General features: G+C 40.9%; 2 protein-coding genes across 2 annotated transcripts; both read left to right on the top strand.

Annotated features, from left to right (window-relative positions):
* The first annotated feature begins 29438 nt into the window (after nucleotides 1-29438).
* LOC117558017 (keratin, type I cytoskeletal 13-like) lies at nucleotides 29439-35220 on the top strand. Its single transcript, XM_034233977.1, has 8 exons — nucleotides 29439-29886; nucleotides 30697-30779; nucleotides 31679-31835; nucleotides 32234-32395; nucleotides 32669-32794; nucleotides 33202-33276; nucleotides 34442-34590; nucleotides 35011-35220. Exons 1-8 carry the CDS (start codon nucleotides 29464-29466, stop codon nucleotides 35150-35152), a joined length of 1317 nt encoding a protein of 438 aa, XP_034089868.1. The 5' UTR covers nucleotides 29439-29463; the 3' UTR covers nucleotides 35153-35220.
* Nucleotides 35221-44054: 8834 nt separating this feature from the next.
* Nucleotides 44055-61566, top strand: LOC117558016 (keratin, type I cytoskeletal 13-like). Its single transcript, XM_034233976.1, has 9 exons — nucleotides 44055-44117; nucleotides 51907-52454; nucleotides 53264-53346; nucleotides 57947-58103; nucleotides 58502-58663; nucleotides 59015-59140; nucleotides 59548-59622; nucleotides 60788-60936; nucleotides 61357-61566. Exons 2-9 carry the CDS (start codon nucleotides 52032-52034, stop codon nucleotides 61496-61498), a joined length of 1317 nt encoding a protein of 438 aa, XP_034089867.1. The 5' UTR covers nucleotides 44055-44117; nucleotides 51907-52031; the 3' UTR covers nucleotides 61499-61566.
* Nucleotides 61567-72089: the final 10523 nt, after the last annotated feature.

Genomic DNA, 72089 nt, shown 5'->3' with positions numbered 1-72089 from the left:
AAATGAATTGCACATAATAATTCCCATGGAGCTATGAGCACTTATACATTTATGTGACGCTTTTCCACTCATCTTCCAGTTGTCGGTTTTCCTCTGTTGAAATGGACCAGCTGTGAAGGTGGGGGCGAGGCTTTTATACGCGAGTAGTGAAAACACTTCCGCGTAGTCTGCTCGCATGTATCCTCCCTTTCGTCTCCTCCCTTTCGTCTCCTCCCTTTCGTCTCCTCCCGCACCCCTCCTCCCCAGTAGCGTGGCGTGGGAAAAAAATTAGGGGAAGCCAATAATACGTCCTTTCTTTTGGGTCGGGGGTGTGGTGGTTAATGTAATAACGTAACCAGATGAGTGATTATAGCACCCGGTATTATTTTACACACATTTGTATCATACAGATGCAGGACTTACACACTGTTAGAGATTTAAAAGGGATAACTGGTCCGCTTTTCAAATCTCCGCGCGTTCCTATGAAGCTGGTTATAATACAGGAAGGAATCCATATCTACAAAGTAACCGTTAACAATAATCTACTTTAATGGCAATATGACAATGCAATACAATCATTACAATACAACATGATATATTACAGTTATATTGTAATGCTTAAGGAGTAATGCTGGCTTACTCCTGCACTGGTTCGCATACTGCAGAGCTACTTTCACCCGAGGGCAGCATGTGAAGAAGAGAGCGAACGCCAGGGATCCACCGGAGATATACCAGAGCAAGAAGGAGGGGTTAGGGTTTAGGTCAGCTGGTCATCTTTTCAGGTCATCTCATTGGGAGACGCAACGCTGGCCAGCAGGAAACCAAACAGGCTCACTTTCCAACAAAAGGTCTCAAGGCCTGCATACCTACACCTCCCCCACAGAGCAATAAAACCCTGTTTACTCCAACCAGCCCAGAATGTTTATAGCCATTTGTAGTCCTTACATTTATGAAAGGATAAAACAGAGAAATCAATATAAAACACAAACACAGGTATTGTTTGAACAGTATTCACTTAACTGCTACTATTGATAACCACCAGAGAAACCCAAGGGACCTCTCTTAATATCACAACCACTGTAGCTTGTTCTAAGTTGAATGCAAACCAGGACATGCTCTCACCTTCCCCCATCTTCCTTTGTCCTCAAAAACACATGTCAACAGGCCCCATATCCAGCTCACAGTTTTACCCAAATTATTCCCATTTTAAGCTTATCCATAGTTTGCTAACATGAATAAATACAAATATAACTCTACAAATCCCCCTTTTTATCTCCTTCTCCAGAGATAAACTTAGACAAGGCATTTTGAAATATACCCACTGTCATTCTTTTCTACTGTGTCCGTAAATCCATCCGAAGCTGGTATTTAGAGTACTTGAAACCTTCATGGAGACAGAACACCACTTTCCATGGCAGTGAAGGAACCATGAGGGGGTAGCTGAGTGCTAGAATCATCAGCCCCCCCCCCCCGGAGGAATAGCCCACAAGGACAGCTAATAGGGAGGGGGAGATGCAGCTTTCCCTTCACGGGTAGAACTGATCAGAGCGAAGTAGACTCCTCTGCTGCCTCGACAAGTCCCCTGTGCCGTCCTGGCTTGTCGTGTCTTTGTCCCCCAATCCGCTGACAGCAGCTTCTGGGCTGCCTGCTAGAGAGATGTCTTCCTCCTCCTCGTCCTCCGGCCCGCTGATGGCGGCTTCCGGGTCGATGCTGTAGAGATGTCTCCAGGGTCCTGCTCCTCCAGTCTGCTGCTTCCGAGTAGTCCACGTCTGCCAGGGCCACGTCCATCCTGATGTCGTCCCCTGGTCCTAGTAGGTGGTTTCCCCGCCACACACTGGCTCCCGTGGTACGAGCTGTCCCCCTTTTCTCCCAGGCAGACGGCATAAGAGGTCCGCTGGGTCACTCGGTCGGGGTCGGAGAGCCTGGGGTTGAGCCACTTTGTCCTGATGACTTTCAGCCAGACGAACTCTGCTGTGTCGGCCTCGTGCTTCTCGGGTCCCCCTTTTGGCGCCAGCGACCTGTGTGGAGAAATCTGATACAACTCCCTCAAGCCTACGCTCAGCTGTTTTGACCCACTTGGAGCCTGTTGGTGGGGTGTCTTGAAACAACAGCCGTCTGTAAACAGGTTTTCCAAATTAATTGTAGACCTCCTATCTGCCAGTGCAGCTTCAGAATCTTAATACTTGGATTGTGCCAACTAAATAAGAACCTCAACATCTTTAGGTAAACTAAATAACATATTTCAATAGCTCTGAATTTCTGACAAGCATCCGTGTTTATTTTAAATGAAATCCTATTTAAAATCCAAATATAATATGAACTGCTAATGTTTCTGGTAAAGAAACCCACTAATGTTATGGATTCAAAAACAACCAAAATCACGATACTAACAAAGTGAATGATTTCCTGGTGATACTGCTTCTACCTGTCAGTGCTTAGATATTATCACGCTGAAAAAATGAATACAGAATTCCAACAAACTGTCATCAAATGTCTTTCTATTATAAATTTAGATGAAATGTATATCCCTATAATGACCTAAATAATAAAGTATATGGCTTTTACTTCTTTACCAGGCTAGTTACATGATGTTGTCTAAATTAAATTATGTCTCAATACACTACTATGTTTTTAGCTTTAACTGTAATATGTTCTTTCTACATTTCAAACCTCAGTTGCTCTAATGTCTGTTAAAATATTACAAAATTGTTTCATTATCACAGGTCAACTTCTTCGGTTTCACAGTAGCCCCTTGGCCACTGCTTCTTTGTTACCTGTTATAATTCAAATCAATATTTAGAAACATCTCAACATTCATCAAACAGTATCTTATCCCCAGATATGGAGCAGGTTAATTACATTCAATGCTCAGTTTGAACATCTGGGTTGGGGCGGAAGGTTTCTGTCAATCCTTAAAAGAAAAATTTAAATTGTGAATTTTACAGCCATGTTGAGATTTATACATTATACTCACTCCCCCTTTTTACACATGAAATCATGTGTAACAAAACCCTGTAATGGGAGGGGAACAAAAACTGTCAGGTAATTGGTTAGGGACATAACCAACATTATTTTCAATTTGACATCATTATCATTATTTCCACAGTAAACACTTCAGTGAAAAGAAGTGTTCCTCTCCGTCCTTCCGGCCTAAAAGAAACAGAATCTTCAGATTTTAGTTTCACATTTGCAAACCGCCAACTCATGTGAGAGGAAAATATCACATGTGGTTTCCCCTTTTTGTGGAATTTTTAGGAAACCTCTCGTTTCCCTTGGAGCTCCAAAATAATATGTTAGTCCAAAAACATGCTTGGTTAGTTATTGTTTTAGAATCATGCAGTTACACTGATCACATGCCGACATTCATTCACACTCACACTGTCTGGTTGTCATGTCAAGTTTGGTCACGTCCACCCCAGAGTCAGTCATCCACAGTGCCTTGTCAAGTTACACAGTCGGTCAGGGTCAAAGGTCAGTTGGTCTCCGTCTTTTTTGGCCATGTGTCGTGCTCTGCAGAGACTTTGACATTTCAGCATAGGCCAGTATCCTTTGTCTACAAAAATATGTCACGATTTCAACTATAATTTTCAAGATGATTCTCACTTGTCATTGGGACTTCTGCCTCCCACTTTTCCTGAAACTTGGTACAAAACTCACTTCCTTCGAGTACCACTACTACTGCAATCCAATTACACCTAATTAGTATTAAAATGTCTAATGATCTTTTTCAGAAACTTGTGTACATAACTATTATCTTGAGTCAAAACATTACTAGGATCTGTGTCGCTCTGCATTTCATAGCTCATTATAATTCTGGTCTACTTAAAAAACAATGATAAACTCTTTAGCAGTGTGTGGAACCTTGGGTGTCCGAACATGCAACAATTACTCCCTCCTTTATCAAGGATCTAAAACCGAAGTCCTATGGTAATAACTATGCCACAATGGTGAAATCAACACTTTAGGTTGGAATTTAATATGTGGCTTGGCACTAGCCATTAATACAAACAAAGATTTGTCCTATAGAGTGGTTCCTAAAACTATCCTTATAATGGTGATCAATATTGTAACCAATGAGATCGCTACTTCATTCACACGTGAATAAAAATCTCTTAAAGAATGATTTGTTAACATGATGAAAATATTGAAGAATATGGTTCTACTCTGTCAGTGTGTTTTAGGATGATTATCATTTTACTTTAATATTTTCCTCTTTACTGCTATTTTTAATTTACCAAATGATTAATAAATCTTTCTGTCTTTACGTATTTATGAAGTTAATTCAAGTTATTTAAATGTGCGTTTCGTGAATAAGTGTGTTTATGTGTAACTCACTCATTCCCGTTCTCCTTTCCTCCTCCCCTGGTTTTCTCAAGCGGTGACCCCGGCCTCCTCACTTCTAATCGACCATGCCAACTCCTCTGATTCTGTCTTCTCTTCAGTCCATCAGCTGTTGAATCCATCCACTGTAACTTTTGTAGGCAGCCATTGGCCCAGTCACATCTGCAGCCCCATCATGCCACTGTTGTTGCACTCCTCCTTTACAGTCTCTCTGCTGTTTTTATGGAGGGCGGATTCTGCTCTCATGTCTATTGTGCCAAATCTCGCGGCGCAGTTTGGATCTTCATGTCCTGTTTGAGGGACCGATGAGAGTTTGCCTCTTTGTCAGCATGCTGGTTTGGTTCTGGATGCCTCAGGTCATTGTTGGTTCAGCTCTGGTTCTCTGTCTGTACGATGGAGAAGGAGGAGTCTCCTGTTGGGTTAGGTCTCGTTGTCTGCTTGGAGGGTCGGGATCAAAGCCTTTCTAACTCAGAGGGGGAGTCCAGGTCTCGGTACACATTACCTATAAGAAGTCTAGCCCACTGATGTTAAATAAATCCAACCCTTTCCACTCTGTCTCTTTCTAATCATACTATCTGTCTTAGTTGTTAAATGCCATCTAAACAACATAATTAATGTCTACTTATGATATTACAAAAACTCACTCCAAAAATAGTTTCATCCATTGTTACATATTTACCCAACACAACTCCGAAATACTTACATGTTTCCAGCATCACATATTCCACACACTATGAAAGAACATCTCCATATCTTCTCTCATTTTAAATCCCACTGTTACTTCGAACAATAGTAAACCTGCAGAGCACACCAATCGGATCACAGTAATGAAATTTGAATCAAGTGTAGGCCTATGTCTTATTTCTGAACATTTATTTATATTGTCTAAATTTGCAAACAGTTCGAGTGTAAAATGTGTTTTGCACAATGTATTTACACTACAGATTCTTGAGTTTACTCATCTCCTGGTGCTGTCGTTGTAAAAAATGTTCAATCCCTTATTGTTTTGTACCAGTTTTCCAAAATCAGTTCTAATTAATATACTGGGAACGTGCTTCCCGTCTTCAATACCGGCCAGCAATGTAATGATTAAACTCTAAGCTCGCAGAAGTTTCAAGGGTGTGATACCCCCTTTCAGCCACTAGATGGCAGCAGCAGAAGTTTCAAGGGTGTGATACCCCCTTTCAGCCACTAGATGGCAGCAGCAGAAGTTTCAAGGGTGTGATACCCCCTTTCAGCCACTAGATGGCAGCAGCAGCAGAAGTTTCCAGACAAAGGGAAACGCTCTCCCTCGATTTAATATATATCAGACCTCTGGCTTTAAGCTTTTAGCATTGGTCTGTTATTTAAACCCCCGTTTTAAACGGCGACTCGATCTGATATATCGAGTTTCCAGGTTTTGTCGTGCAGGAATCAAACCTCGCATTCAAACAAACTGCACCATCTCCACGCCACTCAGGAATAAACACCTGTAGATCCACGCCAAACTGCTCTATTTTACGTCACGCAGGACTTTCGTCTACCTGTCGATCAACGTTTACGTTTTGTATATAACTTTCCTAACATTTCCTAACATTCCATTTAAACTATAAAAACACTGTGAAACGCCTACAGACAATCCTAAAGTTTTAGCGTATCCAATTACAGACAGGCGACTTTCATCGTCTGCTTACCTTATTTGCAAAGTTGCAGAGTCCTGCTGATTGTCTGAGATGTTTGAAAGCGTCTGAATTCTTCCTCAGCTTCGTTATATCTAGACGTCGGGTCACCATTTTGTTAGAGATTTAAAAGGGATATCTGGTCCGCTTTTCAAATCTCCGCGCGTTCCTATGAAGCTGGTTATAATACAGGAAGGAATCCATATCTACAAAGTAACCGTTAACAATAATCTACTTTAATGGCAATATGACAATGCAATACAATCATTACAATACAACATGATATATTACAGTTATATTGTAATGCTTAAGGAGTAATGCCGGCTTACTCCTGCACTGGTTCGCATACTGCAGAGCTACTTTCACCCGAGGGCAGCATGTGAAGAAGAGAGCGAACGCCAGGGATCCACCGGAGATATACCAGAGCAAGAAGGAGGGGTTAGGGTTTAGGTCAGCTGGTCATCTTTTCAGGTCATCTCATTGGGAGACGCAACGCTGGCCAGCAGGAAACCAAACAGGCTCACTTTCCAACAAAAGGTCTCAAGGCCTGCATACCTACACCTCCCCCACAGAGCAATAAAACCCTGTTTACTCCAACCAGCCCAGAATGTTTATAGCCATTTGTAGTCCTTACATTTATGAAAGGATAAAACAGAGAAATCAATATAAAACACAAACACAGGTATTGTTTGAACAGTATTCACTTAACTGCTACTATTGATAACCACCAGAGAAACCCAAGGGACCTCTCTTAATATCACAACCACTGTAGCTTGTTCTAAGTTGAATGCAAATCAGGACATGCTCTCACCTTCCCCCATCTTCCTTTGTCCTCAAAAACACATGTCAACAGGCCCCATATCCAGCTCACAGTTTTACCCAAATTATTCCCATTTTAAGCTTATCCATAGTTTGCTAACATGAATAAATACAAATATAACTCTACAACACGCCTGTTATTTAACCGACAGGTCCGCACGCACTCTCCAGCCCAAACTCTAATAAGCATTCATTCACAAACTAAATCAGGAGACCTTTAACGTTTTACGTCCGATTCGCTCCTTTTTTCCTCGCTGTACACAGCTCCAGTTTGGGCATCGGCCTGTCATCAGATTGTATTTGTTGTTGCTGCTGTAGTGGAAGTTTAGTACAATTATTTTTTGATTAAATACTCCACATCTCCACCCTCCATAATTGCACTTGCTTCAATTGCTTGCTTCTTTCTAACGGCGGTGAGAGTGATGCAGTGACGCTATCTATCTTCTATCAATTAGATTTATGATTCGAAAATTATAAAAGTAGGGTAGACATGTGGATATTATCCGACTTAACAAAACATGCATTTATCTAACAGGTTCGTTTTCCACTGACCTTATTTCAAGCTATTTTCCAAAATCCTATGGAGAAATCCCATTGCCTTTTTGTCGAGGGAAACCGAGCGCGGCTTACTTCCGGGTTTTAGGATGCGTCACTGCAACACTAAATTGATGCGATTTGATTCGGATTGTGAGGCAAGGGAAGCCAGCCGCCTCGGTCTTCCCTTGGCATGGCCCTGACTAATCACAGGTTGGCAGGGGCATCACGTGAGCCTTGGCTGATTGGTCAATCCCTCCATTTTTTTTCACCAAGGGAAGCCAATTTCGGCTGGCCTCCTCTCGCAACAGAGAGTGCAATCTACTGTTTCACCATAACATGTAGAGGGGCGCTGTTTCACTATTTGTAAAATACTTAATGAGAGTGGGGGAGAGACGGGCCGGCAGCAACACACAACAAAGAATTTCCGAAACTAAATGAAGTGTTTTTATTTATTTATTAAAATTATAACTACAATCCGAAAAAACAGGGGAAGCCTGGCTTCCCTTGGCCTCCGGGAGAAAACGCCACTGCTCCTCCCTCAAGTCCCGGAGGAGGGGAAGAGAGGAGTCGAGGAGGGGTATTGGGATGAGGCTTCAGACTTTCAATTGTGCATGCTACTAAAGAGACGCGCTACCATGGAAACCAAACAATGGTGTAGCTGTATTAAAGTCCGAGTGGAAATAGTCGTGAGTAGTGCTGCGTACCGGTACGCCGAACCGGTACTGGACTTGTAAAAAGTTTCGGTTCAAGTCCGGTTAAAACCGGAACGTCGGGAACCGGTACTTGGACTCGCAAAAAAACTAGCACTTACGTATATTCTGGTGTCTGTGGTTATTTAAACATTCCCTGATAAACGTTATTCAACGTCAATAAATGAGTGCTAATCCCAGTGTGCTCAGTGTACAACATCACATGTCATTTCACCTTCGATTCACGGTTTGAAAACGTAGTATTTCGCCACATGCTAATGCTAACCGGAAGTGAAGAATTTTCAGAATAAAAGTATTAAGTTAATAGTGTGAACTTCCAGTTTTTTCAGAATAAAACTGATTTAAATTAAATAGTGTATTTAATTCAAAATTACGCCATATCAACATTGATTTTAATTTCTAACAGTATGTATGTACATCACTATGTATGTAGTATGTACTGTATAATGTACACATGTAGAGTTGTAGAAAATACATGGTGTACAGACAGTACAGTACACTCTGACTGTACAGTCAGTCACTACAGTGTAGCCTATACTGTAGGTGTGTAACAGTGTAATGCGTATAGTCTACTCTACCTTTCAGCAACGTTTTAGGGATTTAGGCTCAGTCAGCTCAGGGACTGTTTGGTTACTTTAGTTTGGTAAATGAAATAAATGTTTGAACTTTGTAGTAGTTCACTGTATGCTGTCATAAGTCATTTGTAGACTAAGTGGCAACAATTTTTTTTTTTACATTTGTACATTGTAGAGAAATGTAGACACAAGTTGGAAGGGAGCACAATAAACCTGACGAGTTTGAATTTGAGTTGATTATGAGTTAATTTTCAATTGATAATTAGCTCACAATAAGTTCACTTTAGTTACTCACACAACTTGACACAAGCAGGCGCGCCGGATTCATTTTAGAAGTGGGGGGGGCAAAAAAGTGCATGTGTCTCGACAAATCCCAAACCACGCCCTACACCCTTCCAGTGCTTCTCAAAGTGTGGTCCGCGGACCACTGGTGCTCCGTGAGCGCCCCCTAGTGGTCCGTGAGTATATTGGTAACATTTCACATTTGAAATAAATAAATAAATTAAAGTTTTTCGCACTCTCGCGGGAATATCTCCGCAATGAAACGAGCTTAAGTTTCACTTTTGATTGCATGATATAGCCCAGATAAACACTTTCATCACACATGTTGCCACTTGTTTGTATCATTTTCAGGTGATTTGTAAAAAACGATGTGTTTTTGGATATTTGTGGAGTTAGGTGGTCCGCGAGTGTTTTTTTATTGGTTAAGTGGTCCTTGGTATGAAAAAGTTTGAGAAACACTGCCCTACCCCTACACACTCCCCCTCCGTGACGGAGTGAACTCCGTGGAGTGACACATGAGGCTCCCTCCTGTCAGATGGAGGGAGTAAATACAGCAGCAAGCTTTGGGACGGCCTCCCCTCTCTCTGGCAGAAACAGGAAATGCCGTAACTGTATGTACAACCCAGTCTCATGGCATTTCGTGTTCACCAACACGATTTTTAATCTATTGATTCGTGTTCACCAACACGATTTTCCCCTTTTTTTCGTGTTGCACAGCACGATTTTAAAAGCAATGTATTTCTACTGGTAATGACGCTCATGGAAGCACGGCATTCGTTTGTGTCGGCTGCCCTTAAAGGCAATGTGAGCGTCCATTCTCATTGGATAACGGAGAATTGTACAACCGGAAGTAAGTATTCCCCTTACTGTCGATTGATTTTACAGTGATATCTGCACTACTCATCGACTAAAAAACACCAGATTATCCTTGTTAATTACAAAACATTGATTGGTTTAAATTGTGTGCAATGCTTTTGTATTTTTCCCCTTCGATTCGGAGAAACAAATATTTGTTCGGAGTAAAGGATGGCAGAAGACACTACACTACCCAGAATCTCCAGCTATCGTTTGGACTACACCATGTGCTCTGTTTTCACCATTTATTCCAATGGCTGGCGTCTATGTCACGTGATCTTCACATTTCTCCCTGCAGAAAAAAAAAACATGGCCGAACTTCGTTTTATTCTCGGTGGAAAATGCCTATTTTAAAGTTAGTTTGGCCATTAAAATGCGTTTTGATGTCATTTGATGCGAGAAATATGAGTTGTTATTTCAGATTATGTGTGCAATGGATGTACATGATCTTTAGTTTGCTAGTTATTACGAAGATTACTTCAGGAAGTTTTCATTGTTACCAAGGTGGTTGCTAGGGACGCTGCTATCGATATTATTTCTGTTATGTTGTGTAACTGTTTAATGGTGTTATCTTTATTGCTACCCCCTTCCCCGTCAATGTATAGTGTTGGTCCACAGCACAAACATATTAGTTTAACAAAATCCGCATCTAAAGATAGCCTACGTTATTTTCCCCTGTGCAATTCCAGTCTCACATCTCACAGCACATCGTCATTAACAAATACCGGAAACAGACCGAAAACATTTAAAAAAAATAAAATAATACTTTATTCCGAGTGTGCTTGCTTTTCTCTTTGAAAGTCATCACATAACGGCATTGTAATACACGGTTCGGCTGCATTAAATATTACATATCTGCCGTAGTTCTGTATTTATAGAGCCCTGATGAGAAGACTTCTAGACAAACATGAGGAACTGAAAACGTGACGTGGATCATAAATATATCAGCCATTAAACAACATCTTACATTTATTTTTCACACAATACGTCTCCTTGCAGTATCAACACTAATTCGGCTGACTTTTATATTTGATCCAATTGGTAGATAGGCTGTATTTACACCATAAAGGTGCACAGCTGATATAAAGGGACACCTAGTGGTTAAAGCATGTTATTGAATTTCATTTCAATAGGATCCCTATAAAGTATATTCATTACTCGTTATTCTCTACTAATAGTTAATTAAAGACTGTATATAATGACTATTTTGCACATCCCTTTCAAGATTTCAAGATTTTCTAAGGTTTATTGACATATCATATAGGCCCACACAACTATGGTATAGTTATGCATTGAATGAAAAACTTGGGTCGCAGGTTCCTCAATAGTGCATTACAAGACATCTATCAATATTTGTGCATACCTCCAGCAATGTTAACTATGTTGAAGCACTTATTTTAACTGATATTATACATAATGTATTATACTCTTATAAGATGTATGTAGATATTTCATCTCCGGCCTTGTCAGGTATTGAACAATCAATAAAGAACACAGAATTGTTAAATATAAAACACAGAATTTGTGTGATTATACTAAATGATTTACAAATAAACACCATTGCATACAACTGTTACACATGCTGATGTAACGCAAATGTTCCAACTTGGGATCAATAAAGTATATCTTATCTTAAGCTAATCGATGGCTACTGCCAGATTTGCAAAATTTGCCTCTGAACCTTGACAAGTGCATGTTTCAGGCTTATCAATTAATGTAATGTAATGTTATCAATTAACAACAGGGGTCACAAACATAATACCAGCTGTTAAATAAAGCTCTTCTGACCTTAGCTGGCATGTGTGTATATATTAATGCTGCCCATTATGGGCACAAGCAATTTTCACCCATTTATTAATTATATGTTTTAAATGTGAGTGTTTCCTATCCCCTAAACCTCCAGGGATGTACACAGTTTAATACTGGCAACTTCTTATTATGGGAAATACGAAAACGTCTTTTAAAACGACAACTCCCAGTAGAGACGTGCCATAGATAGAGAACATGTTGCGAAACAGAATAGCCAGCATGTGTAGTTCTGGGGACGGAGGGGGGGACGTGGTGGACCCGTTCAAATCCAGTTTTGGACAGTCTGCCGTGGTTCCATCTCATTTCATTTCAAGTGCTGTTCGAGGCTCAGCGTAACCCTCGGAGCACACTCTCCAATCACAGAGCTTGAGGACTATCACGGGGTTTGTCAAACAGAGCACATGGTGTAGTCCTAAACGATAGCTGGGGATTCTGGGTAGTGTAGTGTCTTCTGCTATCCTTTACTCCGAAAAAACATTTGTTTCTCCGAATCGAAGGGTAAAAATACAAAAGCATTGCACACAATTTAAACCAATCAATGTTGTGTAATTAACAAGGATAATCTGGTGTTTTTTAGTCGATGAGTAGTGCAGATATCACTGTAAAATCAATCGACAGTAAGGGGAATACTTACTTCCGGGTGTACAATTATCCGTTATCCAATGAGAATGGACGCTCACATTGCCTTTAAGGGCAGCCGACACAAACGAATGCCGTGCTTCCATGAGCGTCATTACCAGTAGAAATACATTGCTTTTAAAATCGTGCTGTGCAACACGAAAAAAAGGGGGAAATCGTGTTGGTGAACACGAATCAATAGATTAAAAATCGTGTTGGTGAACACGAAATGCCATGAGACTGGGTTGGTATGTAACAACGGTTTCAAATCAGCATCTCTTTGACAACAAATGTAAATTAAAAACTCAAATAAAACTCCAAACATCTTTAATTGTGTTACTTTTTTGTAAAGCTCTTTTAGTTTTAAACCTGATGTTTATAAGCTTCTTAGTTTTTGCAACAGTCTGTAAATATACACAACTTTATAATAAAATGCACACATTTACCTTTTTCTAGACTAAACACAGGTATGATCCTAAGTTAAAAAAATATGAGGTTATCATGAGGTTGTTAACATCGCAGTTTATCAGTGGATGTTTGCTGGAAGCCTGGAACTAGGCTACTTGTAAACAGCGTGTTTCCTGACGGACAGCGTTGAGACCGGTCAGGTAGCCTACCTCTGGCTACAGGTAATGCAATTCATGACACTTATTTCAAGAAATTCAAGAAATGGACATACATTATTTATTTAACCGAACCAAACAACAATTCTTGTGAAAAGAACGTAGGCCTATGACAAGCTAGTTAACATCACATGACTAAAATGTCCAATAACAGATAAGGGTGGAGCAACCTTCAAACAAATGTCCCACGATACATAGGGTAAAGCAAAACAAAAATCCCAGCGTGGCTAGATGCCTACTTAATCTTTCTACATTTTGCCAAAGTAAACCTCCCTTCGCTCACTGGCAAAGCAGAAACTCCGGAGCACTTTTTTGAGGTCCAGGCCGTCGGTCAAATCTTTGTGGATGTGGAGGAAGAGAAGGTGATTTAAGCGGCGCTCGGACTAGTTGAACGAAGGAACGTCTTCAACCCACGGAGGCTGGAGAAGCTCCGCTCAGCTGTTGCATTGGACATCGGCACAGTCAAATACAGCCGTATACCTTGTCCACTTCACTGAAGAGGGATTGCGTGCCTCGTCCCTGTGCCGCCAGCATGTCCGCGATTGTGGCCACCCCTTAACAAATAAAGTAAACAACGTAACAAATAAACAAATCTAAGCTTTTTTATTGGTTGTAATTTGAACATTGGAATGGTGTGACAATGTCCTATTTGATTGGGTTAAAATGTACATATTCTTCCTGTTATGTCTGCCTGCTTTATTTTACCTTATGCAAAGTGACCTGCTCTATCGAAATCAGTCGCATTGACCCGAAGACACATTTTGAGTTATATACACTGTTGGAAAGAGGAGATTCCGAGCTTTCTAATGATATCTGGATTGTTTTTGTACTCCAAATATTAAGCAAAATATGTCACATTAGCCTACGTATATAATGACTAGAGTCATCATTTTGAGAAAAAAAGGCCTTCAAAGTGTCCTCTTCTCTGGATTGATCTGATTGATTATTAGCGGAGCAAATGATCAAAATACTACGCAGGGAAGATATTTTCGTTTGGATTACTGGTCTGGGGGAAACTCGCGAGTGTGTGTGTATACATACGTGTGTGTTTGTGTATTTTGTGTACACCGGCTGTTGTTATGCCTGCTGTGACGTTAAGTTACTCCGTTCTCCGCTTGTAATTATGCCATTACAAGCTTCAAAGTTGTATTTATCATCTGAATTTGCCGAAACAAGTTTAATATTCTGAAAGCCAAGACTTTGTTTAATTGAAATCAGATTAAAAAAACTGTAACGGACCCTGCCGTGTTATCTGATTACTATACGCCTTACATTCATCATTTCAGCGGGAGGGAGGGGGAGCGGCGCTGTGGAAGAGCAGAGTGGCACGTGAGAGGCGAGCTGTCATCTTCCCTTTACAAGCTTAAAAAATGCCTGAAGCTAATGAGATTGAATATAACAATAAAAAATAACAAAATATACACAGCTAGATCAGATCGCGTTTTAGATGTGACTTTAGAGTAGAGGGGAATTATTGAAACGGGATTTGTAAAATGTGGGGCAGGGCTGAAAAGTGGGGGGGCCAATGGCCCCCTGGCCCCCCCGCTTCCGGCGCCCTTGGACACAAGCCATGGGTTCAGGTCCGGACTTATAAGTCCGGACCTGAACCTGAACCTCTGGACTTGAGTCCGGACCTGAACCTGAATGTGAGTCCAGGTACGCAGCATGTCGTGAGTAAATCTGATTTAGTCAGAAATCGGGAGAAATGCGGGAGAAATATAACCCCGGGAGGAAACTGGGAGAGGGCAGTAAAATCGGGAGTCTCCCGCGAAAATCGGGAGGGTTGGCAAGTATGCTGTTTCCTCTGATATGCGTAACAACGGACATTAAATACGTGGAGGGCCGGCCCCCAGCAGTGCCGACCGGCACACAAGGGCCCTTTCTCATTTCTCTAACTCCCCTCCTCGACTCCCCTCCTCGACTCCTATCCTCGAGACAGACTTAGTCTCGCCCACAGGAGATACGAGTGGAGGAGCCGAGGAGGGGAGCCGAGGAGAGAGGAGTGGAAGCAGCAGGCGGTTAGAGAAATGAGAACTCCTCTCCTCTGAGCGGTCATTTTAAAAGAGACGTCCATTAATGATGACAGGAGGCACAGCAGCCCTCTGTCTGATGGACAGATGTGTTCATGACCACTTATATATTTACTTTGATTCATTCACAGTGCGGTATAATGAGACAATAACAGGCTACAGATGCGGACACACACACACACACACACACACACATATATGTATATATTTATATAAATATATACAATTTCAGAATCAAACAGGGCACTCTCATAATAACGTAACACTATCAGAGACTGGATATATCCCCCCCTCTCCCCTCTCTGGTCGCTACAATGAGGAAAATAAATTACGGGCCAAAAGTTTTATTTACAAGTATTAAAAGTAAGCAGAGGACACCAAACCAACTGAGACCTGTCTGTCCGCTGCATCTACGCACAGTACCACACACACACCTACACACTGTACAACACACACACCTACACACTGTACCACACACACACCTACACACTGTACCACACACACACCTACACACTGTACAACACACACACCTACACACTGTACCACACACACACCTACACACTGTACCACACGCACCTACAGCTCCTAAAGCATATAATCAGGCTACAGCCGTTGTGTATTTTATTATGTGAAGCACTAAATGGTTTTAGAAAAATATCGACTCTTTGTTTGTAGATATCTACTAAACTAAAGCAAATAAAGAGAGTAGGCCTGTTATACTGAGTGATATATATTATGCACACTGCTCTGCTTTCTGCACGGACCTCACAGCTGTTATCTCTGTAAACATAGCGTCGCGATGAGAGCAGTTAATAAAATAATATCCAGGGATGCATGCAGAGCTGTCATTGGCTGAGATAAGTCCGGCCGTGCGTCACGACTCTTTGAAACATCTCTGTTCCCGGAAATGAATCCACAAAGGAGCCGTGGAGGACCGTGGAGGACCCATCAGTGTATCCTCGGTTAGAGCTCCTCCAGAGAGCCTCCTCGATGCTCGATGCTCGGTCCTCGACGTGCATTTAGAGAAATTAGATGTCCTTCACAGTCGAGGAGGGGGATTTGATAAAATGAGAAAGGGCCAAGGAGGAGCCAGCAGAGGAGATATAACAGCTGGAGAGGGGGAGATCGCTCTCTTTTCTTCGCTCACGAGAGCCAGATACACACCTGTTTTTCTGTCTGAACCATTTGAACCTTCTCAGAGACTCAATTAGTCTCCTTTTTTAAAGCTTCTCTCCTGGACGCGAGAATAACGAACACAGATAACACTAGCCAGGATAGTTAAGGGTGCAGAGTTCAGGGAGAGGCCACTGAAATGCCTTCAGTCAGAAAGGTCAACTAACCTTACATAACATTATACATGAAAGTAAAGCAGGGCCAGGGCTGACGGTGATGTAAGAAGTCATGTTTAGAAATATATTCATATTCTCGATGGATTACCTAATGCAAAAAATACAGAGACACAAAACTACTTCAGTTAGATACTAAATAATTACAGAATGAAGTTGAAAATAACTTCAAAGAGACACAAATGGCCAGAAGGATAATGAAAAAAACAAATGCAAAATAATTCTAATTGACCACAGAGCATAAAGAAATTGAATACACCGATACAACTTACTACAAAGAGAGGACTGCAGAGGGACACCAAGTAAGTTAAAAAAAATGCAAGGAGATGCAAAGCTACAGTAAGATGTTTTAAAAGAACTACAAAGCATCAGAAACGTCCAGGTAGATGCAACAAAAACTTCAAAGAGATATGGAGTACCAAAATACGATACAAAACAACTACAGAAGGATGAGCAAAATGAATGCAAAGAGACACAAAAGGACTTCAGAGAGACACTAAACAAACTGAAAGAAAAACAACTACCGCAAGATATTGCAAATCAACTAGAGAATAACAAATTGACACAAAAATAGAAACTACCAAGAAGACAGTTCTTCACTAAATGATTATAAATAAAACTACTGTAAAAACATGAAAACAACTACAGAAAGATGTTTTTAAAACAACTACAAAGGAACACAAACATTCACAAAGATACAACAAAAACAACAAAGAGATATTGACTACCAAAATAACTACACAAATCAACTGCAGAGACACAAAACTATTACAAAGAGACACAAACAACTTCAAAGAGACACAAAACAACTACAAAGAGACACAAAACAACTACAAAGAGACACAAATGACTACAAAGAGACACAAAAAGACTACAAAGAGACACAAAACAACTACAAAGAGACACAAAACAACTACAAAGAGACACAAAACAACTACAAAGAGACAAAAATGACTACAAAGAGACACAAAATGACTACAAAGAGACACAAAAAGACTACAAAGAGACACAAATGACTACAAAGTAGTGTTCATTTCGTCAGCTATTTTTTTAATTTAGTTTTAGTCTTAGTCCTGTGTTAAATTTCCTTTTTAGTTTTAGTCATATTTAGTCACCTTCATCCTGTTTTTATTTAGTCAAGTTTTAGTCGACTAAAAGTCTGAGCATTTTAGTCTTATTTTAGTCAAAGTAAACTAATTATTTTAGTCTACTTTTTGTCAATGAAAACTGTTGAGTCTTTTTTAGTCATCAGATTATATAGAACATTTCAATCAAACTAGTCTAGCCAAAACCAATAATTTGTCCTTTTAGTCAAACATATTTCACAATAAGATTATATCTTGTCCTTATTTGATGAAAAACACAGGTTGAATGATTAAGAAAGCAGCTTTGCAGAGAGTGTCTGGTTTATGGTGTTTTTACCAGCTGTGTTATGGCCACATTGCTTCCCTTCTGATAAAACAATGCATTCGCTTTTTTTCTCCGCCTCATTGTAGCGAAAATGGGCCCAAATATCACATTGTTTCTTTCTCCCAAGCAGTGGTGGCGTTAGACTTTTTCGTTGTCAGTAATTTTGACGGACAGGATCGTAACATTTCCGTCATAATCCATTATTAGACCATAGCCTCATCCCAATACCCCTCCTCGACTCCTCTCTTCCCCTCCTCCGGGACTTGACCCGGAAATCGATCAAGACACGCCATTTTGAAGGACATCCCAATAGCTGAAATGCACACGGAGGAGTCGAGGATGGGTGAGGGAGGAGGGGTGCAGGAGGAGACGAAAGGGAGGATACACGTGAGCAAACTACGCAGAAGTGTTTCACTACTCGCGTATAAAAGCCCCGCCCCCACCTTCACAGCTGGTCGATTTCAACAGAGGAAAACCGACAATTGGAAGATGAGTGGAAAAGTATGGGCATAGATATGTCTCATAATTATTTGTGTGAACATAAAAATAATTTGTGTGTAAATATGTGATTTGTAAATGTAAAACAACATCCACAAATGCATTTAAAAGATTTGCAAACTCACAAACACATTTGCAAGTGTAAAACGGATCTGCAAATACGCTAAATATGTTCACAAATAAAAAAAGATCTGTGAATATCTCTTTAACATTTACACCTTTCGATCAGGCATTTGTGAATCCAATTTGTATTTGTGGACCAAAAATGCGCTTGCGGATCTCAAATCTCTGTTCGCGGATCGTCTTTTTACACACACGGAATTTTGAGACATATTTTCCGCCGGTCTCGGCTAAAATCTACTCGTGTCACTCGGTTATTTTCGGAAACCACGTGATGGCCTGCTGATGGCGACATTTCCGCATGATTTCAAAGTAAGAGCATGATGGTTTGTTTAATGCTCTGTTTTTGTATTATAATGAACAGCGGAACGTTAGATGCATTCTATCGAGCACTTTCGTTGATGTTGAAGTGCAGGCTATACGCCACTTTCGGGTCCCGGGGGAGCAGCTGGCAGCGAAACAGTTCGCTGCCAGCTGCTCCCCCGGGACCCGAAAGTGGCGTATAGCCTGCACTTCAACATCAACGAAAGTGCTCGATATATGCTATATTGAATCAATAACACAAACTAACTGTATCACTATAACATGATGATGATGGTGATGGTGATGAAGAATGCATCTAAAGTTCCGCTGTTGTAAAAAGACGATCCGCGAACAGAGATTTGAGAGCCGCAAGCGCCTTTTTGGTCCACAAATACAAAATGGATTCACAAATGCCTGATCGAAAGGTGTAAATGTTAAAGAGATATTCACAGATCTTTTTTTTATTTGTGAACATATTTAGCGTATTTGCAGATCCGTTTTACACTTGCAAATGTATTTGTAAGTTTGCAAATCTTTTAAATGCATTTGTGGATGTTGTTTTACATTTACAAATCACATATTTACACACAAATTATTTTTATGTTCACACAAATAATTATGAGACATATCTATGCCCATAAAAAGCGTCACATAAATGTACAAGTGATCACAGCTCCGTGGGAATTATTATGTGCAATTCATTTCTAAAAGGCTTTCACATTACTATAATTATATTTTTATTTAAATGTAGGCCACATTTTACACCAAAACGGAACACAAAAGCAGGACCAACCATCATTGAATTCCTTGACTAACAAGAGAAAGATTCATTCATTTAAATAAATATTTAACCAGAAATGGGCTGGTTCTAAACTGGGTTATTCAGTTAAACCCGATGAGAGCAATATGGTCTAGCTGCGGCCGCGGACAGTACACGATGGTACACGACACGCCCACCTGACACGACACTACGGTGGCTGAGAGGCATGGCAGAGGCATGGCAGATGAAAAGCGAATTGACGACACTGCACGACACGCCCCCTACTACGCCGCCCACGGTGGCTGAGAGACCGTACATGGCATGTTATTGTAGCATTTTAAGCAACTATTAGGCAAATAAATTAATAACCTATCCGTTTGAGAACCCCTTGTAACCCCTTATCCCATTTTGATGGTTGACATCTCATTTGAACAGTGAAAGCCAGAATGACAGCAGGGGTGAATTTCATTTTATAATTTTGCAATAAGTCAAAGATATGTTTACTGTATAAAAATGCTTGTCATGTAGGCATACTGGAGGTACCGTTCCAATGATGTATTAATAATAAGATATATATAGCGCCTTTCATGAGACCCAAGGTCGCTTTAAAAAGAAGAACAAAACAACAAATAGATTTGGGGCCAAAGGCCTTGGCAGACAGATGGGACTTAAGGGCCCTTTTGAAGGCGTCAAGCGTGGGGATGTTGCAGATCTCCGCAGGGAGAGCGTTCCAGAGAGTGGGGGCTGCCACTCTGTCCCCGAAGGATCGCAGGTTGGTGCGGGGGGCCAGAGTCTGAAGACCGCAGGTTCCGGGGTAGGGCATGTGGGAATTGTATTGATTTGATACAAGCAAGCCAGTGTTTCATTGTGTACTTTCAACTACAGTATATGGTCCGGCAAGTTCAGCATTCACTGTGATGTATATAAAATAAGACACTGATACCGTTTTCCTCAATGAACATTTATTGAACAGAACATCATATGGAAAATCAGAGCTGGTCAACTTAAAAAAATATTGACCTGCAGGAGTTTAAAGCCTATTTAAAAACTCCTCGGAATCTTTCACAAGTCCTTCAGCCTTTGGTGCGTTTCCTCACTCATGTTCTTGGCGAGGTCATGAGAACAAAGTTCCATCTCACTGATAAGACAAGATGGTATAAAGAAGTCATATGTAATATTATAAAATCACATGCATCAGGGGTTGTACACTTTAATGTGTCCATTCACTAACCGACTCTTTAGGAAGGAAGCTGTAAGGCCTCTTGTTATAGGAGTGGTCCTCATCAGTGTCCAGGGGCATCAGACAGTCAACCATTATTTTGACAGTGCTTTACATGCACGGTTTAACTCCTCCAAAAATGATCCAGGCTCGATTCAGAATGACACAATACCACACAAAACAAATGTTGCATGTACCATAAGTTCTATGTAGTATGTGTTTTAGGAGTAGTAACCCATTCTGAAACAGGCACACAGGGTCAAAGATACGTTGAGCGATACACTGACCATGGTGCTGCTTGCATGCGTCCTTTTACGACTGATCCTGAATGTAGGTGGGACATTGTCGCTAAGGGTCACCCTGCCTTCCTCACTATAGTGAGCAAACTTCTTTCCATACCTGCAATTAAGACACATTTTCTTCACCAGAAGGTTGAATTTTAGAGCCAGGTGTTCCCCCCAAATCTTCTTGATAATACAATTACAAATTCAAATGTTTTTGTAGCACTGCAGCATACCCTTCCAGTCCAAAGTTTTCCACCAGGATAACACACCACCACCTTCTCAGGAGAGACATGTCATGCTAAAGAAAGAGCACCAATTTTCATTAAGTTTGTTATAGCATTTTAATGTGACTTCTTTCCTTAATACTTACAATGCTGAAGTCAAAGCTGGCCTCCATGGCAACATACCAGGCATACTGTAATGAGAATTTTATTAAGACATGCAAGACATAATGTACACGTGACGGCTTATAACTCAGTGAGAAAGTAGTCACACACCTCCAATAAAATGTGGAGGTGATAACGCCACAAGAAAGATGCACGAGAGGCCTACCTATACGTGAACATTCCTTAAATCCTTTTATTATTGCACACCTGTTTATTTGCAAGTGCATAAAGTGAGAGAACATTGGGATTCAAACAGAACGTTTGTCAGGTCTAAGTGGTGGTGAATCACTATTGCATGTATTTACAAATGAAAGGTGTTAAGGAGCAATCAATTGTGCCATATCACGGCCTTATCCTTACTCACCATTATCATGAAGACACCAGTCATTCCCATTCTCATTCCCATATATATATATATATATATATATAGCAAAATAAACACAATTACACTGCGCTAAACTGCCACATCGATAAACAAACGAGAACCTAAATAGTATGTAATTATATCTAAAACCACAATACGTTAATTACCTGTACTCGGTGCGCCATATTGTTTGTTGTCTGTTGTCTGTAAACCTCCATGTCTCCTTAAATATCCTTGCGTCAGTGTCTCACGTGTTGGACGTGCTCTCTTCTGACCATATTTGGAAGTAGAACTTTCGCGGCCGCAGCTAGACCCTTCTCAGCCACCGTAGTGTGGTGTCAGGTGGGCGTATCGTGTACCATCGTTTACCGTCGTGTACTGTCCGCGGCCGCAGCTAGACCCTTCTCGATGAGAGGGGATACAGCTGTGCACATGTCATCATTAACATACGTCGTTTAAAAGTGACGTTTGAGTGAACGAGGACATCCCAATTAATACCTGAGGCCTCCTCGTGTCCCTCGCTCGCATCTTACGGAGGCGGAGCTAAGATGCAAGGAAGGGACGCGAGTGAGGGAAAGGAGGAGTCGAGGAGGGGTATTGGGATGAGGCTCATGAGTTAGACCCGAGTCTTCCTGACAGTTCACAGTGTGCCGCTGCCCGGTATAATTCAAATCTACCGCCTCGCGCAACACAGACACACAGCTGCTGCCCTGCCGCAGCACCCGAAAAGGAACTGCTGGGAGAAAAACTGACTATCAGAGATGTAACGTTATCTTTGATATTATTTCGTCTCCTCATTTTTCGTCAACGAAAGTAAAGAGAGATTTTGGCATAGTTTTTATTTAGTAAACTACATTTTCGTCTCGTCACTTTTCGTCAACGATATTGCATGATGATTTCGTTACAGTTATTGTTTACTGCCGTCGGTGCCGTCTCGTCATCGTCTCGTTTTCGTCATGGAAAAAAAGGTCGTTGACGAACATATTTCGTCATAGTTTTAGTCAACGAAATTAACACTACTACAAAGAGACACAAAATGACTACAAAGAGACACACAATGACTACAAAGAGACACACAATGAACAATCTGTCTTTTTCCCACAATGTTCTTTGTAGAGGAGCACTTCCTGGACTAAAAACATTTTAGTTAGAGGTTATTTTTGGATAAGGATACATGGAGACACAAAGAAGTACAAAGAAAAGTCAAAGGCACTTTCTTTTTATATATTTAAGATGTCTTTATTGTTCTACCGAAAAAAAAACTGCTTCCTAAAGTTTCTCCATGCTTTCCCAGCCACTGCACTTAGTTTAAAACACTCTTTGTTTCTGAGACAGAAGAAATAAACAACAATGTTTCCATTATGCAGCAAAGTTGCCCATTTGCACAGTGGAATCACCATCGTTCAGAGATATACTGCGCAAAATACAGATAGCAAGAGACAGAGGACAGCCACGGTCAGATAGGAAAACATTCAGGAGCTATCTGGATCAGCTTATGCGAAACTGAACTAAAGAGAACATTTGAAACTTTAGCAATCTGCGTGATCTGCCTGTAGGGAGGGACGGGCCGGCCCTGCGAGTAAAGTAGCGAGTATAGTAACGATTAAAGTAACGAGTTACTTTATGTAGAGAGTAACGAAGTAGTGTAATATATTGCTTTTTTAAAAAAGTAATATGTAATATATTACTTTTTTTTAGTAACGACCCCATCTCTGCTAACAACAACGATCTCCGGTACCGGTGCGCTCTCTCTCTCTCTCTCTCGCTCGCGCACGCACACAAAATGGCTCGTCCACATACACACAGAGCTGAGCTTCAATGAAACACAGAGACCCAGACGTACTTGTACTGTACTGTATCATATTATTTTCGAATCAATAATTTTTCAAATTATGATTTTTCTTAAAACAAAATGTTTTCCTAATGGTCTCTCGCGCCCCCTGTCATGCCTCTGCGCCCCCCACTTTGAGAAACACTGGGTTAAAGTGTCACAGCGCAGATACAAAAATATAACTTACCGTCCTCTATGACACCTGATGAATTTTGTAATCTTTTCGGCAGGACATGTGAGGATAGTTTGCACATATACAGGTTTGGCCTGCAGAGTCGCATGTTGGCACAGCACCCCCCACCGCTGACTGATGGCTGTCATTGTGTTCCTCTGCAGAGGAACGGCATGTATTTCCTCACCGCTGTTGATCGGGGTGTGGCTGATGAAATAAAGGACGCTGTTAGGTGAAGCATTTCACAAATGTAGGAATGGGGAGAGGTGGTAATAAAGTGTTTGATAAATGAGGGGAAGGGTGCACTGTTTAAAAAGAGATTATTACATAATATATACTAGCCAGGATAGTTAAGGGTGCATAGTTCAGGGAGAGGCCACTGAAATGCCTTCAGTCAGAAAGGTAAACTAACCTTACATAACATTGTGCATGAAAGTAAAGCAGGGCCAGGGCTGACGGTGATGTAAGAAGTCATGTTTAGAAATATATTCATATTCTCGATGGATTACCTAATGCAAAAAATACAGAGACACAAAACTACTTCAGTTAGATACTAAATAATTACAGAATGAATAACCAAAATAACTACACAAATCAACTACAGAGACACAAAACTATTACAAAGAGACATTAAACAACTACATAGAGATACAAAACAATTACAAAAATACACAAAACAACTTCAAAGAGACACAAAACAACTTCAAAGAGACACAAACAACTTCAAAGAGACACATAACTATAAAGAGACACACAATGACTACAAAACAACTACCAAGGCTACACAAATCAACTACAAAGAGACACAAAAATGACTACAAAGAGACACAAAATGACTACAAAGAGACACAAAATGACTACAAAGAGACACAAAAAGACTACAAAGAGACACAAAGGACTACAAAGTAGTGTTAATTTCGTCAGCTATTTTTTTATTTAGTTTTAGTCTTAGTCCTGTGTTAAATTTCCTTTTTAGTTTTAGTCATATTTAGTCACCTTCATCCTGTTTTTATTTAGTCAAGTTTTAGTCGACTAAAAGTCTGAGCATTTTAGTCTTATTTTAGTCAAAGTAAACTAATTATTTTAGTCTACTTATACTTTTTGAACATTTCAATCAAACTAGTCTAGCCAAAACCAATAATTTGTCATTTTAGTCAAACGTATTTCACAATAAGATTATATCTTGTCCTTATTTGATGAAAAACACAGGTTGAATGATTAAGAAAGCAGCTTTGCAGAGAGTGTCTGGTTTGTGGTGTTTTCACCAGCTGTGTTATGGCCACATTGCTTCCCTTCTGATAAAACAATGCATTCGCTTTTTTTCTCCGCCTCATTGTAGCGAAAATGGGCCCAAATATCACATTGTTTCTTTCTCCCAAGCAGTGGTGGCTTTAGACGTTTTCGTTGTCAGTCATTTTGACGGACAGGATCGTAACATTTCCGTCATAATCCATTATTATCCGTCGAGTGCACAATTTATCAATCACTCGCGCTGACGGGGGGGGTATTCGGTTAACGCGAGTGCGAACACTGCTCCCAAGCCCTGTTGTTGCCATTTTATTTTCTGTTAAATAAGGTTAGTTAGACCATAGCCTCATCCCAATACCCCTCCTCGACTCCTCTCTTCCCCTCCTCCGGGACTTGACCCGGAAATCAATCAAGACACGCCATTTTGAAGGACATCCCAATAGCTGAAATGCACACGGACGAGTCGAGGAGGGGTGCGGGAGGAGACGAAAGGGAGGATACACGCGAGCAGAATATGCGGAAGTGTTTTCACTACTTGCATATAAAAGCCCCGCCCCCACCTTCACAGCTGGTCGATTTCAACAGAGGAAAACCGACAACTGGAAGATGAGTGGAAAAGCGTCACATAAATGTATAAGTGCTCACAGCTCCGTGGGAATTATTATGTGCAATTCATTTCTAAAAGGCTTTCACATTACTATAATTAGATTTTTATTTAAATGTAGGCTACATTTTACACCAAAACGGAACACAAAAGCAGGACCAACCATCATTGAATTCCTTGACTAACAAGAGAAAGATTCAATCATTTAAATACATATTTAACCAGAAATGGGCCGGTTCTAAGGGGTTATTCAGTTAAGCCCGATGAGAGGGGATACAGCTGTGCACATGTCATCATTAACAGACGTCGTTTAAGAGTGACGTTTGAGTGAACGAGGACATCCCAATTAATACCTGAGGACTCCTCTGTCCTCGCGTCACCTCCTCGTGTCCCTCACTCGCATCTTACGGAGGCGGAGCTAAGATACAAGGAAGGGACGCGAGTGAGGGAAAGGATGAGTCGAGGAGGGGTATTGGGATGAGGCTCATGAGTTAGACCCGAGTCTTCCTGACAGTTCACTATAGCCTCATCCCAATACCCCTCCTCGACTCCTCCTTTCCCTCACTCGCTTCCCTTCCTTGCGTCTTAGCTCCGCCTCTGTAACATGCGAGCGAGAGACACGAGGAGGTGACGCGAGGACAGAGGAGTCCTCAGGTATTAATTGGGACGTCCTCGTTCACTCAAACGTCACTTTTAAACGACGTCTGTTAATGATGACATGTGCACAGCTGTATCCCCTCTCATCGGGCTTAACTGAATAACCCCTTAGAACCGGCCCATTTATTGTTAAATATTTATTTAAATGAATGAATCTTTCTCTTGTTAGTCAAGGAATTCAATGTATGATGGTTGGTCCTGCTTTTGTGTTCCGTTTTGGTGTAAAATGTGGCCTACATTTAAATAAAAATATAATTATAGTAATGTGAAAGCCTTTTAGCAATGAATTGCACATAATAATTCCCACGGAGCAGTGAGCACTTATACATTTATGTGACGCTTTTCCACTCATCTTCCAGTTGTCGGTTTTCCTCTGTTGAAATCGACCAGCTGTGAAGGTGGGGGCGTGGCTTTTATACGCGAGTAGTGAAAACACTTCCGCATAGTCTGCTCGCGTGTATCCTCCCTTTCGTCTCCTCCCGCACAATTCCTCCCGCACAATTCCTCCCGCACCCCGCACCCCTCCTCCCTCACCCCTCCTCGACTCCTCCGTGTGCATATCAGCTATTGGGACGTCCTTCAAAATGGAGTGTCTTGATCGATTTCCGGGTCAAGTCCCGGAGGAGGGGGAGAGAGGAGTCGAGGAGGGGTATTGGGATGAGGCTAGTGTGCCACTGCCCGTTGTAATTACAATCTACCACCGCACGCACCACAGACACACAGCTGCCCAGCCACAGCACCGGTAATGGAACTGCTGGGAGAAAAACTGACTATCAGAGATCTAACGTTATTTTTGATATTATTTCGTCTCCTCATTTTTCGTCAACGAAAGTAAAGAGAGATTTTGGCATAGTTTTTATTTAGTAAACCACCATTTTGGTTTCGTCACTTTTCGTCAACGATATTGCATGATGATTTCGTTACAGTTATTGTTTACTGCCGTCGGTGGCGTCTCGTCATCGTCTCGTTTTCGTCATGGAAAAAAAGGTCGTTGACGAACATATTTCGTCATAGTTTTAGTCAACGAAATTAACACTACTACAAAGAGACACAAAATGACTACAAAGAGACACAAATGACTACAAAGAGACACAAAAAGACTACAAAGAGACACACAATGAACAATCTGTCCTTTTCCCACAATGTTCTTTGTAGAGGAGCACTTCCTGGACTAAAAACATTTTAGTTAGAGGTTATTTTTGGATAAGGATACATGAAGACACAAAGAAGTACAAAGAAAAGTCAAAGGCACTTTCTTTTTATATATTTAAGATGTCTTTATTGTTCTACCGAAAAAAAACTGCTTCCTAAAGTTTCTCCATGCTTTCCCAGCCACTGCACTTAGTTTAAAACACTCTTTGTTTCTGAGATAGAAGAAATAAACAACAATGTTTCCATTATGCAGCAAAGTCCTGCAAATGTGACCTGAAAACACTAAAAATGTCTTTGTGCAAATTATTAAAATGACCGAACTTAAACCTAACCATGCATTGCTCTTTAACTAGACTCATATTTATTTTAATCTGTTTCTATTGTGTGTTTTGTGAGATACAAGCAGTTATCCGACTTCTTTCAATATCATTGGGCCGTGACTTCAGCAGCTACTTTAACCTCCCCTTGGTGACATTTAGATTCCTGTCAGTGTGTGATTACCTCATTCCACAAGTGTGGTGACATTTAATATTCTTTTAAATGACCTTTTCAGTGTCTGAACTTTATCTTTGTCTACCTGTTTCGACAGATCTGCTTGTACAAGTGCGTGCTGGGTAATTACAGTGCAAAGGTCTAAGGGAGCTGCAGGCTAATAAAGGCCTTACACACTGACAGTGATACACAAAAGCATTCATATGTGTTTGCAACTTTAGGAGCTGTGATATAGTGTACGAAGTAAAGACAGAATGTACCTTTAATTTGAAACTGAATACACCGCTTCACTTAAAGCAGTGGTTCACAAAGTACTTACATGTTTCACTTAAGAAAAAGTAGTAATATCAATCTCTCAAACATGAACGTGACTGGTGAGACACTTTTTTCCAATTAAGAAAAACTAGTGTAATGCACCCCACACAATACAATTAGTGCGGTGCCTGGCTGTGCCCTGCTGCTGCGCAGCGTGCTGTTCACCCTGCCCCGCTGCTGCAAAGCAGGAGAGATGTTTGAATAAAAAAATAGAGACGGATAGCAAAGTCTCCTCAAATTAAATGTGGCACATGTCCAAATTGTACCACTTGGGTCCCCAGAAATACACCCACCAAGTGGGAACAGTAGTTTGAACATGTTCTCTTGTGCAAATAAACCTCTCTTAATGCAGTCTCATTCGTCACAAGCTTTGTGCATGCTATTTTTAAGGAACAATCAACAACAAAACAGGAGGGGACATGTCCCAAGCGCAAGGGACATCTATGGAATACAAAAAAATAGTGCACCAGCATTATCAGCTAAATTAACTTGAATTGTTTTTAACAACAGAAAATACTCCAATACCGGTAAAAGTCCTGCATTACTTCAGCAAAATGTACTTGTCAAAAGTACTCAATATGCAGTGGCTCATTTAAACGCAACGTACACATAGTCAACATCTGTCTGTCAGTCTGGGATGAAATGTGGTAAGTGTACATTGGGACAACTTCGAAATATTCAAATAGAGTAAAGTCCAGATGCCGTCTGGGCAGACCTGGTAAAGCACATTTACTCAAGTTCTTGAGTAGAACTTTGAGATACTTGTACTTTCCTTGAGTATTTCCATTTTATGTTTACTTTTTGTTTCTACTCCACTAAGATTCAGAGGTAAATGGAGTAGTTTACTCCACTACATTTATTTAATATATTCAGTTACTTTACAGTTACTTTATTAATGATGTGAAATATAATCAAGTGTTGAATCAGACTTTAGTTCCACCTGGAGTAAATCCTCAAGCTACCCTGCAGTATACAAAGTCATTCAAACTAGCTGCACCTTTACCAGCTTTGAGAACACTTTCATGATCAATCATTATAAAACATATCATATATTCTGAAAAGGGCCAATCTGCACAATGAGTACTTTTACTTTTGGTACTTTAAGTATATTTTTATGGTAATACTTTTGTACTTTTACTTGTATTCCTACACTCTGGTACCTCTACTTTTACTAAGGAACAAGATCTGAGAACTTTTCCCACCACTGCTGCTGGGTAATAAGTTGCAAAGGTCACAGAGCAACACCCTGACAGAGATACACAGCAAAAATGCATTGTCACGCCTGTGTGCAGCTCTTTAAAGGTTACATTTTTCTCTGACCATACCTGGCCTCACCCACAGAGGAGACGCTTCCTGTGCATACCTGTCAGAGCTGCACCTGTGGAGTGATTGATGGAGCTGAAGGTTTAAAAGGAGGCGCGTGCTGCAGCCCTTCACTCTCCTCTCTGTGCCTGCACAAAGACATCATGTCCTTCCATCGTTCTTCATCTTCCTCCATGCGAAGCTCCTCCGGTGGCACCATGATTGGCATGAGGGCGGGCAGCGTGTACGGCGGGGCGGGAGGCAAAGGGAGCCGCATCTCCATGGGAGGAGGCGGTGGCGGCAGCTACGGCAGCATCTCCATGGGAGGAGGTGGTGGCGGAGGCGGCAGCTACGGCAGCACGAGCTTCAGCATGGCTGGCATGAATGACAGTGTCATTGGGAATGAAAAGGCCACCATGAACAACCTGAACGACCGCCTGGCCACTTACCTGGACAAGGTGCGCAGCCTGGAGAAGACCAACGGAGAGCTGGAGCTGAAGATCAGACAGTTCCTGGAGAGCAAGGCCGGCCCCAGCACCCGAGACCACAGAGCCTTCACCGCCACCATCGCAGAACTCACCGCCAAGGTACTATTCTCAGATAATGCAGGAAAAGTACTGGCCCAAAATCCTTTTAAATACATGAAAGTATAACAAAATCTTCATAGTTCACTAACTCTTAAGTGTTATTTGTATAAAAAAAATCGTAATATATGACAACGATATTTAATTATTGATTTTACAAATTGCATTACAATATTCACTTTTTTACTTGAACATCTCTATTTTTATAAACATGTTTTTTATTTGGTTTTATTCTTAAATAGAGCAACTGTTTTGAAATCAGGAATACAATGCAGTATCTCTGATTCTGACGACTCAGAAGTAACAAAGGTATATGGGTGGAAAATAGCCAAGTACCACAAAATTACACTAGTGATAGTACTAAGTAGGGTAACTGTAAATGCAGTGTACTCATATCCTTTACCTCAATAAACGTAGTAAATCCAAGTCTTGTTCTATTATATCATATTACTCAGTTTTTATCACTTACAAAATAATATACAAACTATGTGATTATAATGTAATAATGTTTTCCATTATAATCTAATCTGGGTGGCTATAAATTACTTTTTATTTTGTCATCTGATCATGTTATATATACGTACGTCACTAGCAAACAGTGTTATTTATTTATTAAAGCAACAACTGTAGTAGTGGTATTATAAGACATGAAATAACTAATGGAAGTGGGGGGAGATGTATTAGGATCTTTAATAAATGAAAACAGATATAGCTTTGTGTATGCACTTTAGATGTGTTACTCATGTGTATACCTTCCATCAGAAGATGAATATTGTGTATATTTTTTTAAATAAACGTTTTTTTTTTTTCTAGATTCACGGCGCCATCAGTGTGAACGGAACAATTCATCTCACCATCGACAACGCCAGGCTGGCTGCAGACGACTTCAGGACCAAGTGAGAGCGCACGAACGCACGTGCACACACACACACACGCGCGCACACACACACGTTAAATTGTGCATGAATGATTTTGTAAAATATCAGAAGCGTGTTAATTAGAACCAGTTTTAAGAGTGGGCTGACAGCCTGCTGCTGCCACCTGTCAGTCAACTGACACCTGTTTACCTTCCCCACTAACACTGATACTGAACAGGTGTGAAGACACCGTTCATACAGGTTGATCAGGTCTAAACTGACGAAGGTCATGAACTACTAGCTAATAAGGCTTCTACTGCAGCTAATACTATTGATTAAAGTAAACAAAAAGAAAACTACTGCAGCTAATAAAGCTAGCCTACTATTGCAGCTAATATATAATAATGCAGCTAACTGTTAACATAGTTAGCTTACTACCACAATTAACAAAGTGCAGCTCATTAAGCTAATATACTAAGCTACTACTAATACTGTAACTAATAAAGCTAGCCACTGCTGCAGCTAACAAAGCTAATACTGCAAAAAATAGTACTACAACTACAACTAACACAAATACTTCAAATATAACAGCTTATATTACAACTACACTGGTAGTGTTACTACTGTACAACAGCAAATAAGGCTCCTGCAGCATCTTATGCATATAATACCTGCATCTTTTACAGCAGCTACTAAAGATACAACTGCAACTAGGGCTGCTATTAGTATAACCAGCACTGCTACTACTGCAACGTTTACAATTACTACTGCAACAACTACTGCAACTAGTGCTGCTACCAAATAGACACAAATAGACACATTTAGTAAAATAAACTCCTAAATGGTGTTTGGGATACTTTCTTTCAAATGGCATGTTATCGAAGCAAAATCTATTTAAATGTATTTTAAAATATTATTTATTATGTCATTCTGTGCAGGTATGAGAACGAGCTGGCCATGCGTATGTCTGTTGAGGCTGACACCGCCGGCCTGAAGAGAGTCCTGGACGAGCTGACTATGAGCCGGTCCGACCTGGAGATGCAGATCGAGGGTCTGAGAGAGGAGCTGATCTTCCTCAGGAAGAACCATGAAGAGGTCAGAGAGCACAAAAAAGCTAACTTCATTTAATTACAGACCGCTGTTAAAATCTACTTTTAAAAATGTAAGTCATAAATAAGTGTTTTCTTCCAGGCCTCTTTAATCAAACTTGAAAAGTACTGCATTATTAAAAATACATTGTTATGTAATATTTATTATAAATCAAATCTGATCAGGACGTATATCAATTTGAATGTATTTTGTATATTTGTATGAATGTAAAGTGAAATCAATGCTTGTAGGGAACCAATCGAAATGTTAATAATACTGTTGTATAGCCATTATATTTATCATTAACCTTATAATGATCATTTAAAGCCATAAACATGTTATTTTATTGTGGACTATAACAAATAGAAGTAGGTAAACTCTTGTTTCTTGTTGTTTCCCTGTAGGAGCTGCTGGCGATGCGTGCTCAGATGAGCGGCCAGGTACACGTGGAGGTGGAAGCTGCTCAGGGTCCCGACCTCAATAAGGAGATGGCCGAGATCAGAGAGTACTACGAAAGCGTCACCGCCAAGAACCAGAGAGAGCTGGAGATCTGGTTCCAGACAAAGGTAACTCCCTGACTTCACTTCCTGTCGACAACATTACCACAAAGTTGCACAAAATAACTACAAAGAACGATAAGATGACTATAAAGACACTCAAAATGACTTAAAAAAGGCAGAGATTACTACAAAGAGACACAAAATGATTACAAAGATACTTAAAATGACTGTGTGTGTGTGTGTGTGTGTGTGTGTGTGTGTGTGTGTGTGTGTGTGTGTGTGTGTGTGTGTGTGTGTGTGTGTGTGTGTGTGTGTGTGTGTGTGTGTGTGTGTGCGCAGTCGGAGGAGCTGAACAAAGAGGTGGTGACGCAGACGGAGACTCTGCATACAAGCAGGTCGGAGGTGTCGGAGGTCAAACGCATGCTGCAGTCTCTGCAGGTTGAGCTGCAGGCCGCACTGAGCAATGTGAGTGTCCCTGTGCATTCAAATTCGATCTCATTTATATCACTTTGTTTTATTTTGTATTGACAACTATTTGCGCTACTTTTACTTTCATATCCTCGCTTTGTTTTTAATTGTATGATTTTCTTTCTTAAAAGTTAAAGTCATACATTAAAATTGCTACTCAAGTAGATAATAATATTAGCAGTAAATGTACCAAAAGTCAAACTAATTCTGCAGAATACAAAAGAAATGTTGTTATATCTCCATTTTTGATGCATTAATGTGTTAATCGACTCAATGTTTCAGCTGATAAGCATGGAGCTCATTTGAATAACCTTGTATACCACTGGGCGTACTGTTTCATACATAAATAATACAGCTGAAATATACATAGATATTAATCTGAAACAATAACTCTGTTTTTGCAGAAAAGCTCTATGGAGGCATCTCTGGCCGAAATACAGGTCCGCTTCTCCATGCAGCTGTCCCAATACCAGATGCAGGTAAGACTGGAACACTAAAGTATAATATGTAATGTTTCTGTATTCAAAAGTATCTATTTGGTGAGTCGGGTAGTTACATTCTGAATGTTTAAGAGATACGTGTCATTTGAATCAAGGTGATGATGAGTTGGAGAAGACTCCCTACTGGGGACATTTTAGGAGAATATAAATCTGATAAATCCTCACTTCTTGAGACCTCCTAATGGAAGTTACACGACTATCCGGGATTGCTGTAACTTGTGGTTAGCGCTAAACCAACAAAGGTTATAAAATAATTTGTGGGTTTTTTCACTATTTAGGTACCCCTATACTGGTGTCAAAAATGAGTTATTTTATAGGCTTAATTGAGCAGTCTTTAATGATATGGTACTGGTAACATAACAGCAGCGATTGTCACTTCCTGTGAGGGCACAACAACCGTGTGCGTTTGAGAAAACTTAGTCGAGCAAGGTCGAATTTCAGGCACTGCACAAATGTTCACAGTGATCCACATGCAGTGTACTAAGGGACGTTTACCAATTGAGTCACAGCAGTATTCCCATTTAGCCGCCTGTTTGCAGGTTTAGGGAGTAACTGATTACATGTAATGTGATTACATAATCAGGATACAAAAAAAGGTAACTGTTTTCCCTTACAGTTACATACCGGTAATCAGATTACTGTGATTACTAGCAGGATTACAATGTTACTCTATTTTATTTCTGCTTTTTTAAACTGTAGTACGTGCTACTGCCTGAACATGCTTAATGAAAGGCAGGTTTTCCTATAAATGAAATCTCTGTGAGCAGAGGACACATTTTTCATACTAAATAATACATCTTGGTTTCTTCTTTTCTAAGGTCACATTGTTCTGTTGTCTTACAAAATACACTTAAGTAAAAACCATCTCATCTTGTATTTATTTGCATCGCATTTAATATTAAGGTTATTCAAAAGTTACGGAAAGTAATCTGGTTAAATTGCTTTAATATTTAAATTCTCAGTAAAGTAACTGTCCCAACATTGCCTGTTAGCAACCACCTTTTTTAAGACACATAAAAGCTTCAGACATTTGCCAATGGGGTATTTACTGACATCATTTATATGTTCCTCTTGTTCTGATAGAGTGCCCTCTAGTGGCAAAACATATGGAGTGTTGAACCTGTCATTCTCGTTACCTGTGCAGGTGAGCAGCATGGAGGAGCAGCTGATGCAGCTCAGGGCTGACCTGGAGAGGCAGGGACAGGAGTACCAGATGCTGCTGGACATCAAGACCCGCCTGGAGATGGAGATCGCAGAGTACAGGAGGCTGCTGGACGGAGAGACCAGCAGCAGGTGAGACGCGGCTGGAGGAGGCTCAGGTGTTCGCTGCGCACCTGGAAGCAAGAGGGGCATTGTGGCCCTGTCTTCTAAAAGACACATTTATTTAGTAAATAAATAGGTGTTCTGTGCAGTGTGGAGAAGTACAGAAGAGGATTGGGGCCTCATGTCATGTGCATTTTCTTTTAGATCTGACCAAAATCTATTTTCTTTCTGAATTCTGAGAATAAAGTCAGAATTCTGAGAAAAATCTTCAATATATTTCTCAGAATATTGCCTTTGATTTATAGTCAGAATTCTTCTAGAGAAAGCTTAGTATGTTGGGAAATAAAACACATTAACGAGAAATGTTTTAACCAAATAAGTGAGATCTGAAAAACACCTGCATAATAATACATTGAGCTCACACTGTTCTGTTTTCTGATTGACCTGCAGTGTCAGCACCTCCTCTTCCTCCTCAACCTCAAGGACCATGACGAAGACAATCGTGGTGGTAGAGGAGGTTGTGGATGGAAAGGTGGTCTCCTCCTCCTCTTCCTCGACCTCAGCGTCTACCGCCGCTAGACTGGCCAACTGAGCTTCAGCGGCGGAGCGAAGGACATCTTCATCAAACAATGCTTAAACAATAAAAGAGAGTCCAATTTACCTCAGTTTGTCAAACTATATTTATTGTCAGTGGGGTGACCTTTTTAGAGAGATTTAGTACAAAAAAAACACTTCTGGGGTCATTTGGGTGGATTTGACCTATCTCTGGTCCCCCTTGCTCGATTTTGCTGATTGACATCTCTTTCTAACCGTCAGAGCCAATGGAATCGAGGGGAACTCCCACATACTCCTTATTTGGTAATGTGTGTGTGTGAGACTGCCACATAGCCAAGACCGGAAGCAGTGATAACTCTGGTGGCTACCATTAGCAGCTAACTTTTACTCTTCGATTATTACATACAAATGGAATTATGGATTATAAATTAAAAAAAAGTATTACACAGAAACATTATCAACCTATGGATTAACCGATTCAGCCGCGTTTTTTCTCGTTTTAATGCCATTGAACACGTCTTTTGATCAGATTGACAGCTACGGTGAGACGATCTCCCGTAAAAGCTACGTAAAGGTACGTGTTGTGATGTCTGAGTTTGCTTCCCCTGTCGCGAGTTTAGATCACTCAGTGATGATATATATACCTAAATAATCTGTGGAACCTCAGCTTTAATCGGATATCTTGTATGTGCAGCTACGATAAGTAATAAGGGTATCTTTTATCTTGAGTTCTGTGCCAAAGTGCGTTAGCATTTTTCGCTCAGGGGTCATTTAGATGCTTCTTATGAGACTTGTGTTTTGTTTTGGTAAAAATGGTTTGTATCGTCAGTTAGCTGAGATTATTCCCGTTAATCTGGTATAACACATTAATAGGTTCTTAAATATTAAGATCCCCTGAGACACAGTGTCGTGAAAAAAAAGGACCCACCGAGGGGCTTAACAGGTTAACTCAAATGTGATTGTACCAGAATTTATGTCATTGTACCGAGAGTGCATCACTAAACACAACACAACGTTTCTACAAAGAGACAAAAGTTGCTGTTATAATTGTTAGTGTGTGTTTAAAAACAGACAGTCAAAAACTTGAAAGGATATGGCATTCAACTAAACTCAAAGAATCTTGTTTAATTTGGCATGATAATCTCAATGACTATAAGAAAGCAATCCGTAAAGCGAGAGCAGTTTATTACTCATCATTAATACAAGAGAAGAAGAATAATGCAAGATTTATTTTCAGCACTGTAGCCAGGCTGACAGAGAGCCACAGCTCTATTGAGCCTTCTATTCCTATAGCACTCAGTAGTAATGATTGTATGTGCTTTTTTAATGATACAATTATTACTCTATAGAAACAACATTAATCACCTCCTGCCTTCTATCTGTAAAGTGTTATCATCAGCTCCTGGAAATGTAAGGTCTAATACAACACTAGAATTTAGAATGCTTTTCTCCCATGAGTTCAATTATTCTTTCTTCTAAACCAATAACATGTATCTTAGACCCGATTCCAACTAAACTATTACATTTTCCCATTAATTAACACTGCTTTATTAAATATATTTAATATGTCTTTACTATCAGGCTATGTTCCACAATCGTTCAAAGTAGCAGTGATAAAACCGTTTCTTAAAAAGTACAACCTCGATCCAGAGGTTTTAGCCAACTATAGACCTATTTCTAATCTTCCGTTCCTCTCAAAAATTATTGAGAAAGCGGTCGCAAAACAGCTGTGTGATTACTTAAAAAACAATGATTAATTTGAAGATTTTCAGTCTGGCTTTAGAACACATCATAGCACAGAGACAGCTCTTGTTAATGTCACAAATGACCTTCTAATAGCTTCCGACAAAGGACTTGTCTCTATTATTGTCTTGCTTGATCTCAGTGCTGCATTTGATACTATCGACCATGACATCCTATTGCGAAGATTAGAGCATTTAGTTGGCATAAAGGGAACCGTTTTATTCTGGTTTAGGTCCTATCTATCTGAACGGTCTCAGTTTGTATGTGTCAACGATGAATCTTCCATGCAAACTGAAGTTAGCCATGGAGGACCTATTTTGTTCACATTATATATACTTCCGTTAGGCAATATTATAAGGAACCACTCTGTACATTTTCATTGTTATGCAGATGATACACAATTATATTTATGTCTCAAGCCTGATGAAAACAATCATCATAATACAATAAAAAACAGCAATTAAGAATTAAAAACTTGGATGACCTTACATTTTTGTATATTAACACGGACAAAACTGAAGTTATTGTACTCGGCCCAAAGAATCTACGAAACAAATTATCTAAAGATACACTCCTCGAGAGAATGAGCTTGAGCATATCTGTCTTAAAGAGCCTGTGACAGCCTCCCAACAACTGTTGTGCAATGACATATTGGGCTACTAGTCATCTCGAACCGTCAGCTTAAAAAAGAAGGTGCGATACCGTTCCGATAAATATCAATAATTTCGAACATCGCGGGGAAATTCCTTCGACTCATTTTGAAGTTTTGGGGGAAGCCGGAAGTGACGTCAATGCGGGAATGCTTCACTGTGCGGCGAGAGAGCCAAACACGGACAAAGTGTGTTGTCATGCGTAGAAATGGTGAATTACTGAGTTTAGGCTCGTTAAAAACGTTTTAATGAAGTTGACTACAGTATATTCATATGTGTCAGTGCTTTCATGTCAATTCGGCGAACATAAACATAAATGATCGTGGTGAAGATGATGATTAAATTAGGATTAAAAATCGGTAGTGAGAGCTGCTGAATTTCCTCCCGTCGGATGTAATATAAAAACAAATCGATTATTTTTGTAGTTGTAAACTCAAGTGGATGAAACTACATTTATTAGTGCTTTCATGTCAATTCGGCGAACATATGATACATTAAATGATCGTGAGGATCAGTGGCGGCTGGTGGAAAATATTGTTGGTGGGGCTGTTGATATAGTGAGTAAACACATTTTTTTTGGGAGAAATGACCCCTTAAATTAGGACTTCTGGTGATGCAATGGCGCGTTTCCAGTGCAGCGCGGAGCTCACTTTAATGCTGCGTTCAGACCGGACGCGATGCGAATATTCGCTTCGCTCTAAACGCTCCTATCGCATCGCTCTAGTCGCTCGAGTTTCACCGCGGCTGCCAGATGTGTTTACTCGCATCATTCAAACAAGACGCGCTGGCTCGGGAGCTACAACTACAACAAAATGAACATATTTTACTGTGATTAAATTGTAATACACGTTTCTAAATGATGCCGACGTAACAACATACTGATACCGGTTAGTAAAAACCATGAATTAATGCTTTGACAAGTCTGCAGACAGACGGCAGGCGAAAAACCTTTTAGAATGCTTGTTTTCTGAATGGAGCTTGGCTAAGCTAACGTTATATATGCTCCGACCGTCCACACTCACAACAACGGCCTATACAGACATAAATAAACCAGCGACTGTATTCTCCATGACACAGACAGTCTGTGTTTTGTATTTGTGTAACTTTTGTCTAGTTTCTGAACAGATCGTATCTGTCTCCGGCTGTTTGAAGAGCAAGCATGGGAAACAAAAGATAGCATTTACCTGTTTGCATCGTTTGCATCCAGCTAGCCATGTGAGAAGCCTCGTTGATACGTTTTGTCTTTTTCACGAGCTTGCTGTGATATATACAAATCGGGTTGGTCCGGTCCAAGGTCTTTAAGTATCAATTTATCTCCCAAACTTCTCCTTTGGAAAGGATTGGAGAGTAGCTCTTGCACGGAATTGGGTGCGGACCGAGGTCCGCCGACTCCACCTGCACACCATTCTCATCCAAATACTGCGTCACCTTGGTCACTCACGAGTCTAAAAAACAACTCACGTCAACGCACGTAAGCAACGTGGGCGCCAACGTGAGTGCCCTCGTGACCAAAATATTTGACAGCGCTGATTGGCTGAAATTATGTTTCGGCGGCACAGTTTACTATTGAGACTTTTGCAACTTGCTGGTTGCTGCTGTTTGGCTCGGGGGCTCCGCCCGGTAATTATCAACTAATGCCATGGGCAAGGCCAGGCAGGAAACATGTGACTTATCAGTAACTTTAGACATCGTAACACAATTTTAAACGAGATTTTATTGTAGATTATACATTTTAGTGATACCAATTGTCTGATATTTACCTTGTTCATTAAATATAAAAATATAAAATATATATATTTTTTAAATATTTTTTTTTTTTTATTTAATATTTTTTTAAATATTTTTTTTTGTATGTGGGAAGAGATGGGGCGGCGCCCCTAGCGCCCCTATGGGCCGGCCGCCACTGGTGAGGATGATGATTAAAAATCGTTTGTTTGAGCCCGTCTGCATTTCCTGATGAAAAAACAAACTGATGCTTTTTGTAGTTGTAGTACACCAACATGGATTAAACGTGTGGTTTTTTTACCACAATGTTGGGGAAATTAATGGATAAAATGCACCGATTATGATTATTATTATTCCCACTCCGATCGGGACACTAGGTCCACCGTTTCCCTGCAGCGAGGCTCCCCCCGTTGACAGTTTACGTGGGCTGGGCTGGGTGCAGTGGCGGACTGGCCATCGGGACGAATCCCGATAGGCCGGTACCGAAGTGGGCCGGTCGGATAAGTCACTAGCACATCCCCCACTCCCCCCGTTGACAACTTACTAGCGGTACCGAAGTGGGCCGGTCGAGAGTCCCGGGATGATCTTTAGTCCCAGTCCACACTGGCTACATGACCGTATGATCGCCCATATTGACGCACCTAATTCCTAAACTTCTAACAGATAAGACATAAACCGATCCTTCAGCCTCATATGAGCTCTCAGACACGTTCAAAATTAAACTGTCATCGCTGTCATCACTTGCTGCTGTGTGCGCCATCGTGCGTTTTCATGCAGATAGATGCTGGAGTCCTGAACGGTGCAGCTGGAGCGCTTGGCCCACAATGACGTCACACATAATTTGGCGGGATTTGAAGAATCCCCGAGAAGATCCAGAAAATGGTCAACATTGAAGGGCAGATTAATGGTTATCAAAGTACAAATATCCAAAATCAGTTCAGTAACGGTTTTCAAGGGGACAATATTTACTCAGATTGATAGGTTTGGATGATGGGGGAAACTCGTGTCACAGGCTCTTTAATGTTAGCATGTCACCACAGATGTCTTTCATTCTCATTGGAGTGTACAGACCACCGTCTGCAAAAGCTATTTTCTTTGACAAATTAGAAATAATGCTTAGGGAATGCAGTTGTGCTAAGGAAATATACTAAAAAATGATTCATGGGAGTAGTAGATTACACTTAAAAAAAAATACTTTTTCAACATAAGAAATTGTGTTTTTTACCTCAACTTATTTGAGCTAGTTTACAACTCATTTTATTAAGTCGGTCAAACTGAAAAATAACAAAACAAATGTAATGTTGAAATACTAAGTTAGAGTAACTCATATCTATTGAGTTTCAACGGTAAAGTTTCAAACCTGAATCCACGCCTGGACTCTGCCAGACCGCATGTGGAGTTGGAGCAATCTGCGTTCATCCTGGAAACTTGATAGCAGTGGAACAACAGGATTTCAACTTAATAATCTATCAAGTTACCTGGTAAGTAGCCATTTTTGTTCAGCTTCATTTACAACAGCTGCTTACTGCATATACAGTGTAACACAAGCTGTAAGGTATCAGCTACTTGTTTTAAGCTACAGTAGCATGCATAGTATACCATACTGATTAGCTAGCTTTTTGTATCCTCCTGTATCCTTTGTTTCACAGATGCAGTCAAAGTTCATTATTTGTTATACAGTATGTATATATTTATTTATACATATTTTGTTGTTAGAATTAATGTAACATTTGATAAAAACTGATTAAAATAAATATGAACAACAACTGACAATGCACGGCATGTGTTGTTAGTTATTTTGCAAACAAGCCTTCTCGACATTAAAATGTTCTCCTTTTAAGGATGATTTGGTGGAAAAAGAGAGGTTGCTATCCGTTGCTTGGTGGTGTGTCTTCGTGAAAAGGAGGATCTCTTCAAGGAAAGGTTGGTAAGTAAACACAATGCTTAAATCAAACTGTAACTTGTGTTAACCTGAAACACAATGCAATGTTTTCTAATCTGATTGCACAAAAAACACTGAAATGTATTTTATGATCTACTTATTCCAGGATGGTGAAGTGGAAGTTAGCAATGAGGTGCTGAAGATTGACATGACCAGCGTGTGGATGCAAGAATAGTGATTGAAGGAACAGAAGTCCCTCAAATCCCAGATGCGTCAAGAGCCTGTGCCTGTGGGGCTACTATATGCACTGAGTCTAAACTATCCAAAAGAGATGTTAAAAACTTTGGAAGCATTTAAAAAAATACTCCTTTAATGGATGGCATGAAGGCTTGCCCCAAGGTGATGAGCCTAAAAAACAAACTGCTGTCCTCTTGAATGCTGTCAGAAAGGTCAAGGTACTATGCATGATAGTTATGTAATGTTAATATATGTGGATGTTTTGTTAACATACAGCCCACATTAGCCTCATGTTATGGCTCAACATGTTAGTGTCAAAGATTACATTACATTTCATTGCATTTAGCTGACGCTTTTATCCAAAGCGACTTACAATAAGTGCATTCGACCAAGAAGATACAAACTTGAAGTAAACAGAATCATATAAGTACATCAGGTTTCATAGAGCAAAAACATTTCAAGTGCTACTCAACTGGCTTTAGATAAGCCAGCCCTTTGTTAGTATATAAGTGCTTTGTTAATAATTGTATTGCTCGAAGTGGAGTCGAAAGAGATGAGTTTTCAGTCTACCCCGGAAGATGTGCAAGCTTTCTGCTGTCCTGATATCAATGGGGAGCTCATTCCACCATTTTGGAGCCAGGATAGCAAACCCACGTGTTTTTGCAGATGGGAACTTGGGTCCCCCTCGCAGTGCGGGTGCAGCGAGCCGTTTGGCTGATGCAGACTGGAGTGCACGTGCTGGGGTGTACAGTTTAACCATGTCCTGGATGTACGAAGGGCCAGATCCATTCACAGCATGATACGCTAGTACCAGTGTCTTCAAGTGGATTCTAGCAGTTACTGGAAGCCAGTGAAGGGAGCGGAGGAGCGGCGTGGTGTGGGAGAATTTAGGAAGGTTGAAGACCAGACGAGCCGCTGCATTCTGGATGAGCTGCAGAGGTCGGATGGCACATGCAGTTAGACCAGCCAGGAGGGAGTTGCAGTAGTCTAGGCGTGAGATGACGAGAGCCTGAACCAGAACCTGCGTCGCTTTCTGGGTCAGGTGGGGACGTATCCTCCTGATGTTGTAAAGCGTGTATCTGCAGCAGCGGGTTGTAGCAGCGATGTTTGCAGTGAAGGACATGTTGTTATCTAGGGTCACACCCAGATTCCTTGCAGTCTGAGTCGGGGAAACAACAGAGGGGCCGATGTTGATTGTTAGGTCAAGAGTGGGACAATCTTTTCCCGGAAGAATAAGCATCTCAGTCTTGTCAAGGTTGAGCTTGAGGTGGTGAGCAGACATCCACTGAGAGATGTCAGCTAGACAAGCAGAGATGCGTGCGACGACCTGGGTTTCAGAACGGGGAAAAAACAGAATTAATTGGGTGTCGTCAGCGTAGCAGTGGTATGAAAAACCATGCGGGCTAATGACCGATCAGAGCGAGTTTGTGTACATAGAGAAGAGGAGGGGACCAAGGACAGACAAGGGTCGGACTCAGGACCCTCTCCAAGTTACCCTGTAGGTGCGGTCTTTGAGGTATGAGGTGAGTGTTGTGGAAATATTTTCCAAGGCCCATAACTTTGACCCAGTTTATCAGTTCAAACTGTCCTGACTGAGCACACGCACCTCGTAACCTTGGCTGCTGTGCTCTCAGTGTTCTGTCTCCCTGTTCCTGCCTGTTGGCGTCAGCTGATAGAGGTGTTATGATTATATGTTCCTGCCTGTTGACGTCAGCTGATAGAGGTGTTATGATTTTATCTTGTTATGCAGCAGTTTGATGATGCTCTCAGAACTAGTTAAATACATGGGTCTGAGGTAGAGTTCTTTAGAATTGACGTGGCAACTCTACCGTGAAGTCAGAACCTCTGGCTCTTGGACTTGTGATGTGAATCCTCCGGCCGTTACTCCAAATAAACCATCAGTGTTTGACATCAAAGCTCCTGCTCCTCCCGTGTCTCCTTCCTGAGTCGGTGACTCCCACTGCATTGCTACACAGAAGTTTCCCTTACAATGAGGAGGGAAAGTGCAGAGCCTGAAACTCCAAGTTCTTGGAGAGTGCGAAGGAGGATCTGATGGTTCAACGTGTCGAATGAAGCAGACAAGATGCTACGTTGATACTGATTATTCAGACTGTTATATGCCAGTTTATTGGTTTCAGTTTGTTATTTATATATGGTAACACTTTATATTAAGGTAAACAAATTAACCATCAACTAGTTGTTAATTAACATGCATATTAGCAGTATATTGGCTCTTTATTAGTCATTATAAAACACTTATAATGCCTTTTTCTGCATGACCATATTCTACAAGTAATAAGCCATTGGTTGAGAGTTTTTCCTCAATAACCCTCTAAATAGTGCTTATTTATTGCAAGTAAGGAAGTTGTTGTACATGAGTTTTGGTCTTAATATGCTCTGCTCAATATGGGCCTAATAAGGCAGTAGTACCACAAGAATAGTAATTCTACCATATACATATAACACTTATTAACAAGACATTAAACTATAAGTGTTAATTGTGTCTAAATAATTCAAAATTAGGTATTTATATCTAAGAATATGTGTTGGGGTATTGACAGTTCAGCTACCAATAGCAAGGTGATATTGACCTGTATGTTTCATATTTGCACATTTATATATTTGTAAAATGTGTGGGCCTACTGAAGGTTAGACAGGAAACCGGGTACAGGAAGTAGGAGAAAGTGAACTGAATAGCATGGCAGTAGACTCCAATGAGCTGAACCTGAAGAGTAAAAGGGAAATTCCGTCCGAAAGCAATGACTGTAAGTGTAAGCCTTACACTTACACTGTAAGGATTAGTAACATGTATTGTGTTTATGTGATGACATTAGGGGATGTTTAAATGGTTTAAACACCATGAGAAAATACGTTAGCACTTGCGTTAGCATTCGCGCTAGCGTTAGCATACACGGTAGCGTTAGCATACATGCTAGCGTTAGCCATACTAGCCTGTACCGTTCTTATGATACATCCATGGCCTGTACACATGCTTATTGCACAGCCAGCATTAGCTATATTTACCTTGTTTACACTTTTGGTCCTATGTCTTAATATGTGTATGTTACACTTGCATGTATGAGATCATTAAGTGCCTTGTAACTTATTTTTGTATAGTTTCACTCCGTTTGACTACTGTCAGTGGACTGCAAATAAGTCAATAAAGGAGCATGGCTGCTCATTCCCTGGCTCTCAAAAGAGTTTGGCTGGCTGTTTAATCTATGTTCACACTGAGACAGTACAACACATAGAGAGAACAGTACACCTATTGTGTAAGTACATACAAGCAGGTCACACGTGTTATCTGTGTTGGTTATTCTCGCGTCCAGGAGAGAAGCTTTAAAAAGGAGACTAATTGAGTCTCTGTGAAAGTTGAAATTGGCACGGTAATGTTACAAACAGGAAAATGATCAGACAGAAAAGCAGCTGTCGTCTGGCTCTCGCTAGCGGAGAAAAGAGAGCCCGAACCCCTCTGGTCCCGCTGTTTATATATCCTCTGCTGGCTCCTCCCTGCGGGCCGGCTCTCCACGTTTTAATGTCCGTTGTTACGCATATCAGAGGATACATACATTGTACATTCAATATATATCTAAACACGCCTTTTCTCCTCCTTAACTCTTTCATGACTTTTCATTTAACACATTCTACTTCACGGCAGTTTGGTTTCCGGTCATTCCTGATGTTGTCACATGCTACCCACATCTGTAAACAATAACGTACTCCAATAAACTGTACCTTTATTTAATATTCAACAATAATAATATGTCAACGTCTATAATTGTAGTGTCGAAATCAGTAGGTTTCGGTGTGCAACATCATATCATATCACTGCTAAATTCACCTCTATAGTAAATGGTATATTAGCCTCATGCTAAATGCTAACCGGAGATGAAGGATTTTCAGAATAAAAGCTTAACAACTGGTTGTGCACAAGAACTTCTGGTTTTTCAGTATAAAACAGCATTTAAACTGACAGTATGTTTAAGGTACTTTATGCCATTAAAACATTGATTTTAATTTCTAACACACGGTATGATCACAAATAAATAAAATCTGTTAACATCTATCACCATTCAAACATCTTTTAAAAGTTGAACAACCCCCACACATCTCAGTAAAGACTGTGAAATGTTGACTTTATTTGATAATTTCAGTAAAAACTAACGTTCATATTTCTCTTTTTGATTATAATACTGATGAACGTTCAAATCAAAGCACTTTGGCAACTTACCACATACGTTTTAAAAAGCTTAATAAGCACCGAAACTTTCATGATATAATTTCTTGGTCATAATCGGTTGTTTCCGTGAACGGCTGACTGTTGTGTGACGGCAAATGCTGCGGCTGCAAGGCATTGTGGGGCAGCACTTTCTCCTCTCCTTTCGTCAAGGGAGGTCCAGTGGTTCCTAAGCTAAAGGAGGTTATAAAGGAAGTTTGAAACCTCCTTTCCTATCATTTTAGCCTCATCCCAATACCCCTCCTCGACTCCTCTCTTCCCCTCCTCCGGGACTTGACCCGGAAATCGATCAAGACACGCCATGTTGAAGGACGTCCCAATAGCTGAAATGCACACGGAGGAGTCGAGGAGGGGTGCGGGAGGAGGGGTGCGGGAGGAGGGGTGCGGGAGGAGGGGTGCGGGAGGAGGGGTGCGGGAGGAGGGGTGCGGGAGGAGACGAAAGGGAGGATACACGCGAGCAGACTACGCGGAAGTGTTTTCACTACTCGCGTATAAAAGCCCCTCCCCCACCTTCACAGCTGGTCGATTTCAACAGAGGAAAACCGACAACTGGAAGATGAGTGGAAAAGCGTCACATAAATGTATAAGTGCTCACTGCTCCGTGGGAATTATGTGCAATTCATTTCTAAAAGGCTTTCACATTACTATAATTATATTTTTATTTAAATGTAGGCTACATTTCACACCAAAACGGAACACAAAAGCAGGACCAACCATCATACATTGAATTCCTTGACTAACAAGAGAAAGATTCATTCATTTAAATACATATTTAACCAGAAATGGGCCGGTTCTAAGGGGTTATTCAGTTAAGCCCGATGAGAGGGGATACAGCTGTGCACATGTCATCATTAACAGACGTCGTTTAAGAGTGACGTTTGAGTGAACGAGGACATCCCAATTAATGGAAAGATGCAAGGAAGGGACGCGAGTGAGGGAAAGGATGAGTCGAGGAGGGGTATTGGGATGAGGCTCATGAGTTAGACCCGAGTCTTCCTGACAGTTCACTATAGCCTCATCCCAATACCCCTCCTCGACTCCTCCTTTCCCTCACTCGCTTCCCTTCCTTGCGTCTTAGCTCCGCCTCTGTAACATGCGAGCGAGAGACACGAGGAGGTGACGCGAGGACAGAGGAGTCCTCAGGTATTAATTGGGACGTCCTCGTTCACTCAAACGTCACTTTTAAACGACGTCTGTTAATGATGACATGTGCACAGCTGTATCCCCTCTCATCGGGCTTAACTGAATAACCCCTTAGAACCGGCCCATTTATTGTTAAATATTTATTTAAATGAATGAATCTTTCTCTTGTTAGTCAAGGAATTCAATGTATGATGGTTGGTCCTGCTTTTGTGTTCCGTTTTGGTGTAAAATGTGGCCTACATTTAAATAAAAATATAATTATAGTAATGTGAAAGCCTTTTAGCAATGAATTGCACATAATAATTCCCACGGAGCTGTGAGCACTTATACATTTATGTGACGCTTTTCCACCCATCTTCCAGTTGTCGGTTTTCCTCTGTTGAAATCGACCAGCTGTGAAGGTGGGGGCGTGGCTTTTATACGCGAGTAGTGAAAACACTTCCGCATAGTCTGCTCGCGTGTATCCTCCCTTTCGTCTCCTCCCGCACAATTCCTCCCGCACAATTACTCCCGCACCCCTCCTCCCTCACCCCTCCTCGACTCCTCCGTGTGCATTTCAGCTATTGGGACGTCCTTCAAAATGGAGTGTCTTGATCGATTTCCGGGTCAAGTCCCGGAGGAGGGGGAGAGAGGAGTCGAGGAGGGGTATTGGGATGAGGCTAGTGTGCCGCTGCCCGTTGTAATTAAAATCTACCGCCGCACGCACCACAGACACACAGCTGCCCAGCCGCAGCACCGGAAATGGAACTGCTGGGAGAAAAACGGACTATCAGAGATGTAACGTTATCTTTGATATTATTTCGTCTCCTCATTTTTCGTCAACGAAAGTAAAGAGAGATTTTGGCATAGTTTTTATTTAGTAAACCACATTTTCGTCTCGTAACTTTTCGTCAACGATATTGCATGATGATTTCGTTACAGTTATTGTTTACTGCCGTCGGTGCCGTCTCGTCATCGTCTCGTTTTCGTCATGGAAAAAAAAGTCGTTGACGAACATATTTCGTCATAGTTTTAGTCAACGAAATTAACACTACTACAAAGAGACACAAAATGACTACAAAGAGACACAAATGACTACAAAGAGACACACAATGAACAATCTGTCCTTTTCCCACAATGTTCTTTGTAGAGGAGCACTTCCTGGACTAAAAACATTTTAGTTAGAGGTTATTTTTGGATAAGGATACATGCAGACACAAAGAAGTACAAAGAAAAGTCAAAGGCACTTTCTTTTTATATATTTAAGATGTCTTTATTGTTCTACCGAAAAAAAACTGCTTCCTAAAGTTTCTCCATGCTTTCCCAGCCACTGCACTTAGTTTAAAACACTCTTTGTTTCTGAGACAGAAGAAATAAACAACAATGTTTCCATTATGCAGCAAAGTCCTGCAAATGTGACCTGAAAACACTAAAAATGTCTTTGTGCAAATTATTAAAATGACCGAACTTAAACCTAACCATGCATTGCTCTTTAACTAGACTCATATTTATTTTAATCTGTTTCTATTGTGTGTTTTGTGAGATACAAGCAGTTATCCGACTTCTTTCAATATCATTGGGCCGTGACTTCAGCAGCTACTTTAACCTCCCCTTGGTGACATTTAGATTCCTGTCAGTGTGTGATTACCTCATTCCACAAGTGTGGTGACATTTAATATTCTTTTAATGACCTTTTCAGTGTCTGAACTTTATCTTTGTCTACCTGTTTCGACAGATCTGCTTGTACAAGTGCGTGCTGGGTAATTACAGTGCAAAGGTCTAAGGGAGCTGCAGGCTAATAAAGGCCTTACACACTGACAGTGATACACAAAAGCATTCATATGTGTTTGCAACTTTAGGAGCTGTGATATAGTGTACGAAGTAAAGACAGAATGTACCTTTAATTTGAAACTGAATACACCGCTTCACTTAAAGCAGTGGTTCACAAAGTACTTACATGTTTCACTTAAGAAAAAGTAGTAATATCAATCTCTCAAACATGAACGTGACTGGTGAGACACTTTTTTCCAATTAAGAAAAACTAGTGTAATGCACCCCACACAATACAATTAGTGCGGTGCCTGGCTGTGCCCTGCTGCTGCGCAGCGTGCTGTTCACCCTGCCCCGCTGCTGCAAAGCAGGAGAGATGTTTGAATAAAAAAATAGAGACGGATAGCAAAGTCTCCTCAAATTAAATGTGGCACATGTCCAAATTGTACCACTTGGGTCCCCAGAAATACACCCACCAAGTGGGAACAGTAGTTTGAACATGTTCTCTTGTGCAAATAAACCTCTCTTAATGCAGTCTCATTCGTCACAAGCTTTGTGCATGCTATTTTTAAGGAACAATCAACAACAAAACAGGAGGGGACATGTCCCAAGCGTAAGGGACATCTATGGAATACACAAAAATAGTGCACCAGCATTATCAGCTAAATTAACTTGAATTGTTTTTAACAACAGAAAATACTCCAATACCGGTAAAAGTCCTGCATTACTTCAGCAAAATGTACTTGTCAAAAGTACTCAATATGCAGTGGCTCATTTAAACGCAATGTACACATAGTCAACATCTGTCTGTCAGTCTGGGATGAAATGTGGTAAGTGTACATTGGGACAACTTCGAAATATTCAAATAGAGTAAAGTCCAGATGCCGTCTGGGCAGACCTGGTAAAGCACATTTACTCAAGTTCTTGAGTAGAACTTTGAGATACTTGTACTTTCCTTGAGTATTTCCATTTTATGTTTACTTTTTGTTTCTACTCCACTAAGATTCAGAGGTAAATGGAGTAGTTTACTCCACTACATTTATTTAATATATTCAGTTACTTTACAGTTACTTTATTAATGATGTGAAATATAATCAAGTGTTGAATCAGACTTTAGTTCCACCTGGAGTAAATCCTCAAGCTACCCTGCAGTAGGGCTGTGCAATTAATCGTATTTTAATCGCGATTACGATTATGGCTTGCGACGATTAGGAAAACAGCATAATTGACAAAATACGATTATTTTGCTGGGTGCGCTTTCGCCCCTCCCTAAAAGCCCACTCGGTCACGTGGGAGTGACATGTGTTGTGAGTGTTCAGCGCAAGCGAAGATGTCAGAACAAGAGCAGCAACTAGTTAAAAAGAAGGGTCGCGGGGAGATTCCCAGTCGATCGCGAGATGTGTCTAAAAATAGAACAACAATATTCTGTTTTATCGTTAATGTCCTGTAACATAATGTTCCCGTGCCAGAATAATGCACTTGAACGCATCAAAGCTTTGTGATTGGCCGGCCTCACTGTCCGGGCGTGGCTGGTGAGCAGTGCACTAGTTCGCCGACGTTGTCCGTGTCAACAGCATGGATGGTCAACAGGAGTGACAGTCCGCACACACACAAGACCGCAATTATGGCAGAAGCAAAAAAGCCCAAAATATATAATTTGCACTCCAAGTGGGAGGATCATTATTTTTGTATCTATTCCAATTCAAAGTCCATCTGTCTCATCTGCAATGCGAGCGTGGCTTTATCGAAGAAGGGTAATTTAGGAGCGGCATTTCAAAACAGTGCACAAACGCTACGAGACGGAATTCCCTCCTAATTCTGCCCTACGCTCCAAAAGGGGAGGGGCCTGAGAGCACAGCTAAATGCACAGCAGTCCATTTTCACCAGGCCCAACAACAAGAGCAAGGCTGCTACCAGAGCATCTTATCGTGTCAGTCACGTTCTTGCGAAACACATGAAGTCTTTCGAAGACGGCGAAGTTGTGAAAGAAGCTTTCCTGGAGGCTGCGACGCGCTTTTGTGGGACAGTAAAAATAACAGCAGCATTTCAACAAGTTTTTGATATAATAAAAACTCAATTTAGATACCGTTATTAATCTGCTGTAAGTTTTAGTTTGTTTGAATTTATTCATGATAATTATTGTACAAAATGGTATAAGAATGCAAACATTAAGATCTGTTCTGTTTAAATTGATTATAGTCTATCAGTTCAGAAACTAGTGTTGCTTGCATCCTATTTTAAAGGCATTTATTTTTATACTCTAATAAAATGCAACAAAAAATGGGTTTGATTATATTAATGTTGTCTTTTTTATTGCACTGTTGCTGCAGCAGATTACTGTGTAGCTTCAGATCTGAGTTGTCTTATTAGTAAGCCTAATTTATACTTTTGTAGCAACACTATTTTTATATAATGGCAAAGAAAGGGTTCTTCAGAGTCTTTTCTTTTTTTCCTGTGTCATATGTGGCAGCACTGCCACAAGTTCCTCTTCAGAGAGGGTCTTCAGTACAGGTGGCAATATTGTCACCTGCCTGCGCTCATCTCTGAAACCAGATCATGTAAACAGCCTGGTATTTCTTGCAAAAAATCTTTAAGAGATGACATGAGCAGCCCTACCAGCATTTGCCATGGTGGCCTAAACATTTTTATTTGGTCTTAAATTGTAGTTCAACATTTATTTCCTGTTACTTCTGGACCATGACGGTTGGCCAGCCTTCAACGTTTAACTGAGTGGAATATGTTGAATATGTTTTACCAAAATGTTGGCTATATGTTAAGGAGTTTTCAGTAGGTTGTGACAGTGCACTGCAACATATTTAATTTCATTTATTTTGGTCTAATTTATTTGTATGTATCATATTAATAATATATGTTTAGTATGGTTTTGGAAGTGCGCTCCAACACATTTATTGATCTTGTTTATTGGTAAAATATTATTTGTTTTAAAGTTCAATAAATGGTCAATGAATAATCGTCAAAATAATCGTGATATCAATTATTGACCAAATAATCGTGATTATGATTTTTGCCATAATCGCACAGCCCTACCCTGCAGTATACAAAGTCATTCAATAGCTGCACCTTTACCAGCTTTGAGAACACTTTCATGATCAATCATTATAAAACATAGCATATATTCTGAAAAGGGCCAATCTGCACAATGAGTACTTTTACTTTTGGTACTTTAAGTATATTTTTATGGTAATACTTTTGTACTTTTACTTGTATTCCTACACTCTGGTACCTCTACTTTTACTAAGGAACAAGATCTGAGAACTTTTCCCACCACTGCTGCTGGGTAATAAGTTGCAAAGGTCACAGAGCAACACCCTGACAGAGATACACAGCAAAAATGCATTGTCACGCCTGTGTGCATCTCTTTAAAGGTTACATTTTTCTCTGACCATACCTGGCCTCACCCACAGAGGAGACGCTTCCTGTGCATACCTGTCAGAGCTGCACCTGTGGAGGGATTGATGGAGCTGAAGGTTTAAAAGGAGGCGCGTGCTGCAGCCCTTCACTCTCCTCTCTGTGCCTGCACAAAGACATCATGTCCTTCCATCGTTCTTCATCTTCCTCCATGCGGAGCTCCTCCGGTGGCACCATGATTGGCATGAGGGCGGGCAGCGTGTACGGCGGGGCGGGAGGCAAAGGGAGCCGCATCTCCATGGGAGGAGGCGGTGGCGGCAGCTACGGCAGCATCTCCATGGGAGGAGGTGGTGGCGGAGGCGGCAGCTACGGCAGCACGAGCTTCAGCATGGCTGGCATGAATGACAGTGTCATTGGGAATGAAAAGGCCACCATGAACAACCTGAACGACCGCCTGGCCACTTACCTGGACAAGGTGCGCAGCCTGGAGAAGACCAACGGAGAGCTGGAGCTGAAGATCAGACAGTTCCTGGAGAGCAAGGCCGGCCCCAGCACCCGAGACCACAGAGCCTTCACCGCCACCATCGCAGAACTCACCGCCAAGGTACTATTCTCAGATAATGCAGGAAAAGTACTGGCCCAAAATCCTTTTAAATACATGAAAGTATAACAAAATCTTCATAGTTCACTAACTCTTAAGTGTTATTTGTATTAAAAAAATCGTAATATATGACAACGATATTTAATTATTGATTTTACAAATTGCATTACAATATTCACTTTTTTACTTGAACATCTCTATTTTTATAAACATGTTTTTTATTTGGTTTTATTCTTAAATAGAGCAACTGTTTTGAAATCAGGAATACAATGCAGTATCTCTGATTCTGACGACTCAGAAGTAACAAAGGTATATGGGTGGAAAATAGCCAAGTATCACAAAATTACACTAGTGATACTGTAGTACTAAGTAGGGTAACTGTAAATGCAGTGTACTCATATCCTTTACCTCAATAAACGTAGTAAATCCAAGTCTTGTTCTATTATATCATATTACTCAGTTTTTATCACTTACAAAATAATATACAAACTATGTGATTATAATGTAATAATGTTTTCCATTATAATCTGGGTGGCTATAAATTACTTTTTATTTTGTCATCTGATCATGTTATATATACTGTACGTCACTAGCAAACAGTGTTATTTATTTATTAAAGCAACAACTGTAGTAGTGGTATTATAAGACATGAAATAACTAATGGAAGTGGGGGGAGATGTATTAGGATCTTTAATAAATGAAAACAGATATAGCTTTGTGTATGCACTTTAGATGTGTTACTCATGTGTATACCTTCCATCAGAAGATGAATATTGTGTATATTTTTAAAATAAACTGTTTTTTTTTTCTAGATTCACGGCGCCATCAGTGTGAACGGAACAATTCATCTCACCATCGACAACGCCAGGCTGGCTGCAGACGACTTCAGGACCAAGTGAGAGCGCACAAACGCACGTGCACACACACACACGCGCGCACACACACACATGTTAAATTGTGCATGAATGATTCTGTAAAATATCAGAAGCGTGTTAATTAGAACCAGTTTTAAGAGTGGGCTGACAGCCTGCTGCTGCCACCTGTCAGTCAACTGACACCTGTTTACCTTCCCCACTAACACTGATACTGAACAGGTGTGAAGACACGTTCATACAGGTTGATCAGGTCTAAACTGACGAAGGTCATGAACTACTAGCTAATAAGGCTTCTACTGCAGCTAATACTATTGATTAAAGTAAACAAAAAGAAAACTACTGCAGCTAATAAAGCTAGCCTAATATTGCAGCTAATATATAATATTGCAGCTAACTGTTAACATAGTTAGCTTACTACCACAATTAACAAAGCGCAGCTCATTAAGCTAATATACTAAGCTAATACTAATACTGTAACTAATAAAGCTAGCCACTGCTGCAGCTAACAAAGCTAATACTGCAAAAGATAGTACTACAACTACAACTAACACAAATACTTCAAATATAACAGCTTATATTACAACTACACTGGTAGTGTTACTACTGTACAACAGCAAATAAGGCTACTGCAGCATCTTATGCATCTAATACCTGCATCTTTTACAGCAGCTACTATCAGTGCTGGAATTGGGCCGGTACTCACCAGTACGCAGTACCGGCACTTCTGGTTCTGACCCATGGAGTACCGGCACTTCTTGCTCAGTACCGGCATGCTGGCGGTACTCCGGTACTCATGCACCATGCCAGTACTCAACACTCTCCCGCTGTTCTTATTATACATCCATATATATATATATACAGCCGCCCGGTACTCAGTAGATGCGTCATGAGGTGCCGAACGGACATTCTCATCGCTCTAACCGCTGGAGTTTCACAGCGGCTGTCAGCTGTTTACTCCTGTCATTCAAACAGAAGGTGCTGGAGAGGGGGCGGGGCTTATCTTCTCCATGTAAATACTGTGGTGGAAACGACTATGTCAAAATTAACCTATTTGACCGTGATTTAATAGTAATACACGTTTCAAAATAATAATAATAATAATAATAATAATGCCGAAGTAACAACATACTGAAAACTGTTAGTAAAACCATGTTTTAATGCTTTACAATTTACATACCTAGATGCACGTGTGTTGTGTTTATGCAGTGCAACTCCAACCCAGTGGGTGGCTATGTAGAGTGATAGAACAGAGCAGGCACGCCCCCGAGAGAAGGAAAGCAAGTCACGTCACAAATGAGCATTTCTAAAATGTTAGCGTGGATTAATAAAAGTGCAAAAAGACAGCGGTTGTCGCCGGAAGAAACTTCAAATACAGAGAATGCTGTTCCCGTGTTGGAAATTGTGTCTGATGGGGAGCTTTCTTTGGTTGATCCTCCTGCTCCAAGTTCTAGTGCATTAGCATTAGCACTAGCTCCGCCGCCTCCTCCAGAGCCTCTAACGTTAGCTGCTGCTGGCGCAACTGCCACCACCAACACCGGGCAAAGCGATGCACCTGACTGCTGGACAACGGACCAGGTGCAATATTTTTGCAAGACCAATGCATGGCTCCTTCTTAAAGATAAGAAGCTAGGATGTCGGATATGCAGAGATGTCAAATCTTTGGGAATACACACTGGACAAGGACTGAAACTGTCAACTGAATGGGGTGAGTGTGCAGTGTCTCATTTCGGTGTTGACAAGGGCAAACAACAAGCTAGCCTGAAAAAAAAAAATCAAAGAACATAAAGAATCACAAGCCCATGTAAAAGCTGCTGACATCCTTACATCTGCTTCACGTGAAACTATTCAACATCAAGTGCAGTCTATGCATAAATCTGAATTAGACACCACTATCAGAGTTTTTCGAACAGCATATAAAATTGGCAAACATAGCCGGCCATTCACAGACATGCCAATTGATTTGAATCTACAGAAACTGAATGGGCTGAACGTGGGCAGGGTTTTGCACTCCAATAAAACCTGTGGCGAAATCATCGACCACATAGCTCATGAGCTGAAGAAAAAAATGGCAAAAGACATTACAGAAAACCAAAGAAAACTCTGTGTTTTGGTCGATGAATCTACCACTATTAGTGGTAAAACGGTGCTTGTTGTGTGTCTACGCTCAGCATTAGCTGATGCTGAGCCCGAAACGTTTTTTTGGGAGCTGATCGAGTTGGATGGAACAACGGCTGATGACATCACAAAGGCGTTAATGGAGTGTCTTGGAAGAGATTTTAACGAGGACTTTTTAGGTCAGTGTTTCGTTTCTTTTGCATGTGATGGGGCTTCAGTCATGCTAGGGAAGAGAACAGGCGTTGCTACCCAGTTGTGTAGTAAATTCCGAAGCCTGTTTGTGTGGCACTGCTCCAATCATCGTCTAGAGCTGGCAGTTGGGGATGTGGTCAAGGAGGTCTCAGGGCTCAATCATTTCCAGATCTTTTTTGACAAACTCTATTCCTTGTTCCATGCCTCCCCCAAAAATCAGAGGCAGTTAGCGCAGTGTGCGCAAGCAGTCGGACAGCGTCTCCTGGTGATAGGGCGTGTTTTGTCCATCCGCTGGGTGGCTTCAAGTGAAAGGAGCGTCAGAGCAGTCTGGGAAAACTACCGAGTGCTTCATGATCACTTCACAAATGCTGCAAACGACACGAGCAGGGATTCCAGAGACAGAGCAAAGTACAAGGGCCTGGATGATGTGCTCACATCTGCAACGTTTGTCAGCAATCTGGGACTGATGTACGATGCGCTCACAGAGCTCAGCGACCTCTCTCGGCAACTCCAAAAAAGAGAGATGACACTGCCTACAGCAGATAGGCTCTTAACTCGAGAAATACGAGTTTTTGAACCCATGGTCACCATGCCTGGCCCACACATGACTACAGTTCATACAGCTCTAGCTGAGAAGTCCTTCAAGGGTGTTGCCCTGCGTGAGAATGGCAGGCTTGTACAGATTCATGCAGGTCAGTTTTTCCGCAGTATGGTAGAGAATCTGAGACACAGAATGACTTCCACAACCTCCTCTCATGTCAGCACAAGAGAAATCCCATTACATGGCCGGGAGGCCCGGGACAATCAGCTAATCCAGGACATGAAAGTTATCCATCCTGGAAGTTGGCCTGAAGAGGAGTTAGACGTACAGTATGGGGACGTAGAGGTGCTACGTTTGTGCGAAGTGCTGAAAGTGGACAGAAGAGAGACTGTTCAGGGCTTTCGCGAATACAAGGAAACCAGGGCATCCCGTACACCTGCTGCCATGAAGCCTCTACTGAAAGCAGTCCGAACCATCGCTGTCTCCACTAGTGAGTGTGAGCGGGCATTCAGCTGCATGAACGATATCCTTACTGCAAAAATGAATGCTCTCTCTGTCAGCCGACTGTCCAGCCTGGTTTTCATTAAATGTAATGGACCATCACTAGGACAGTTCAATCCGGAACAGTATGTGAGGTCCTGGCTGGCAAAGGGAAGGAGAAGTGCTGATGAAAGAGCCTGTCCAGCTCCAGACCCTGATACTGATGTCCCCAAGGCCTTCTGGAGCCTTTTCTAACAATGTGAAGTATATTGCAAAGCAGCTCACCCAGTGAGAAGACTTTTGGCATAATGTGCCGATTTGTACAGATCCTGGAGATAGAAGGACTTCAGACCAACCAGGGAGTTATCTGATCAGCTTGGTGTTCAATGTAACTCTTTACCATGGCTCAGACTTTGTTACTTGCAGTTACAGTTTCTCATTTTAGATTGTGCAAATTTTGCATTTGTTTTTACATGTTCTTTGTTCATGCTCTTTATCATTTTTCTGAGTTGGAAAGTTAGATTGCATCATAGTTTACTTTATACATATTTGTACTCTTCAGTGGTGAAGTATATTGCAAAGCAGCTCAGCCATGTGAGAAGACTTTTGGCACTTTTTCGTTTTTCGTTTTCTGAGTTGGAAAGTTAGATTGCATTCAAAATGTACAGAAATACTTAATTTTGTTAAAGCTTTTTATAAAAAATGCTTCTGACCAGAGCTTTGTTTCCTTGTCATTAATGTTGAACACCACCAGAGGGGCTCTCACCTGAAAGGTCTCTGCTTCATGTGTCTTCAGCAGAAGATCTAGACTTTGATTGCTATATTTTCAGTTAATATTGACCTTACTGAGCTTTAGCCATATCCGCTGCCTATCATAAAAAATGTTAAGTACAGTGAACCTTTCTAAAATATACAGTAGTAAAGAGACAAACCCACCAGCATTATAGTAGCCAAATTCTTGTTTGTGGGCTGTATATATAAAATTGACTTGAAAAAGTTGCTGATTTTAGAGTACTGGCACCTTTTTCATTCCAATTCAAGCACTGCTAAAGATACAACTGCAACTAGTGCTGCTATTAGTATAACCAGCACTGCTACTACTGCAACGTTTACATTTACTACTGCAACAACTACTGCAACTAGTGCTGCTACCAAATAGACACAAATAGACACATTTAGTAAAATAAACTCCTAAATGTTGTTTGGGATACTTTCTTTCAAATGGCATGTTATCGAAGCAAAATCTATTTAAATGTATTTTAAAATATTATTTATTATGTCATTCTGTGCAGGTATGAGAACGAGCTGGCCATGCGTATGTCTGTTGAGGCTGACACCGCCGGCCTGAAGAGAGTCCTGGACGAGCTGATTATGAGCCGGTCCGACCTGGAGATGCAGATCGAGGGTCTGAGAGAGGAGCTGATCTTCCTCAGGAAGAACCATGAAGAGGTCAGAGAGCACAAAAAAGCTAACTTCATTTAATTACAGACCGCTGTTAAAATCTACTTTTAAAAATGTAAGTCATAAATAAGTGTTTTCTTCCAGGCCTCTTTAATCAAACTTGAAAAGTACTGCATTATTAAAAATACATTGTTATGTAATATTTATTATAAATCAAATCTGATCAGGACGTATATCAATTTGAATGTATTTTGTATATTTGTATGAATGTAAAGTGAAATCAATGCTTGTAGGGAACCAATCGAAATGTTAATAATACTGTTGTATAGCCATTATATTTATCATTAACCTTATAATGATCATTTAAAGCCATAAACATGTTATTTTATTGTGGACTATAACAAATAGAAGTAGGTAAACTCTTGTTTCTTGTTGTTTCCCTGTAGGAGCTGCTGGCGATGCATGCTCAGATGAGCGGCCAGGTACACGTGGAGGTGGAAGCTGCTCAGGGTCCCGACCTCAATAAGGAGATGGCCGAGATCAGAGAGTACTACGAAAGCGTCACCGCCAAGAACCAGAGAGAGCTGGAGATCTGGTTCCAGACAAAAGTAACTCCCTGACTTCACTTCCTTCACAACATTACCACAAAGTTGCACAAAATAACTACAAAGAACGATAAGATGACTATAAAGACACTCAAAATGACTTAAAAAAGGCAGATATTACTACAAAGAGACACAAAATTATTACAAAGATACCTAAAATGACTGTGTGTGTGTGTGTGTGTGTGTGTGTGTGTGTGTGTGTGTGTGTGTGTGTGTGTGTGTGTGTGTGTGTGTGTGTGTGTGTGTGTGTGTGTGTGTGTGTGTGTGTGTGTGTGTGTGTGTGTGTGTGTGTGTGTGTGTGTGTGTGTGTGTGTGTGTGTGTGTGTGTGTGTGTGTGTGTGTGTGTGCGCGCAGTCGGAGGAGCTGCACAAAGAGGTGGTGACGCAGACGGAGACTCTGCATACAAGCAGGTCGGAGGTGTCGGAGGTCAAACGCATGCTGCAGTCTCTGCAGGTTGACCTGCAGGCCGCACTGAGCAATGTGAGTGTCCCTGTGCATTCAAATTCGATCTCATTTATATCACTTTGTTTTATTTTGTATTGACAACTATTTGCGCTACTTTTACTTTCATATCCTCGCTTTGTTTTTAATTGTATGATTTTCTTTCTTAAAAGTTAAAGTCATACATTAAAATTGCTACTCAAGTAGATAATAATATTAGCAGTAAATGTACCAAAAGTCAAACTAATTCTGCAGAATACAAAAGAAATGTTGTTATATCTCCATTTTTGATGCATTAATGTGTTAATCGACTCAATGTTTCAGCTGATAAGCATGGAGCTCATTTGAATAACCTTGTATACCACTGGGCGTACTGTTTCATACATAAATAATACAGCTGAAATATACATAGATATTAATCTGAAACAATAACTCTGTTTTTGCAGAAAAGCTCTATGGAGGCATCTCTGGCCGAAATACAGGTCCGCTTCTCCATGCAGCTGTCCCAATACCAGATGCAGGTAAGACTGGAACACTAAAGTATAATATGTAATGTTTCTGTATTCAAAAGTATCTATTTGGTGAGTCGGGTAGTTACATTCTGAATGTTTAAGAGATACGTGTCATTTGAATCAAGGTGATGATGAGTTGGAGAAGACTCCCTACTGGGGACATTTAAGGAGAATATAAATCTGATAAATCCTCACTTCTTGAGACCTCCTAATGGAAGTTACACGACTATCCGGGATTGCTGTAACTTGTGGTTAGCGCTAAACCAACAAAGGTTATAAAATAATTTGTGGGTTTTTTCACTATTTAGGTACCCCTATACTGGTGTCAAAAATGAGTTATTTTATAGGCTTAATTGAGCAGTCTTTAATGATATGGTACTGGTAACATAACAGCAGCGATTGTCACTTCCTGTGAGGGCACAACAACCGTGTGCGTTTGAGAAAACTTAGTCGAGCAAGGTCGAATTTCAGGCACTGCACAAATGTTCACAGTGATCCACATGCAGTGTACTAAGGGACGTTTACCAATTGAGTCACAGCAGTATTCCCATTTAGCCGCCTGTTTGCAGGTTTAGGGAGTAACTGATTACATGTAATGTGATTACATAATCAGGATACAAAAAAAGGTAACTGTTTTCCCTTACAGTTACATACCGGTAATCAGATTACTGTGATTACTAGCAGGATTACAATGTTACTCTATTTTATTTCTGCTTTTTTAAACTGTAGTACGTGCTACTGCCTGAACATGCTTAATGAAAGGCAGGTTTTCCTATAAATGAAATCTCTGTGAGCAGAGGACACATTTTTCATACTAAATAATACATCTTGGTTTCTTCTTTTCTAAGGTCACATTGTTCTGTTGTCTTACAAAATACACTTAAGTAAAAACCATCTCATCTTGTATTTATTTGCATCGCATTTAATATTAAGGTTATTCAAAAGTTACGGAAAGTAATCTGGTTAAATTGCTTTAATATTTAAATTCTCAGTAAAGTAACTGTCCCAACATTGCCTGTTAGCAACCACCTTTTTTAAGACACATAAAAGCTTCAGACATTTGCCAATGGGGTATTTACTGACATCATTTATATGTTCCTCTTGTTCTGATAGAGTGCCCTCTAGTGGCAAAACATATGGAGTGTTTAACCTGTCATTCTCGTTATCTGTACAGGTGAGCAGCATGGAGGAGCAGCTGATGCAGCTCAGGGCTGACCTGGAGAGGCAGGGACAGGAGTACCAGATGCTGCTGGACATCAAGACCCGCCTGGAGATGGAGATCGCCGAGTACAGGAGGCTGCTGGACGGAGAGACCAGCAGCAGGTGAGACGCGGCTGGAGGAGGCTCAGGTGTTCGCTGCGCACCTGGAAGCAAGAGGGGCATTATGGCCCTGTCTTCTAAAAGAGACATTTATTTAGTAAATAAATAGGTGTTCTGTGCAGTGTGGAGAAGTACAGAAGAGGATTGGGGCCTCATGTCATGTGCATTTTCTTTTAGATCTGACCAAAATCAATTTTCTTTCTAAATTCTGAGAATAAAGTCAGAATTCTGAGAAAAATCTTCAATATATTTCTCAGAATATTGCCTTTGATTTATAGTCAGAATTCTTCTAGAGAAAGCTTAGTATGTTGGGAAATAAAACACATTAACGAGAAATGTTTTAACCAAATAAGTGAGATCTGAAAAACACCTGCATAATAATACATTGAGCTCACACTGTTCTGTTTTCTGATTGACCTGCAGTGTCAGCACCTCCTCTTCCTCCTCAACCTCAAGGACCATCACGAAGACAATCGTGGTGGTAGAGGAGGTTGTGGATGGAAAGGTGGTCTCTTCCTCCTCTTCCTCGACCTCAGCGTCTACCGCCGCTAGACTGGCCAACTGAGCTTCAGCGGCGGAGCGAAGGACATCTTCATCAAACAATGCTTAAACAATAAAAGAGAGTCCAATTTACCTCAGTTTGTCAAACTATATTTATTGTTAGTGGGGTGACCTTTTTAGAGAGATTTAGTACAAAAAAAACACTTCTGGGGTCATTTGGGTGGATTTGACCTATCTCTGGCCCCCCTTGCTCGATTTTGCTGATTGACATCTCTTTCTAACCGTCAGAGCCAATGGAATCGAGGGGAACTCCCACATACTCCTTATTTGGTAATGTGTGTGTGTGAGACTGCCACATAGCCAAGACCGGAAGCAGTGATAACTCTGGTGGCTACCATTAGCAGCTAACTTTTACTCTCCGATTATTACATAAAAATGGAATTATGGATTATAAATTAAAAAAAAGTATTACACAGAAACATTATCAACCTATGGATTAACCGATTCAGCCGCGTTTTTTCTCGTTTTAATGCCATTGAACACGTCTTTTGATCAGATTGACAGCTACGGTGAGACGATCTCCCGTAAAAGCTACGTAAAGGTACGTGTTGTGATGTCTGAGTTTGCTTCCCCTGTCGCGAGTTTAGATCACTCAGTGATGATATATATACCTAAATAATCTGTGGAACCTCAGCTTTAATCGGATATCTTGTATGTGCAGCTACGATAAGTAATAAGGGTATCTTTTATCTTGAGTTCTGTGCCAAAGTGCGTTAGCATTTTTCGCTCAGGGGTCATTTAGATGCTTCTTATGAGACTTGTGTTTTGTTTTGGTAAAAATGGTTTGTATCGTCAGTTAGCTGAGATTATTCCCGTTAATCTGGTATAACACATTAATAGGTTCTTAAATATTAAGATCCCCTGAGACACAGTGTCGTGAAAAAAAAGGACCCACCGAGGGGGACCTTGGGGCTTAACAGGTTAACTCAAATGTGATTGTACCAGAATTTATGTCATTGTACCGAGAGTGCATCACTAAACACAACACAAAGTTTCTACAAAGAGACAAAAGTTGCTGTTATAATTGTTAGTGTGTGTTTAAAAACAGACAGTCAAAAACTTGAAAGGATATGGCATTCAACTAAACTCAAAGAATCTTGTTTAATTTGGCATGATAATCTCAATGACTATAAGAAAGCAATCCGTAAAGCGAGAGCAGTTTATTACTCATCATTAATACAAGAGAAGAAGAATAATGCAAGATTTATTTTCAGCACTGTAGCCAGGCTGACAGAGAGCCACAGCTCTATTGAGCCTTCTATTCCTATAGCACTCAGTAGTAATGATTTTATGTGCTTTTTTAATGATAACATTATTACTCTATAGAAACAACATTAATCACCTCCTGCCTTCTATCTGTAAAGTGTTATCATCAGCTCCTGGAAATGTAAGGTCTAATACAACACTAGAATTTAGAATGCTTTTCTCCCATGAGTTCAATTATTCTTTCTTCTAAACCAATAACATGTATCTTAGACCCGATTCCAACTAAACTATTACATTTTCCCATTAATTAACACTGCTTTATTAAATATATTTAATATGTATTTACTATCAGGCTATGTTCCACAATCATTCAAAGTAGCAGTGATAAAACCCAGGGCTCGACATTAAGGACTGCCCGATGGCCCGGGGCCATCTAGCACTCACCTGCTGGTTGCCCGATCGGGCAATCTATTATGCCAGTATCATGCAGCTGGCGGATCCAGTAATGAGTGACCCGACAGTAAAACTAAACATATCTATAAATAGTTTAGGTAGTTTGAGAGGTAGTTAAAATAGCTACGTGTGATATTCTAACCTGAAGTGTGTGTTTTGTCCGCTCACCGCTGCAGGTGATTATGCAGAGCTGCGGGTCGACTCGTCAGCAGCAGCTGATCTCTCTCTCCCGTCAGATTAGACTTCACTCGCGTTTATGTCCATATCGATCAGATCCAGCTAGTTCTAGCTAATGATATGACTACCTGCTTATTAAAAGACACCTAAACAATAAGTGTCGCTATGCAACTGGGTGAGGCCACAAAGTATAGCGCAGCATTATGCATTTGTTTACATGCCCACCGGAACCCCGAGGCATTACCAACAGATCAACGCACAATCAACCCATACAGGACATCTCTTTCTCCACATTACGTGTTAGACATTAGAATTGACTATTCTTGTCTGTCACATACTTTCTTGTCTGTCACATAAGTGGCGCAACTGAAGCGGTATTGCGCTAAAGGGAAATTATTTTGACGGAAGAGATTTAGATTTGCCGGCTAACGTGAACTCTGACGTCGCCATTTTGTGTGCTTCGCGGATGCGCTCGGCTCCTCTCGACTGCTGCTCGGGTCTGCTTGGTCAGCTTCTGGATGAAGAGGCATTCGTTCGACCAACTTACAATAGATAACATTACAAACATTTTTAACAGGGGCCATAATAGTGTAAATAATGTTTGTTTTGGCAGTTATAACTGAATGTAATGTTTTCTACTTTTTTACATCTGGGAAGGCATTTGCCTTCATCAGATGGAAAGTCTCTTGACCAACAACTTAAGTATTTCTTATAGCTATGCAGGGCATGCAAGCGAGCAAACACAAACAAGAACAAACAAACAAGTGAAATGAAGAATACAATTGAAATTGTACAATATAATATTGTGGTGGTTCATCTTATAATTCAGTCTAGAGAATGCACCAGACAGCATCTAAGACCTGCACAAATCTAAATGTTCTAGGGGGAGGCCCCCCAAACCCTTTGTGCGTCATTACGTCCGCACGCATTTTTCAGGGCAATCTCCATTGGGCTCAGGGCCATCTGTAAATTAGCTTAGACGGCCCACAGGGCCATCTCCCAAAATCCTTAATGTAATGCACTGAAACCGCTTCTTAAAAAGCACAACCTCGATCCAGAGGTTTTAGCAAACTATAGACCTATTTCTAATCTTCCGTTCCTCTCAAAAATTATTGAGAAAGCGGTCGCAAAACAGTTGTGTGATTACTTAAAAAACAATGATTAATTTGAAGATTTTCAGTCTGGCTTTAGAACACATCATAGCACAGAGACAGCTCTTGTTAAAGTCACAAATGACCTTCTAATAGCTTCCGACAAAGGACTTGTCTCTATTATTGTCTTGCTTGATCTCAGTGCTGCATTTGATACTATCGACCATGACATCCTATTGCGAAGATTAGAGCATTTAGTTGGCATAAAGGGAACCGTTTTATTCTGGTTTAGGTCCTATCTATCTGAACGGTCTCAGTTTGTATGTGTCAACGATGAATCTTCCATGCAAACTGAAGTTAGCCATGGAGGACCTATTTTGTTCACATTATATATACTTCCGTTAGGCAATATTATAAGGAACCACTCTGTACATTTTCATTGTTATGCAGATGATACTCAATTATATTTATGTCTCAAGCCTGATGAAAACAATCATCTTAATACAATAAAAAACTGCCTTTAAGAATTAAAAACTTGGATGACCTTACATTTTTGTATATTAACACGGACAAAACTGAAGTTATTGTACTCGGCCCAAAGAATCTACGAAACAAATTATCTAAAGATACACTGCTCGAGAGAATGAGCTTGAGCATATCTGTCTTAAAGAGCCTGTGACAGCCTCCCAACAACTGTTGTGCAATGACATATTGGGCTACTAGTCATCTCGAACCGTCAGCTTAAAAAAGAAGGTGCGATACCGTTCCGATAAATATCAATAATTTCGAACATCGCGGGGAAATTCCTTCGACTCATTTTGAAGTTTTGGGGGAAGCCGGAAGTGACGTCAATGCGGGAATGCTTCACTGTGCGGCGAGAGAGCCAAACACGGACAAAGTGTGTTGTCATGCGTAGAAATGGTGAATTACTGAGTTTAGGCTCGTTAATAACGTTTTAATGAAGTTGACTACAGTATATTCATATGTGTCAGTGCTTTCATGTCAATTCGGCGAACATAAACATAAATGATCGTGGTGAAGATGATGATTAAATTAGGATTACAAATCGGTAGTGAGAGCTGCTGAATTTCCTCCCGTCGGATGTAATATAAAAACAAATCGATTATTTTTGTACTTGTAAACTCAAGTGGATGAAACTACATTTATTAGTGCTTTCATGTCAATTCGGCGAACATATGATACATTAAATGATCGTGAGGATCAGTGGCGGCTGGTGGAAAATATTGTTGGTGGGGCTGTTGATATATAGTGAGTAAACACGTTTTTTTTGGGAGAAATGACCCCTTAAATTAGGACTTCTGGTGATGTAATGGCGCGTTTCCAGTGCAGCGCGGAGCTCACTTTAATGCTGCGTTCAGACCGGACGCGATGCGAATATTCGCTTCGCTCTAAACGCTCCTATCGCATCGCTCTAGTCGCTCGAGTTTCACCGCGGCTGCCAGATGTGTTTACTCGCATCATTCAAACAAGACGCGCTGGCTCGGGAGCTACAACTACAACAAAATGAACATATTTGACCGTGATTAAATTGTAATACACGTTTCTAAATGATGCCAACGTAACAACATACTGATACCGGTTAGTAAAAACCATGAATTAATGCTTTGACAAGTCTGCAGACAGACGGCAGGCGAAAAACCTTTTAGAATGCTTGTTTTCTGAATGGATCTTGGCTAAGCTAACGTTATATATGCTCCGACCGTCCACACTCACAACAACGGCCTATACAGACATAAATAAACCAGCGACTGTATTCTCCATGACACAGACAGTCTGTGTTTTGTATTTGTGTAACTTTTGTCTAGTTTCTGAACAGATCGTATCTGTCCCCGGCTGTTTGAAGAGCAAGCATGGGAAACAAAAGATAGCATTTACCTGTTTGCATCATTTGCATCCAGCTAGCCATGTGAGAAGCCTCGTTGATACGTTTTGTCTTTTTCACGAGCTTGCTGTGATATATACAAATCGGGTTGGTCCGGTCCAAGGTCTTTAAGTATCAATTTATCTCCCAAACTTCTCCTTTGGAAAGGATTGGAGAGTAGCTCTTGCACGGAATTGGGTGCGGACCGAGGTCCGCCGACTCCACCTGCACACCATTCTCATCCGAATACTGCGTCACCTTGGTCACTCACGAGTCTAAAAAACAACTCACGTCAACGCACGTAAGCAACGTGGGCGCCAACGTGAGTGCCCTCGTGACCAAAATATTTGACAGCGCTGATTGGCTGAAATTATGTTTCGGCGGCACAGTTTACTATTGAGACTTTTGCAACGTGCTGGTTGCTGCTGTTTGGCTCGGGGGCTCCGCCCGGTAATGATAAACTAATGCCATGGGCAAGGCCAGGCAGGAAACATGTGACTTATCAGTAACTTTAGACATCGTAACACAATTTTAAACGAGATTTTATTGTAGATTATACATTTTAGTGATACCAATTGTATGATATTTACCTTGTTCATTAAATATAAAAATATAAAATATATATATTTTTTAAATATATATTTTTTTTAGGGCCGGGACTCGATTAAAAAAAATAATCTAATTAATTAGAGGCTTTGTAATTAATTAATCGAAATTAATCGCATTTTTAATCACATATAAATATTTGACCTAAGAACAGTGAGAAGCAATTTTTTTCACATGGATTTTAGTATACCATTAGGCGCATTCACACCGCAGTACTTTTCCCACAAAGGTTCATGAGAACTTAGTTCATGAGAACTCTTTGAACCTGGGGGTGGATTAGGCAAATGAAGCCGCTGACGTCACTTCTTCTTCTTCTGATTTGGGTTTACTGGCAGGCCGCAAACCACTTCACGGCGTATACTGCCGCCCAAAGTCCCCGGCCGGAAGTCCCCTGAGTTGGGGACTGGCTTCAGTAGAAGCTGCTGGGAGTCCCAGCAGCCTTCCGAGTAAATCGCCAGAACGCCGACACCTCCTCATCTCCACCGCTCCCATGTTTTATTTTGTGTTGCCATAAGTTAGTCTCTCTGCGTTTCTGCGCTGGGCTAATGCTAATGCTAATAATGCTAATGCGAGGATAATAAAATGGCGGCTTCACAAAACTTTTTGGGAGTTTTACGGGGCGTGGTTTGCAATCCGCCCAGCCAATCAGAAATATAGCTCTTTTCCGCACGAAAGTCCCTGCTCTCTAGCAGCTCTCTGCTCTCTAGCAGGGACTTTCATGGGGGTAAAAAGGTTCTCATGAACTAATTTTAGTACCGGCTCTTTTTGGTGTGAACGCGATAAAAGAGGCTAACGTCCACGCTAGCTTCCACGCTAGCTGCTATATGTTTTGCATTGAGGTGATACTTGAGGCTTGATGTGCTGCGGTGATATGCAAATTCCTTTTTGCATAATTTGCACACAACCGTGCTCTTATCGACGCCTCCATCCGTCCGTTTTTTAAAACAACATTTCCCACTGTTGTTCACTGTGGTTTGTTGTTGTCTGAAGTCACGAACGTTAGTTGGTGCTCCAGTATAATCGGTACGCCTGAAACTCATCCAGTGAGAAACGTTCCGCGGTGCTAAAAATAAGTGCGATTAAAATGCGTTAATTTTTGTGTAATTAATTAATCTTAATTAACGCGTTAAAGTCCCGGCCCTAATTTTTTTATTTAATATTTTTTTAAATATTTTTTTTGTATGTGGGAAGAGATGGGGCGGCGCCCCTAGCGCCCCTATGGGCCGGCCGCGATTGGTGAGGATGATGATTAAAAATCGTTTGTTTGAGCCGGTCTGCATTTCCTGATGAAAAAACAAACTGATGCTTTTTGTAGTTGTAGTACACCAACATGGATTAAACGTGTGGTTTTTTTACCACAATGTTGGGGAAATTAATGGATAAAATGCACCGATTATGATTATGATTATTATTATTCCCACTCCGATCGGGACACTAGGTCCACCGTTTCCCCGCAGCGAGGCTCCCCCCGTTGACAGTTTACGTGGGCTGGGCTGGGTGCAGTGGCGGACTGGCCATCGGGACGAATCCCGATGGGCCGGTACCGAAGTGGGCCGGTCGGATAAGTCACTAGCACATCCCCCACTCCCCCCGTTGACAACTTACTAGCGGTACCGAAGTGGGACGGTCGAGAGTCCCGGGATGATCTTTAGTCCCATTCCACCACTGGCTACATGACCGTATGATCGCCCATATTGACGCACCTAATTCCTAAACTTCTAACAGATAAAACATAAACCGATCCTTCAGCCTCATATGAGCTCTCAGACACGTTCAAAATTAAACTGTCATCGCTGTCATCACTTGCTGCTGTGTGCGCCATCGTGCGTTTTCATGCAGATAGATGCTGGAGTCCTGAACGGTGCAGCTGGAGCGCTTGGCCCACAATGACGTCACACATAATTTGGCGGGATTTGAAGAATCCCCGAGAAGATCCAGAAAATGGTCAACATTGAAGGGCAGATTAATGGTTATCAAAGTACAAATATCCAAAATCAGTTCAGTAACGGTTTTCAAGGGGACAATATTTACTCAGATTGATGGGTTTGGATGATGGGGGAAACTCGTGTCACAGGCTCTTTAATGTTAGCATGTCACCACAGATGTCTTTCATTCTCATTGGAGTGTACAGACCACCGTCTGCAAAAGCTATTTTCTTTGACAAATTAGAAATAATGCTTAGGGAATGCAGTTGTGCTAAGAAAATATACTAAAAAATGATTCATGGGAGTAGTAGATTACACTTAAAAAAAAATACTTTTTCAACATAAGAAATTGTGTTTTTTACCTCAACTTATTTGAGCTAGTTTACAACTCATTTTATTAAGTCGGTCAAACTGAAAAATAACAAAACAAATGTAATGTTGAAATACTAAGTTAGAGTAACTCATATCTATTGAGTTTCAACGGTAAAGTTTCAAAACTGAATCCACGCCTGGACTCTGCCAGACCGCATGTGGAGTTGGAGCAATCTGCGTTCATCCTGGAAGCGGAACACTTGATAGCAGTGGAACAACAGGATTTCAACTTAATAATCTATCAAGTTACCTGGTAAGTAGCCATTTTTGTTCAGCTTCATTTACAACAGCTGCTTACTGCATATACAGTGTAACACAAGCTGTAAGGTATCAGCTACTTGTTTTAAGCTACAGTAGCATGCATAGCATACTGATTAGCTAGCTTTTTGTATCCTCCTGTATCCTTTGTTTCACAGATGCAGTCAAAGTTCATTATTTGTTATACAGTATGTATATATTTATTTATATATATTTTGTTGTTAGAATTAAAGTAACATTTGATAAAAACTGATTAAAATAAATATGAACAACAACTGACAATGCACGGCATGTGTTGTTAGTTATTTTGCAAACAAGCCTTCTCGACATTAAAATGTTCTCCTTTTAAGGATGATTTGGTGGAAAAAGAGAGGTTGCTATCCGTTGCTTGGTGGTGTGTCTTCGTGAAAAGGAGGATCTCTTCAAGGAAAGGTTGGTAAGTAAACACAATGCTTAAATCAAACTGTAACTTGTGTTAACCTGAAACACAATGCAATGTTTTCTAATCTGATTGCACAAAAAACACTGAAATGTATTTTATGATCTACTTATTCCAGGATGGTGAAGTGGAAGTTAGCAATGAGGTGCTGAAGATTGACATGACCAGCGTGCGGATGCAAGAATAGTGATTGAAGGAACAGAAGTCCCTCAAATCCCAGATGCGTCAAGAGCCTGTGCCTATGGGGCTAATATATGCACTGAGTCTAAACTATCCAAAAGAGATGTTAAAAACTTTGGAAGCATTTAAAAAAATACTCCTTTAATGGATGGCATGAAGGCTTGCCCCAAGGTGATGAGCCTAAAAAACAAACTGCTGTCCTCTTGAATGCTGTCAGAAAGGTCAAGGTACTATGCATGATAGTTATGTAATGTTAATATATGTGGATGTTTTGTTAACATACAGCCCACATTAGCCTCATGTTATGGCTCAACATGTTAGTGTCAAAGATTACATTACATTTCATTGCATTTAGCTGACGCTTTTATCCAAAGCGACTTACAATAAGTGCATTCGACCAAGAAGATACAAACTTGAAGTAAACAGAATCATATAAGTACATCAGGTTTCATAGAGCAAAAACATTTCAAGTGCTACTCAACTGGCTTTAGATAAGCCAGCTCTTTGTTAGTATATAAGTGCTTTGTTAATAATTGTATTGCTCGAAGTGGAGTCGAAAGAGATGAGTTTTCAGTCTACCCCGGAAGATGTGCAAGCTTTCTGCTGTCCTGATATCAATGGGGAGCTCATTCCACCATTTTGGAGCCAGGATAGCAAACCCACGTGTTTTTGCTGATGGGAACTTGGGTCCCCCTCGCAGTGCGGGTGCAGCGAGCCGTTTGGCTGATGCAGACTGGAGTGCACGTGCTGGGGTGTACAGTTTAACCATGTCCTGGCTGTACGAAGGGCCAGATCCATTCACAGCATGATACGCTAGTACCAGTGTCTTCAAGTGGATTCTAGCAGTTACTGGAAGCCAGTGAAGGGAGCGGAGGAGCGGCGTGGTGTGGGAGAATTTAGGAAGGTTGAAGACCAGACGAGCCGCTGCATTCTGGATGAGCTGCAGAGGTCGGATGGCACATGCAGGTAGACCAGCCAGGAGGGAGTTGCAGTAGTCTAGGCGTGAGATGACGAGTGCCTGGACCAGAACCTGCGTCGCTTTCTGGGTCAGGTGGGGACGTATCCTCCTGATGTTGTAAAGCGTGTATCTGCAGCAGCGGGTTGTAGCAGCGATGTTTGCAGTGAAGGACATGTTGTTATCTAGGGTCACACCCAGATTCCTTGCAGTCTGAGTCGGGGAAACAACAGAGGGGCCGATGTTGATTGTTAGGTCAAGAGTGGGACAATCTTTTCCCGGAAGAAAAAGCATCTCAGTCTTGTCAAGGTTGAGCTTGAGGTGGTGAGCAGACATCCACTGAGAGATGTCAGCTAGACAAGCAGAGATGCGTGCGACGACCTGGGTTTCAGAACGGGGAACAAACAGAATTAATTGGGTGTCGTCAGCTTAGCAGTGGTATTAAAAACCATGCGGGCTAATGACCGATCAGAGCGAGTTTGTGTACATAGAGAAGAGGAGGGGACCAAGGACAGACAAGGGTCGGACTCGGACCCTCTCAAAGTTACCCTGTAGGTGCGGTCTTTGAGGTATGAGGTGAGTGTTGTGGAAATATTTTCCAAGGCCCATAACTTTGACCCAGTTTATCAGTTCAAACTGTCCTGACTGAGCACACGCACCTCGTAACCTTGGCTGCTGTGCTCTCAGTGTTCTGTCTCCCTGTTCCTGCCTGTTGGCGTCAGCTGATAGAGGTGTTATGATTCTATGTTCCTGCCTGTTGACGTCAGCTGATAGAGGTGTTATGATTTTATCTTGTTATGCAGCAGTTTGATGATGCTCTCAGAACTAGTTAAATACATGGGTCTGAGGTAGAGTTCTTTAGAATTGACGTGGCAACTCTACCGTGAAGTCAGAACCTCTGGCTCTTGGACTTGTGATGTGAATCCTCCGGCCGTTACTCCAAATAAACCATCAGTGTTTGACATCAAAGCTCCTGCTCTTCCCGTGTCTCCTTCCTGAGTCGGTGACTCCCACTGCATTGCTACACAGAAGTTTCCCTTACAATGAGGAG

Source organism: Gymnodraco acuticeps, unplaced genomic scaffold, assembly GCF_902827175.1.
Source record: "Gymnodraco acuticeps unplaced genomic scaffold, fGymAcu1.1, whole genome shotgun sequence".
Taxonomy (NCBI): domain Eukaryota; kingdom Metazoa; phylum Chordata; class Actinopteri; order Perciformes; family Bathydraconidae; genus Gymnodraco; species Gymnodraco acuticeps.
The sequence above is the reverse complement of the archived record's forward strand: the minus strand, read 5'-3'. Positions and strand labels throughout refer to the sequence as shown.

What these genes read in the sequence shown, in the direction of transcription:
- LOC117558016 (XM_034233976.1), top strand. Translation starts at nt 52,032, where the DNA reads ATGTCCTTCCATCGTTCTTCATCTTCCTCCATGCGGAGCTCCTCCGGT. An exon ending in TCGCAGAACTCACCGCCAAG is followed by an intron (nt 52,455 to 53,263) that starts GTACTATTCTCA and finishes TTTTTTTTCTAG; the next exon opens with ATTCACGGCGCCATCAGTGT. An exon ending in TGCAGGCCGCACTGAGCAAT is followed by an intron (nt 59,141 to 59,547) that starts GTGAGTGTCCCT and finishes CTGTTTTTGCAG; the next exon opens with AAAAGCTCTATGGAGGCATC.
- LOC117558017 (XM_034233977.1), top strand. Translation starts at nt 29,464, where the DNA reads ATGTCCTTCCATCGTTCTTCATCTTCCTCCATGCGAAGCTCCTCCGGT. An exon ending in TCGCAGAACTCACCGCCAAG is followed by an intron (nt 29,887 to 30,696) that starts GTACTATTCTCA and finishes TTTTTTTTCTAG; the next exon opens with ATTCACGGCGCCATCAGTGT. An exon ending in GCAGACGACTTCAGGACCAA is followed by an intron (nt 30,780 to 31,678) that starts GTGAGAGCGCAC and finishes CATTCTGTGCAG; the next exon opens with GTATGAGAACGAGCTGGCCA.